This window comes from Equus asinus, chromosome 2 (genome assembly GCF_041296235.1).
Source record: "Equus asinus isolate D_3611 breed Donkey chromosome 2, EquAss-T2T_v2, whole genome shotgun sequence".
Classification (NCBI taxonomy): domain Eukaryota; kingdom Metazoa; phylum Chordata; class Mammalia; order Perissodactyla; family Equidae; genus Equus; species Equus asinus.
In genome coordinates this window covers 144,441,031-144,513,119 of record NC_091791.1, presented here as the reverse complement: position 1 = coordinate 144,513,119, position 72,089 = coordinate 144,441,031, and the positions used below count along the sequence as shown (strand labels likewise).

The following is a 72,089-nucleotide window of genomic DNA, read 5'->3' as shown; positions in this document are numbered from 1 at the left end:
CGAAATAAAAGACTCCAATGCATTTATATAGTTATCTAACAAAACTGCCAGGGAAGTAGATGTGACATGGCTGAACATTATTTTTAGGTTAAATTTGCTTTTAGAAATGTATGCCTTATCTACTTCAAAGTTTCTATGATCTTAGTAGCTACTCCACAATTTAGATGATCTGGTTCGCTATTGCAGGGTAATAAACTACCTCTAAACTTAGTAGCTGAAAAAAACAATCATTTTATTTTGATTATGATTTTCTGGGTGAGGAATTTGGGAAGGGCTCAACTGAGTGGTTCATCCTTGAGGCAGTGGCATCAGCTGGCACAGCAGCTGGAGGACCTACTTCCAAAAAGGCGTCATCACTTACACGTCTGGTGCCTCAGTCCTCCTTGGCCACTCTCTTTTTCTCTCTCTCCACATAGCATGTCTTCTTCCAGGGCCTTTCCATGTGACTTGGGCTTCCTACAGCATGGTGGTCTCAGGGTATTCAGACTCCTGATTGGTATCTTACTTCCCCTAGAGTGATGGTTCCAGAAGGCTCAGAGAGAGATGGCCTGGCTTCTTATGGCCTGGACTCAGCTCTTCCAGAACGTTACTTCCATCCCACTCTATTGACCAAACAAATCACTCAGGCTTGCCCAGGTTCAAGAGGAGGGAAGGAATTGATTCTACTTCTGAATGGAGCAAGGGCATGGGCAGACAGGGAGAGAAGGAATAGATGGTGGTCATTGTGGAGACAAGCTAGCACAGTAGGAGAAAAAATATATTTTTAGTTGGGAGAGCCATAGAGATAATATAATTCAACTCCCTTTTTCTATAGTCATGAAACGTTTATTGTTCATTTTGACTCTGCCATCTGTCTATTGAAAACCTTTGGCTGAGTTTGAGTATTCTTAGTGGCAATAGTAAATAGGCCCGTCATTCAGTATAACATGCTGCCATCTTTGCTAGAAACCTACACACCACTAGAAAGATGAACTTAAGCATCTCTTACTTTTGAAGTTTTCTCCTTTGCTGCAAAATCAACTAGGCCAAAAACGTGAGCCAATGTGGATTCTAGAAAACATTCATTTTCTTTATATTGACCTTAACTATGTTAGCAGAAGAACCAAAAAGATCTCCATCTCCCAGATTCAGAAGATCTCATTCATTTACAACCTAAGACCATCGTCTTGGGATTTCATCATTTTTATACTGCACAAACATCTCCCGTGCTCCTCCTCATACTGTAGCTACTTAACCCAGCTGCAGGCGACTTTGTTTGCATGTGGCTTTTCTCATTCACATACAATTATCATGAAAAGCATCCCACACCTGTGAAAGTAGGAATGTGTCCTTTGAGGTTCAGTCTTGGCTCAAACTTATGGTCCATTGAACTTCCAAGCTGTGATCTTGATCATCACATTTCAAGAAATTAAGCAATCTGCCATCTTCTCCTCTTCATTTTGTCCATTTGTTCCAACCTCAGGGACGTGGTTCTTACTGAGCTTCATAAGGCTAGAGACTGTTACCATGCATGTCCCTGCTCAAATGTCAGCTCATCAGAGAAGCCTTCCCTGACCAGCCCATCTAATGTTGCACCCCTTCCAGTCCTCTCTATAATATAATAAATTTATTTCCTTCTTAGCAATCTCTTTCTCAAATTTTTTTCATTTTTTTCCTTGTTTCATTTGTTTTTCATTTGTTTCCTTGTTTATTATCTCTAATTTCCACTGTTGTATGTCCAGGTTCAAGTACCTGGTACCAAGGATCTGGGTAGGTGCTTAGTAACTATTTATTGAGTAAAATAAATAACCACACAGAAAATTGAAAAGATGCTTGCTCTTAATTGATTGGTACTATAGTGACAAAGTAAAAATATCTTTTATATATCAAAATAATACAAATAACCTTAAACTAAAATGAATTTCTCCAGTGGGGAAGAAGGCTTTCTTCTGAGGAACTAAAATAATCAAACTTCATATTTAACAATCTACGGTACAGAGTACGGTTGTAGGATGACACTCACAAGCAAGAACTGAAACATTTAATAGCACTTTGAGATGGTAATATTTCATGTTGAATAGGTATTCTCAAAACCCTGTTGGTAAGAGTGTAAATTAGGGAAAGCACTTACTAATATGTATCAAGAACATCAAAAAAAGAGTCCTTTCTTTTACTCACTCATTTTATTTCTGAGACTGCATCATAAGGAAAAATATGAAACAGAGCAAAATAATACGTATAGTGGTGTTCATTGAAATATTGGATATACAACTCTATATGTCTAACAGTTGTGGAACATTTCAGTAAGATATGATACACCTACATAATGAGAAATTACCTTCTCTATAAAAATCATGTTTACCGAGAGTGAATTAGCATCATAAAATGTTAATGAAAAAATTTCCAAGTATAAAAAGGTAGTGTACAAAATTGTATGTACAATTTCATTTCAACTATGCCCAAAAATAAATGTAGAGAAAAAATTGGAAATGAAATATACCAGGAAGTTTGCATGCGCTGTCACTGGATGATGAAACAGAGGTTCAATTCTTTTTTCTTCTTTACATTTTTATGTATTTTTCAAATCTCTTCCAATGAACATTGATTATTTTCATAAGCAGAAAATTAAACTAAAATTTAAGAGCTTTATAATAGATCAGTGCAATATTATTAAGTAAGGCTCTTTCAGTAATTGTGTGACTTGTTAGCTAACTTCATTGTCAAAAGGACCCAAATTCTAGTTCAGACAAGAAGACACAGCAACTGAATGAGGGGAAACAGCAAAATGTTACTAGTGGTTGATGTTTCAGCTTATGAAGATCTTTTGTGGGTTTTTTTTTGTTGTTGTGTGTGTTTGTGTTCAAAACAATTAATAATCCTAAATTTCATTTAAATATGTCCTGTAGAGTTGAAGTCTCTTTTCATTCCTATTTTATAGATAATTGGTTGAACATAGGAAATTGCCAATATTTTGCTTTTTCTGATCTACAATAAAATGGCATTTTCATGCATTTGACTTGATATTTTCTGTATCAAATATTGAGGTGATAACAATGCCTAGTGATTTTTGTAATGCCATGTACTGGCACTTTTTTCTTTTGCAAGTAATGTTGACACACATCTTCAAATAAATGGCTGTTCACATCCAGACTCATTTGGCAGAAACAATAAGTTTTCCTGCCAGTTCAGAGAGGGGAGAGGAGTTCAGAAAGACAAAAGGATTGAGAGAGACATTTTACAATATATCAAATATGAGTGATGATATCTCAGTTTGTACTTCAAAAAGCACTGGTAATACTTCATCTTTCAATAACACTTTATAGCTTACAAAGCATGTTCTTACTCATTATCTGATTTAATCCTCAAAACCTAAGAGGAAGATAATTTTATCCTCATTTTACTGTTTCTGAGTGATTGTGATTTACGAGGTCAGGCAGCTAGAAAGTGGAAGAGCTAAGACTTGAACCCAGATTAGCAATCTATATGACAGGAAAAATTTGCTAGTTAATTTGTGCGTGAAAAGAAGTCTGAATTTTGTAGAAATGAGTTATTGCCAATAATTAAAGTTTGGAAATCTAGTCATTTCTAAAGATAATTGTTGTCAAAAGGTTGCCTTGTGTTTCTCTTAAATTATCCTCATGTCCTTCACAATTATCTAAATCTTTTCAGTTTTTAAAATTGATGTTTTAAATATTCTATGACTATAAGTTTCACACATATATATATAAGCCTCTGAATTAACAACAAGAAAGAATCCATTTTTAGGACCAGTGTTCCTGGCAAATGCAGGAATTGATTTGAAATTGAAATGCAATTGAAAATCTATATAGCTGTCTATGAAGAATGGATTTTCAAAATGACTATTTTCCAAAATGCATATTAACATTTGAGGGAAGAGGTAGAGAATCTTTTATTCTTAGAAGTCCTTGGGAGAGATCCACTTTGAGAATTACTTTTTCATTTGGAAGCTAGCAAATAACGTCATTTTAAATAAAATCATGACTTAGGGTAACAGAAAAGGAGTCAGGTAGCTTTTGTAGGAGAGCAGCCCTGAGAGGCCTATTGAACAATTTGCTTCTTGCCTAGAGAAAGAGGCATTCGTAAATAGAGGATGAAGAGCTGAGCCTGATTCCCATGGGCTTTTCTGTTTGGCCTGTCGATGGAGACCCCTGCACTTGATAAATACAGCACTGTGTTCCTCCTGGTTAGGGGTTGAAGAAAAATCCCACTAGTCCTGCCCACTTCACATTTATGGAATGACTGCCAGTTTCCTATTTGTTTGGGGCCATGTAAATCGCAAAATAAATAACAGCGACCCTCTCTTATAATGCAATGGACTGCACCACAGATAAGGGGGATTAAAATTATACTTACATTGGATTTTTCTGTGTACAATTTCATTAAGGATCACATGCCCTTAAGGAAATTAAAAAAAAATCTTTCACCCTCATCTCTCGGTCTCATAAATGTGTTTACTAAAGGAAAATTTTACATTGGGAAATAATTTGCTCCTCTCTCCCCATAGTAGCTTGTTTTATCCTTGATAGCAAACAGATATTCTATTTCAAAATGATCTACCGGTATTAGTCAGTGCTTCTCTTAAAACGATTGGGAAAAATGTTCTTTATAAACCAGGATTTAAAGGAAATGCTGGAGAATGTTCTTGAGTCAACAGTAAATGCCTACATCATCCACTTATGATTGTAATTTTGAATGATCTGGTTAACCTTTGAAATTTTGAAAGCTCCTATTTGTTGTTCCACATGCTAGTTTTTATGATGTATATTCATTCTCATGTGGAAAATCTCTGCCATTGTGAACGTTCTTTTTAAAAATAGACACTTAACAGTGTCCTGGTTTCATGTGTGGCTAAAGCAAACTCAATCTGTGAGCTGGAATGCATTGGACATTGTTTCCAGTAGGTCAATAAAATGACAGATGGATTTGAGCCAAGTTGTAGCAGAGGACACACATTCTCTGTTGAAATAGCTGAAAAGACAAATTAATATTGAAGTGTGGAATACTGAATTGGAATGTCTTTCAGTGCACAGAAATAGACTGAAGTAGATTACCAAAATGAGACGTGCACTTCAGGCAACTAAGACAGACTTGCTATGCAAACACAAGGTGGGAAGTGAAGACTTGAGCGTGATAGTCTGAAAAGTGTAACAGTTCAACCTCCGTAATACATAGCGGGGGATCACAGAGACACCTCAAATTTCAGAACTTGTTCTATACCTTGAAATTTAGGAATTTCCATATTTGCAGTTCCCAGCTAAAATAATCTTTGTCACTTTTTTAAAAAGTTAGGTCTGATTTGGTTATTTATTGCAATCCCTTACTATATGTATAAGCAGTACATATTCATGAGTTGGATGTCCAGAGTATGAAATTCTTTGTTTTTTATTGCAGAAACATTGGCTTATAGCATTATATAAATTTCAGGTGTACGTCATTGTATTTCGACTCCTGTCTAGATTACATCATGTTCACCACCCAAAGACTAATTACAATCCATCGCCACACACATGTACCTAATCACCCCTTTCACCCCCCACCCCCCACTCCCTACCCCTCTGCTAACCACCAATCTAATCTCTGTCTCTGTGTGGTTGTTTGTTGCTGTTTTTATCTTCTACATATGAGTGAGATCATATGGTATTTGACTTTCTCTCTCTGACTTATTTTGCGTAGCATAATACCCTCAATGTCCATCCATGTTGTCACAAATGGCCAGATTTCATTGTTTATTATGGCTGAGTAGTAGTCCATTGCATAAATATCACATCTTCTTTATCCATTTGTCCCTTGATGGGCACATAGGTTGCTTCTAAGCCTTGGCTATTGTGAATAATGCTGCAATGAACATAGGCGTGCATGTTTCTTTATGCATTTGTGTTTTCATGTTCTTCAAATAGATAGCCAGGAGTGGAATAGCTGGATCATATGGTGGTTCTATTCTTAATTTTTTGGATAATCTCCATACTGTTTTCCATAGTGGCTGCACCAGTTTGCACTCCCACTGGCAGAGTGTTAGAGTTCTTTTCTCTCTACATCCTCTCCAACACTTGTTGTTTCTTGTCTTGTTAATTACAGCCATTCTGATGGGAGTGAGGTGATGTCTCATTGCAGTTTTGATTTGCATTTCCCTGATAGCTAATGATGTTGAACATCCTTTTATGTGCCTGTTAGCCGTCTGTATATCTTCTTTGGAGAAATGTCTTTTCAGACCTTTTGCCCATTTTTTAAATTGGGTTATTAGTATTTTTGTTGTTGAGATGTATGAGTTCTTTATCTATGTTGGCTATTAAATCCTTATCAGATATATGGTTAGCAAATATCTTCTTGCAATTGTTAGGTTGCTGTAAACTTCCCTCTTATAACCATTTTTGCTGTATCCCATAAACTTTGGCATGTCATATTTTCATTTTCATACTTCTCCAGTTATTTTTTGATTTCTCCTTTGATTTCTTCATTGACCCAATCGTTGTTCAGTAGCATTTTGTTTAATCTCTACATGTTGTGGCTTTTCTGGTTTTCTTCCTGTAGTTTCATACCTTTGTGGTCAGAAAAGATGCTTGGTATTATTTCAATCTTCTTAAATTTATTGAGACTTGTTTTGTGGTCTAATACGTGATCTATCCTGGAGAATGTTCCATGTGCATTTGAAAAGAATGTGTATTCTGTGGTTTTTGCATGGAATGTTCTGTATGTATCTAAGTCCATCTGGTCTAATGTGTCATTTAAGGCCAATGCTTCCTTATTGATCTTCTGTTTGGATGATCTATCCATTGGTATAAGTGGAGTGTTAAAGCCCCTTACTATTACTGTGTTGCTATCTATTTCTCCTTTTATGTCTGTTAATAATCGCTTTATATATTTAGGTGCTCCTATGTTGGATGTATAGATATTTACAAGTGTTATTCCTGTTAAATTGTTGAATTGCTCCTGTTGAATTGTTCCCTTTATCATTATGTAGTGCCCTTCTTTGTCTCTTGTTACAGTTTTTGTGTTAAAATCTATTTTGTCTGATATAAGTATTGTTACCTTAGCTTTCTTTTTTTCTTTTTTTTTTTTGCCATTGCATGGAGTATCTTTTTCCATCCTTTCACTTTCAGTTTGTGAGTGTCTTTAGGTCTGAAGTGTGTCTCTTGTATGCAGCATATATATAGGTCTTCTTTTTCTTTTTAATCCAATCAGCCACCCTATGCCTTTTGATTGGAACATTTAGTCCATTGACATTTAAAGTAGCTATTGATAAGTATGTACTTAGTGCCATTTTGTTACTTTTTTTCTGGATGTTTTAGTAGTTCTTCTCTGTTCCTTTCTTCTTCTCTTGCTCTCCTCCCTTGTGGTTTGATGGCTTCTTTAAAATTATGTTTGGGTTCCTTTCTCTTAATTTTTTGTATATTCATTATAAGTTTCTGGTTTGCAATTACTATGAGGTTCATATACAATAACTTATGTATATAGCAATCTATGTTAAGTTAATGGTCTCCTTTGTTTGACTGCTTGGTAAAAGCTCTACTCTTTTACTTACCTCCTCACACATTTTGTGTTTTTGGTATCATTCCTAACACCTTTTCTGTATGTGTGAATCTCTTACCCTCTTATCATGGAAATAGGTAATTTTGGGTTTTTTTTTTTTTTTGTCTTTTGGCCTTCATATTACCTTCATAGGTAGTTCATCTGCTACCTTAACTGTATTTTTGCCTTTGCCAGTGATTTTACTGGTTGTTTTTTTTTGATAATTTTCTTTTTCCTATTCGTGATCTCCTCTTTTTCCCACTTAAATAAGTCCCTTTAGCATTTCTTCTAAGGCTGATTTATTGGTGATAAACTCTTAATTTTTGCTTGTCTGGGAAACTGTTTCTCTCTCCTTTCATTCTGTTTGATAACCTTTCAGGTAGAGTATTTTTGGCTGTAGATTTTTTCATTTTCGTACTTTAAATATATCATGCCACTCCCTTCTTGCCTGTAGGTTTTCTGCTGAGAAGTTAGCTGGCAGCCCTATGAGGTTTCCTTTGTATGTAACTTGTTGTCTTTCTCTTATAGCTTTTAGGATTCTTTATTTATTTTCAATTCTTGACATTTTAATTATAATGTTTCTTGGTATAGGCCTCTTTGGGTTTATCTTGTTTGGTGCTCTCTGTGCTTCCTGTACCTGGATGTCTGTTTCCTTCTTTAGGTTAGGAAAATTTTCAGCTATTATTTCTTCAAATAGATTCTCTGTCCCTTTGTCTCTTCTCATTCTGGGACACATATAATACAGAGTTTAATGCACTTGATACTGTCCGAGAGGTTCCTTAGACTGTCCTCATTCTTTTAAATTCTTTTTTCTTTTATGTGTTCAGCTTGAGTGATTTCCTCTAGTCTTGTGTCTAACTCACTGATCATTCTTCTGGATCATCTACTTTGCTATTGAGTCCCTTTAGTGAACTTTTCATTTCTGGTATTGTATTCTTCATTTATGATTAGTTCTTTTTTATATTTTCTGATTCTTTGTTGATGTTCTCACTGAGTTCATCCATTATTCTCCCAAGATCAGTGAGCATCCTTATGACTTTTTGCTTGAACTCTTTGTCTGTCAGGTAGACTCTTTATCTCTGTTTCATTTAGTTCTTTTTCTGTGGATTTGTCTTGTCCTTTTCTTGGAACATATTCATTTACCTCCTCATTTTGCCTCTTTCTCTGTGTTTATATCCATGTATTAGGTTGGTCAGCTACATCTCCTGATCTTGGAGAGGTGGCCTTGTGTAAGAGATGCCTTATGAGGCCCAGCAGTGTGCTTACCTCTCATCACCAGTCCAAATGTTCCAGGAGTGACCCCTGTGTGGGTTACATGTGTCCTTCTGCTGTGGTAGGCTTGCTCTTGCTGCAGGTTCCCAGGGAGACTTGGCTGTTCCCCTGCTTGACTATTTGTAATGCTCAGCTGCGTGTGGCTCTTATGAACCCCTCAGTCACTTTATTGGGCATGGGAAGTCCCAGCACAGTTTGCTGCAAGATCTAATGGCACATTCCTGCTGAAGTTTTTCTGTTAAGTGAGTAGGCCCCCAGAGTGGCTGGTTGCTAGGCTCAAGGGCTTACAATTGATGTAGGCCTCTGGCCTGCAAGGCTCTTGTCAGCTCTCTCAGTATTGCAGTTGAGTGGGGCTGGCTCCAGACATTGGAGCACCCAATTATTTCAGGCTTTGGAAGGTTGGGCTGATCCCCTATGTGGCTGTTTGAGAAGCTCAGGTCTTCTGCAGCTGACAAGGCCCACCACCAATAGGGCCACACACACCATCAACACAGTCCTGCCCTATGCTTGTGCCCCAACCCCCTAAAGCAGACCCAGTAGCCCCACTGCAGAGGCCCCACACACACCACCAAAGCCCCACACATTCCATGCACTCCTCATGCATGCCCTGTCCTGCAGAGGCAGATCTACTCACCTGTCTGCAGAGGATCCAGGCACCCAGCCCATGCAGGCCCTCAAGTTGTCTGAGGGCCTGCTCTTAGGTGGGGCCAGTCCTTAGGGTGGCCTATCTGCACTGGTTGAGCTGGTTAAATCAGTGCCCTAGTGGGTGGGGCAGAACCTAGGATAACAGGCCAGGAGAAGAACTCCAATGGGATCTGCCAGCATCTGTGTCAGCACACCTGTACTAGGTCACAATAATGGCTGCTGCCAATGTCTCAGCCCTTGGAGAGGTCTCACCTCTCACTGAAATGAATCCAGAGCCTATCAGCTGAGTCTCTTGTGCATGTTTCTTTCTGGTGATTTTATGTTGCTTTCCAAAATGGGTGAATTTGTGCATGGGTCCTTTATGAAACAGCTTTTTTCCCATGTGTCTGATAGCTTTCCTGGGGGTATTCCCCATTCTTGTTAGTAGCCAGCAAAGCCAGATCTTATGAGACTTGTCTTGGTTGTGCCAAGTCCAAAGGATGCTTATAGTGGTAATTCTCCCCTGCTCAGTTCCCCTACTCCTCCATGAAAGGCTGTGTAGCTTAGGATTGCTTCCAGCCAGACACGAATTGTCACAGCTTGTGAGAGCGGCTTTTTTTCTCTCCAGAATGTAATTTCTGCCTCTTCCACCTCACTCAGGACTGTCCCTTGTTGTGGGGTTTCTTTTTATCCAGTTTTCAGTTCTCTCTCAGGAGTAATTGTTCCCAGAGTGGTTATAAATTGGTTTTGTCCCTGGGAGGAGGTGAGTTCAGAGTTTACATATGCCACCATCTTGACTCCTCTCTTCCATCTTTGTCATTTTTATTCCACTCTAAGAATATGTATTTTTAAAGGATATTTTCCAAAATATTTAGGGTCAGGGGGAAAGTAGTAGTCTCATTTAACAGCTTATTAATGCAGGGGGAAAAACAACAAAATAACACAAAACTTTAAATGTTGAGTCAAAACCTACATGACATCCATTGCCCACAAAAAAGTTCAAATCCTTTCATAGTCTAACACCCTACGTACTTCATAATCAGGCTTATATTTTATTTCCTATAATATCTTTTATAGATCAAATTCAAGGAGAAAACTACATCTTTATTTTCACTAAACTTTAAGTGAAGTTTAGCTTTCCTTTGATAATGAATTCAGGAAATCAGTCACAGGAATATTTTACAGCGCTGTGATTTTGTTACTAACAGAAATTACAGATATTTTCACATAACATTATAGTTGTTGCAGGTGTCTTGAAATATATTTTTTCTAGCTCATAATGACTTTTAAACTATGGTTATTATTAGACTCACACATATAACACAAAACAAATTATATATATATATATTTTTTTAATTGAGGTATGATAGTTTATAACATTGTGAAATTTCAATTGTACATTATTATTTGTCAGTCATCTTATAGGTGCCCACCCCCACCCCTCTTCCCCCTGGTAACCACTAAATAGTTCTCTTTGTCCATGTGTTTGTTCATCTTCCACATACGAGTGAAATCATACAGTGTTTGTCTTTCTCTATCTGGCTTATTTCGCTTAACATAATACCCTCAAGGTCTATCCATGTTGTTGTGATTGGGATGATTTTGTCATTCTTTTTAGCTGAGTAGTATTCCATTGTATATATATACCATATCTTCTTTATCCATTCATCAGTCAATGGGCACTTAGGTTGCTTCCATGTCTGGCTATTGTGAGTAACGCTGCAATGGACATAGGGGTGCATAAGTCTCTTCAAATTAGTGATTTCAAGTTCTTCGGATAGACACTCAGTAGTGGCATGGCTAGATCATATGGTATTTCTATTTTTAGTTTTTTGAGACATTTCCATACTGTTTTCCATAGTGGCTGAACCAGTTTACATTTCCATCAGCAGTGTATGAGGGTTCCCTTTTCTTCACCATCTCTCCAACATTTGTTATCTTTTGGCTTGGCTATTCACTATTTTTGGTGTATTTCGCTATATTTGGTTTTCTTTGTAATTCTATTTTATTTTATGCATTAAAAACAAATCTGGAGATGTGGCCCAGAGGCATCACCAGACTCCCAAAGCGACCTATGGCACAATAAAGGTTAAAAATCTTTGGAAAAACTACCTTAATGGTCATCTCCAAACTGCCATGCATTCAATTTTAAGCCTATGCCTTTGCCTGGAAGACTGTTTCCCCCATGCTCCGTTTTCATCCTTTAAGGTCCAGTCCAGATGTTACAACATCCATCAGATTGCTTCTGATCCCACTAGTCAGAACCAGTTGATCTTCCTTTATACTCCATAAAAATTGCTTTTTATGTTTCTTTTAGAACTTATCCTGCCTTTTATTCTAATTAATTGCTTTGTTCTATGTCTTTGCTTTTAGAGTATAAGCTTCTTGGGGGAAGGAATATTGTCTTATTTAATTACCATTTCTTTATTGAATCTAACTTAATCTTAGTGTGGTTGGAGAACGTGGTCTTTACATTGATACTTTGGAATTTACTGAGACTTTCTCTGTGGCTTGATGTATGACAAATTTTTGTAAATGTTCCATTTATACTTGGTATAATCTGAAGCAGTTGGGTGCAGGTTTGTTGATTGTGTAATTCAAATCTATATTCCTACTTTTCTTTTTTCCCTGCTCAAGTTATCAATTATTTACAGAGGTGTGTTAAAGTCTCCTGCTGTAATGGTAGATGTGTTAATTTCTTATTTTAGTTTTGTCATTTAGCTTTATAGATTTTAAATCAATATTATTAGGTACATAAAAATTTAGAACTGTTATATCTTCCTGATGAACTGGACCTTTAATCAATATGCTATTACTTTATCTTTAATAATGCTTTTTTTTTGGATCACAATATGTTTTCTCTGATATAGATATAACCAGCTGTCAGGTTATAATTTTACTGCTATCTTTTTCCATTCCTTTACTACCTTTCTGTGCCATAATGCTTTAGGTGTGTCTTTTGAAAATAACATAATGCAGGATTTTCTGTATTTTAAAAAATTCATTCTGAAAATACTTGTTTTTCACCTGAAGAGTTTAGTCAATTTACAGTGTTTGTGATTACCAATATATTTTTATTCATTTCTAACATCTTTTAAATTTTCCCTTTGCCCTGCCTTTTCTAGACTGGTATTCCTCCTTTTTTTTTTTTTTAAAAAAAAAAAAAAAGCTTTTCAGATTGAGCTATTTCCTCCCTCACTACATTTTTTCTCTATTAATTTGAAAGTCTTAAGTCTATTTGTATTATTTTAGTCATTCCCTGAAAAGTTTAATAGTCATATTTAAAAGTCTAACATTTATCAATGTCTTTACCTTCCTTTCAAATAATATAGAGAATTTGAAAAAGTTTTGCCCACTCCTGTCTTGCTTATTTATTTACTATTGTTCTTTTTAGTTCCATAAATTTCCACATATTTACCAATTTATTTGCGCACCATTCCTTTTTCTCAGACTTTTGTGTCATCTTACTTTTGCCTTTAGAATTTCCTTTACTCACATTTTTTTGGTAAAAATTCTGTTTTTGTCATCTAAAAATGTTTTTTATTTTACTTTTCCTCCTTTTAAATAGTTTTGTTGGGTATAGAATTATAAGTTGACACCAATATTTTTCTAAGCACTTCAAAAATGTGATACTACTTAGTTTGGATTTTTATCTTACTAAGCCAATTGTTAATCTGTTTTTCCTTTGTAAGTAATTCTGCCCCATCCCTCTTACCTTGAGCTGATTTTTGTCTTTGGTGTCTGGTACTTTCACCACACTGTGTCTAGGTATGCATTATTTTTTATTTATTTTGCTTTGAATGTGACGATATTTCTAAATTTGAGAGTTTCATACCTCTCATAATATCTGGACAATTTTCAGTCTTTATCTCATTGAAATTTTTGTGTGTGTGTGAATAAAATTGGCCCTGAGCTAACGTCTCTTGCCAATCTTCCTCTTTTATGTGTGTGTGTTTTTTTTCGCTTGAGGATGCTTGTCCCTGAGCTAATATCTCTGCCAATCTTCCTCTATTTTTCACATGTGGGACATCACCACAACATTGTTTGGTGAGCAGTGTGTGGGTCCTCACCGAGGATCCAAACCTGTGAAGCCCAGGCCACTGAAATGGAGCGCATGAACTTAACCACTATGCCTCTGGGTTGGCCCCTCATTGAATATTTTATTGTTTCTCTTTCTAATTCTTTCTATTGTCTTAGTCTAGGTCTCTGATTAGACATATATTGGACCATCTCACTCTACCCTCCATGTCTCTTAACTTCTCTCTCATGTTTTTCATCTCTTTGTTGCACTGAGCTATCTTCTATCTAGGTCATTTCTCATGTCTATCTTCTAGCTCACACATTTTTTTCTTTAGCTGTGTCTAATCTGTTTAACACATATATTCAGTTCTAATTTCAGTTACCGTACTTTTCATATTAGAAATTCTATCTGGTTCTTTTTAAGTCTGCCTGGCTTATTTTATGGTCTCATTTGTTTGTTGTACTTTTAATTCTCTCTTTTATTTCTTCAAACATGTTAATCGTTAATATTCTACACCTGTCAAGTCTAATATATGCTGTATTTGTAGGTATGACTCCGCAGTATGTTGTTTCTGCAGATCCTTTCTCATGGTGGTTTACATCCTTGTATGGTTAGTGATTTTTATTTTTTAATTGTGAGCTTACATTCCTTGGACTTGGATTCCTTGGGCTTTCCTATTGCTGCTGTTACAAATTACCATAAACTTGGTGGCTTAAAACAACACAAACTTACTCTCTTATAGCTCTGGAGGTCAGAAGTTCAGAAAGTAATTCTTTGGTCTGAAACCAAGATGTTGGCAAGGCTATACTCCCTCCAGAGGCTCTAGAAGATAATCCATTTTTTGCCTTTTCCAGCTTTTAGAGCTGCATTGCTTGCATTTCTTGATTCATGGCCCCTTCCATCTTCAAGGCTAGCAATGTAGCATCTTAAATCTTTCTCTGTAATGTCTTCACATCGCATTCTCCTCTGTGTCAAATCTCCCTCTGTATCCTTTTTACAAGGACACTTATGATTACCTTTAGGGCCTACTCAGATAATGTAGGATAATTTCCCCATATCAAGATCCTTAACTTAATCTTATCTGTAAAGTCTCTTTTGCTATATTAGCTAACATTCAAAGGTTCCAGGGATTAAAATATGGACATTTTGAGAGGCCGTTGTTCAGCCTACCACAGACTTTATCTGTGGAAATTATTTGAGACCTGGTTTTAAAGTATGTTCCTCCATAAAAGACTTGTACTTCTCCCAGGTTTTGCTGGTACTACCAAGACGGAACTAATTTAAACTAAAGTTTTATGAATTTTTGGACCAGATGGTTAGTATATCTTTCAGCCTAGATTTGCATGAGTTCAGCTTACAGAAGAAAACTTTCCCTTGTTTTTTGAGTTATCCAGAGCCAAAACTAAGACAATCATGTATCCCAGTCATCTCCCTGTGTGGGGTAATTTTTTTTTTTCTATTTTTCCTACTGACAGCATTAGAAGATCCAGGCTTTAGGTGGGGCTTCAATTAACTTCTTACAGTACTCAGGCCCTAGGCTTTGTCTCCTGTTTCCTGTAGGGGGTCTCAGGAATTAAACTCAGACTATTGACTGCCAGAATGGACATATTTCTCCAGGGCAAATGCTGGTTCCAACATTCACCCCTGTGGATTAGCACTTTCTATATTTCATTTCTGATGCACAAGAAATTCTCTTACTTTTCCTTCAGCACAGCCATGCTTTATTTTTTAAAACATAATTTATTCATCATTTTTAAGTGTACTGGATTAGCAGGAAATTCTCCAAAATTAGGTAGCAATATTGCTAGAAACAGAAGTCAGATATTTAAAGAGTGTCTAATTTATCCCTCTTCCCAGCAACTAAAACAATGGCATCCAAACTGTGACTAATAAATGTTAAATTAAAAATATAGCAGATTGGAGCTTGGAAGGACATTAAAATTGAGTAGTGGTAGAGATCATATAGCATGAGGAGTCTAAAGTATTTACTATTTGGCCTATTATAGAAAAAGTTTGCCAAAGCCTTTTCTAGAGAGTTATTTTTGACCCCACCACAAGGCCAGAATAGGGATGGTAATAAGTTCATCCTCAGAAGTCTCAGTTTGTCTTGGGGAGTATGTCCTTCGTTTTGGCAATAGAGAACGCACCTGGCCTCGGAAATGCCTCTTAGCTTCATGAACCCCAGGGCTCAACTCCCATGTCTATTTTTTCTGCAACCATTGATGCAACTAATGTGCGAGGAGCCAGCATGTGGAATATTCTTTTACTGGGACCCCTCTTCCTTTCTGTGTGTCCACCTAACTGACTCATTAATTGCTGAGATGATAACATATGGCTTCATGTTGACTTATAGATTTAATATGTTTGAAGGAGAAGAACAAGGAATCTGGGATGGCATCTTGGTTCTGCAACCAATTAGCCAAACGGATGTGGAGAAGCCATATCATATCTCTGAGCCTCACTCTGTAGAGTGTAGAAAGAAAGGTAAATTTAGTGACCTGTAAGTTCCCGTCTACTCCAGTGTTCTCTGACTCTAAAGTCAGAATAAAACGTTTTATCTCTTTTCCCCAAGGTATAGTTCCTTCCTCCTCCATGAAGATTAGATGAGTAAATACATGTAAAGTCTCGAGAACAGGGCTTGACACAAAATATGTTCTCAATGAATGTTAGCTATTATATTGCTGACATTAATATTACCAAAATCCTTTAGACAAGGTGAAAGCCTGCAATCATTAATCCTTTTTTTATGCATAGTAGTCCCTTACTTCCCTGGTGAGAATTTGTTTGGGCACCTGTAGCATTGGAAAGAAATTCTGATTGGCATAAAACAGCATCCCAGTGTTCTCTGTGCTTTCAGATGGATTGATTAACCTCCCCACTGCTGCTGACTGCACCGCCAGCAGGTGAACCACAAGCCACAAAGCATTGACCAAAATATGCATCTGCAAAAGAAAGACAAGGAATTAAAGAAATTCAACTTTGAAACTACAGCTGGGCCAGGGTTTCCTGGCAATGTCTACACACTGAATTGGGGGAAAGTAAAGGTTATCGTGATGGATTTGTTAGGACAGTGGCATGCTTATTGCAGAGGTGAGGATGACTCTCAGCCACCTTGCTCTTTGTTGCTAGAAGTCTGTCATCCCACATGTATTCTGCATCATTCAGGGTCCTAGAAGGAAATAATTTACCCGAGATAGTTCAAATGTAGCAACATTAATATACAGAGGAGGCAATGTTAAGGCAAAGTTAAAAGAACCATTGAGGGATGTTGAGGCAACCAGAGGTTAGAAATGGTGGAAACTATTATCACCACTAGCACTAAAGTGGCAAAGGGAGGAAAGAGTGTGACTGGAACCCAGAGAGAGCTGGGGCCAAGGAGGAGGGGCTGCTTGGCAAAGGGCAGTTGTGGAAGGGTGCTGCTACTGCCAGGCAAGCAGGAAAGGAACAGGGAAGAGATACTTCATCTCCTGATCCTCTTGCCCTCTGATCGCTTGTGGTGCCTTCCAGTTGAAAACCAGCCAGCAAGGGAGCCCAGGAAATGCCTCCACAGCACAGGGCAGAGCAGAGAATGGATGAGAGGTTTCAGGGAGAAGAGAGAACAACTACCCTTTTCCTCTGGAGCTTTTGCTCTGATGCCTCTCTGCCTGGGTATTTTTCTGGTGCCTTTGACACATCATCTCCTATTGGTGTTTTGTGGATGAGAATGTGTAAGTGAGGGCAAGTGTATATTCCTTTTGCCTAGTCTTCGTGTTGTAATGAAAAAAGTACCAAATTTGAACCAGGATACCTGACTTCTGGACTGTTAAAGAAAAAATTGTTCATGACACATGTTAAAATGGTAAGGCAGACTTTATTCAGGACTACTGTAACAGGATTTTGAAGTAGGGGAGAGAGAGTGAGCTCAACTCTGAAGACGACAAGGAATAGTGGGCATTTATAGCCAAGGAACAGGGTGAGGGGGTCGATGGATGGAAAATTACTAAGATGAGACATCAAGGGTATGGGGGATTCTGCCTAAACTGATCGAACACAATTTTTGCTGAAGGCAGGCCAGGGAGATTAAACATGACCTGGGGGATGGTGGAGGTTGAGGAATTTGGACAGATATTGAGGTGGGGGATTCTGGCTACACTGACTGCAGAAGATTCTTGCCAAAACTGGACTCTTGAAGACATGCCCAAGAACAGAGTCTGGTCAGGCTCAGAGGATCCTGTCTGGAGTTTGGTCAAGGAAAGAGTCTCTGTCATATTTCAGCTCTTCCAAAAATTTACGTAATCTTAGGTGAGTCATTTAACCTCTCAAAGTCTTGGTTTTTATCTGCAAAATTGAGTTAATAGCATGTGTCTAATCTTTCTCATCAGAGTTCAAGAATCAAATATACTAATTAATGGTTAAAAGAAAGCTTCAAAATCAATGTGGGGAGATAAGCCTTGAGACTAGAGTGGAAACCGAAGGGCTGTTTTTACTAGGGACTTTGTGATTCTTGGTGCACACATGGCGTGGCTTGGGGATCTGGGGAACAACACATAGAACAATGTGGCAGAGATTGCTTTTTATCCACCAATTCCATTCTTCCCTTTTTCCATAGCATTTGAATTATAATTTGGCACATGGCTGCCCAGAGACACTCCGTTTCCGAGCCTCCCTTGCTAGGTGAGGACACGTGAGTTGAGTACATTCTCTGCAGTGGAATGTGAGCAGAAGTGATGTGTGCCACTTTCAGGCTTGTCCCATGAACCCTCTCACATTTGTTCCTCCATATTCTCCCCTTCTTCTCCTTGGAAGGGAGACCAACAGAGTGGTCTAGAAGCCAGCCATTGAAGGTGGCAGAGCCACCATCAGCTTGGGGCCTTGAAAGACTGTGAAGAACTGAGCCTCCTACCACAAAATCTTCCTCACTGAATTGGACACTCATTTTGACTCTTTGGTATGAGAGAATCAGGCTTCTTTTTTCCTTTAAGTCTCTGAATGCAGGAGTCTCTTTATTTCAGTAGCTTAGCCTACCCTAAAACAGGGAGCAGATCATTTCCCACCTTTCTGCTCAGAATACAACCTGGCTTCGTCAGTATGGTGACAGGGTAGAGGAGAATATTGGAGATGGCATTTGAGATGGGCACATAGCACCTTTGCAGAAGTCATTGGCTGGGGTTTCCATCTAGTTGTGGCGGGATCTCCTGACATCAGGGCTTGCAGGAGGCAGACATCAACAAAGAGGCTGTAGCAGAAAAATGTGAGCCTGTGTTCTGTTAGCGCTTGTGAGACCCTCTTGAGACTTTCAGAAATAAATGGGAGATCGTCTTACAGGGAGTACAGGGAGAGCTGTTAATTCCTACAGAAGCAGCCAAAGTCTATTAGCTACAAAATTTGCAATATTAATCCTTATTAATGACACCTATTTTTACCTTGTATCAGAATGCTTTGGTCTACAAGAAACAGTCAACTTGAGTCAGATTAGCTTAAACAATATGTACATTTATTACCTTACATAACAAGACACCAAAGTGGAATAGGCTTCTGGCAACGCAGTCAGGGTTCTGCATCTGTTCTCTGGGATTCTCTCAGCTCTGTCCTCATCCACGTGGATGATTTCTTCTCAGGTTGGCTTTTCTAATCATCATGAGATGGCTCTCAGCAACAATTGTTGCAATGTATTTACTTGTTCACCTCCAATAAGAGAGAGGGAAGGGGAAGGAAACACAGGAAGGGAAAGAAGATGAAAGAAAGCAAAAGAGAGAGAAAACTGTTCTCCCAACCATAGTACCAGGTTCTTCTCTTTGGTCTTATTGGGTCAACTCCAGTCATGTGCCCTCCTCTAGACCAACAACTGTCCTCCTGGAAATGCTGTGCTCCATGGCTTAAACTGGGACTCTGACCATCACTGGCAAAAAGCATGAGATTGTCGTCATGGCCTAGACCAAAGGTCTGCAAACTATGGCCCACAGGCCAAATCCAACTTTCCACCTTATAATTATGGCCTAAGAGCTAAGGAATTTTTACCTTTTTAAATGGCCATGTAAGAATTTAAATAAAACCTTCCATTTTGCCTCTTGGTCTACAAAATCTAAAATATTTACCATCTGGCCCTGTAAGAAAAAGTTTGCCACGTCCTGGTCTAGATCAATCAGAATCTGTCTTTGGAGATGGGGATGATGGGCCACCTTTCCTTGAGGCATGTGGATGGTGTTGGGAGAATTCCCAAAGTGCTAGGGAAGCTTGCTTGGAAATATGAGCATGGAAAGGTCTAACGTGGCAATGTCAAATACTCATAAACTTTGGTCAACGGTGTCACAATTCCTTCCATTAGTGCATATTACTAATATTATTAATCAATATTTATTGTGTCTGTTATTTTGTGCTGAGATGTCTATTTTCTAGGTACCATGGTAATAATCAGAACTTGCCAGTGAACAATTTCTCATCCTTAACTGGCCCAAACACTTAAGACTCCTCCCCCTAACCTTTCGTTTTAGTGTGGTGTAGGGGATGAAGGTCTCAAGTAATGCATGTGCAAAGTGGACCATCTAGTTCCTAGGGCGCTGCATCAAATGATATAAAGCACTAAAAGTAATAAGATCTTCTCAGTGCAGACTGGGGTCACCCATAAATGCTGTTCACTTAAGCTCTCCCAAAGGCTAAAACAATAATATAAAACTTGATCCTATGTTTGGAGTGTAGCTAGAGGAACGTGTAATTTAGATTTTAAAAATCAATGTAAATTAGTCTTAATCTGAATTCACTTCAAGAGAAAAGCAATAGTCCAGGAGATAGTACAATGATTAGGAATCAATTTTTACTGGTTTTCTGTCTTTCTTTTTCTTTTTCTTTTTTTTATTAAGATTATGATAGTTTACAACCTTGTGAGATTTCAGTTGTACATTATTGTTAGTCATGTTGTGGGTACACCACTTCACCCTTTGTGCCCTCCTGCCCTGCCTTTTCCCTGGTAACTGCCGATCAGTTCTCCTTGTCTATAAGTTAACTTCCACCTATGAGTGGAGTCATATAGAGTTCGTCTTTCTCTGTCTGGCTTATTTCGCTTAACATAATACCCCCAAGGTCCATCCATGTTGATGCGAATGGGACGATTTTGTCCTTTTTTATGGCTGAGTAGTATTCCATTGTGTATATATACCATATCTTCTTTATCCAATCATCAGTTGCTGGGAACTTAGGTTGGTTCCACATCTTGGCTATTGTAAATAATGCTGCGATGAAGATAGGGGTGCATGGGACTCTTGGAATTGCTGATTTCAGGTTCTTAGGATAGATACCCAGTAGTGGGATGGCTGGGTCATAAGGTATTTCTATTTTTAGCTTTCTGAGAAATCTCCATACTGTTTTCCATAGTGGCTGCACCAATTTGCATTCCCACCAACAGTGTATGAAGGTTCCTTTTTCTCCACAACCTCTCCAACATTTGTCGCTCTTGGTTTTGGATATTTTTGCCAATCTAATGGGTGTAAGGTGATATCTTAGTGTAGTTTTGATTTGCATTTCCCTGATGATTAGTGATGATGAGCATCTTTTCATGTGTCTATTGGCCATCCTTATATCTTCTTTGAAAAAATGTCTGTTCATGTCCTCTGCCCATTTTTTGATCGGGTTTTTTGTTTTTTTGTTGTTGAGCTGTGTGAGTTCTTTATATATTATGGAGATTAACCCGTTGTCGGATATGTAGCTTGTAAATATTTTTTCCCAATTAGTGGGCTGTTTTTTTGTTTCAATCCTGTTTTCCCTTGCCTTGAAGAAGCTCTTTAGTCTGATGAAGTCCCATTTGTTTACTCTTTCTATTGTTTCCCTCATCTGAGGAGTTATGGTGTCCGAAAAGATTCTTTTGAAACTGATGTCAAAGAGTGTACTGCCTATGTTCTCTTCTAGAAGACTTACTGTTTCAGGCCTAATCTTTAGGTCTTTGATCCATTTTGAGTTTATTTTTGTGAATAGTGAAAAAGAATGGTCAATTTTCAATCTTTTACATTTGGCTGTCCAGTTTTCCCAGCACCATTTATTAAAGAGACTTTCTTTTCTCCATTGTAGGCCCTCAGCTCCTTTGTCGAAGATTAGCTGTCCACAGATGTGTGGTTTTATTTCTGGGCTTTCAATTCTGTTCCATTGATCTGTGCACCTGTTTTTGTACCAGTACCATGCTGTTTGGATTACTGTAGCTTTGTAGTATGTTTTGAAGTCAGGGATTGTGATGCCTCTGGCTTTGTTTTTCTTACTCAGGATTGCTTTAGCAATTCGTGGTCTTTTGTTGCCCCATATGAATTTTAGGATTCTTTGTTCAATTTCTGTAAAGAATGTCATTGGGATTCTGATTGGGATAGCGTTGAATCTGTAGATTGCTTTAGGTAGTATGGACATTTTAACTATGTTTATTCTTCCAATCCATGTGCATGGAGTGTCTTTCCATCTCTTTATGTCGTCATCAATTTCTTTCACGAAAGTCTTGTCGGTTTCATTGTATAAATCTTTCACTTCCTTGGTTAAATTTATCCCAAGGTATTTTGTTCTTTTTGTTGCGATTGTGAATGGGATTGAGTTCTTGAGTTCTTTTTCTGTTAGTTTATTGTTAGTGTATAAAAATGCTACTGATTTATGTATGTTGATTTTATACCCTGCAACTTTGCTGTAGCTGTTGATTGTTTCTAATAGTTTTCCTATGGATTCTTTGGGGTTTTCTATATCTAAGATCATGTCATCTGCAAACAGCGAGAGTTTTACTTCTTCATTGCCTATTCGGATTCCTTTTATTTCTTTTTCCTGCCAAATTGCTCTGGCCAACACCTCCAGTACTATGTTGAATAGGAGTGGTGAAAGTGGGCACCCTTGTCTTGTTCCTGTTCTCAGAGGGATGGCTTTCAGTTTTTGTCCATTGAGTATGATGTTGGCTGTGGGTTTGTCATATATGGCCTTTATTATGTTGAGGTACTTTCCTTCTATACCCATTTTATTGAGGGTTTGTATCATAAATGGATGTTGGATCTTGTCAAGTGCTTTCTCTGCGTCTATTGAGATGATCATGTGGTTTTTGTTTCTCATTTTGTTAATGTAGTGTATCATGTTGATTGACTTGCGGATGTTGAACCATCCCTGTGTCCTTGGTATAAATCCCACTTGATCATGGTGTATAATCTTTTTGATGTATTGCTGTATTCAGTTCGCCAGAATTTTGTTGAGGATTTTCGCATCTATGTTCATCAGTGATATCGGCCTGTAGTTTTCCTTCTTTGTGTTGTCCTTGTCAGGTTTGGGGATCAGGGTGATGCTGGCTTCATAGAATGTGTTAGAGAGTGCTCCATCTTCCTCAATTTTCTGGAATAGTTTGAGAAGGATGGGTATTAAATCTTCTTTGAATGTTTGGTAGAATTCTCCAGAGAAGCCATCTGGTCCTGGACTCTTATTTTTGGGGAGGTTTTTGATTACTGTTTCTATTTCTTTACTTGTGATTGGTCTATTCAGATTCTCTATTTCTTCCTGATTCAGTTTGGGGAGGTTGTAAGAGTCTAGGAATTTGTCCATTTCTTCTAGGTTGTTCCATTTGTTGGCATATAGTTTTTCATAGTATTCTCTTATGATCCCTTGTATTTCTTTGGTATCTGTTGTGATTTGTCCTCTCTCATTCCTAATTTTATTTATTTGAGATTTCTCTCTTCTTTTCTTAGTGAGTCTGGCTAAGGGTTTGTCTATTTTGTTAATTTTATCTAAGAACCAACTCTTTGTTTCATTGATCCTTTCTACTGTCTTTTTTGTTTCAATATCGTTTATTTCTGCTCTAATTTTTATTATTTCCCTCCTTCTACTGACTTTGGGCTTTGTTTGTTCTTCTTTTACTAATTCTGTTAGGTGTCGTTTGAGGTTGCTTATGTGAGATTTTTCTTGTTTAATGAGGTGAGCCTGTATTGCAATGAATTTCCCTCTTAGGACTGCTTTTGCTGTGTCCCAAATGAGTTGGTATGGCATGTTTTCATTTTCATTTGTCTCCAGATAATCTTTGATTTCTTCTTTAATTTCTTCAATAATCCATTGTTTGTTCAGTAGTGTGTTGTTTAGTCTCCACGTTTTTGCACCTTTCCCTGCTTTATTCTTGTAGTTGATTTCTAGTTTCATAGCATTATGATCAGAAAAGATGCTTGATATTATTTCAACTCTCTTGTATTTATTGATGCCTGCTTTGTTTCCCAAGATATGGTCTATCTTTGAGAATGTTCCATGTGCACTTGAGAAGAATGTGTAACCTGCTGTTTTTGGATGAAGTGTTCTCTATATATCTATTAAGTCCATCTGGTCTAATTTTTCATTTAATTTTATAATTTCCTTGTTGATTTTCTGTCTGGATGGTCTATCCATTGGTGTTAGTGGTGTGTTGAGGTCCCCTACTATTATTGTATTGTTGTTGATGTCTCCTTTTAGTTCTGTTAAGAGTTGCTTTACAAATTTTGGTGTTCCTGTGTTGGGAGCGTATATATTTATAAGTGTTATGTCATCTTGGTGGAGTGTCCCTTTTATCATTATATACTGTCCCTCTTTGTCTTTCTTTATCTGTTTTGCTTTGAAGTCTACTTTGTCTGATATTAGTATAGCGACACCTGCTTTCTTTTGTTCATTATTAGTTTGGAGTATTGTCTTCCATCCCTTCATTCTGAGTCTGTGTTTGTCTTTGGGGCTGAGGTGTGTTTCCTGGAGGCAGCATATTGTTGGGTCTTGTTCTTTGATCCATCCTGCCATTCTGTGTGTTTTGATTGGAGAGTTCAATCCGTTTACATTTAGAGTGATTATTGAAATGTGGGGGCCTACCGCTGCCATTTTATCTCTTGTTTTCCGGTTCTCTTGCATTTCCTTTGTTTCTCGTCCCATGATTTTTGGATTACTAATTCAGGTATGTAAATTTCTGTATTGGGTGTCTTCTTATTTGTAATTTGTGTCTTTATTCTTGTTATTTGTTTAGTGGTTACCAGATGGTTAGTATAAAACATCTCATAGATGAGATAGTCCATTTTCTGATAGCCTCTTATTTCCTTAAATTAAAACCTTCTATCCCTTTTCTCTTCCCCTTCTAGGTTGTTACTGTCAGATTTTTTCCCCCTTCTTTCTTGTGTTGTGAGTTTGTGGTTAAAGTGACAGGGTTATATTTATTCTTGGTGTTTCTCTTCCTTTTATCTTTAATGTTTTATTTAACTTTTGCTAACCTGTTCTGATGGAGAGCTGCTACGTTCTGTTATTGTCCTTCTACTTATCTCCTTTGCTCTTGGCTTTGTAGCCCCTTTCCTTTTTTTGGTTTTTCAGGTATGAGGGTTTTCCTGAGCATTTCTTGAAGAGGAGGTTTTGTGGCAATGAACTCCCTTAATTTTTGTTTATCTGGGAAAGTTTTTATTTCTCCCTCATATTTGAAGGATATTTTCACTGGGTAGAGTATTCTTGGCTGCAGGATTTTGCCCTTCAGAGTTTTGAATATATCATTCCACTCTCTTCTAGCCTGTAAAGTTTCTGCTGAGAAATCTGCTGATAGCCTTATGGGGGTTCCTTTGTAGGTTATTTTCTTCTGCCTGGCTGCCCTTAGTATTTTCTCCTTGTCGTTGACTTTTGCTAGCTTCACTACTATATGCCTTGGGGTTGGTCTTCTCGCATTGATAAAGTTTGGAGATCTATTGGCCTTTGTCACATTAAGTTCCATCTCTCTCCCCAGGTTTGGGAAGTTCTCAGCCATTATTTCTTTGAACAGGCTTTCTGCCCCCCTCCCCCTCTCTTCTCCCTCTGGTATACCTATAATCCTTACGTTGCATCTCCTAATTGAGTCAGATAATTCTAGGAGAGTTTCATTTCTTTTTAGTCTTAGTTCTCTCTCCTCCTCTGCCTGCAGCATTTCTATATTCCTATCTTCCAAATTTCTAATTCTGTCCTCCATATTATCAGCCCTACTGTTCAGTGCGTCTAGATTTTTCTTAATCTCCTCTATTGTGTTCTTCATTTCCAGTATTTCTGTTTGGTTCTTCTTTATAGTATCAAACTCTTTTGTGACATAGCTCCTGAACTCATTGAGTTGTCTATCTGAATTCTCTTTTAACTCTTTGAGTTTTTTAATGATGGCTGTTTTGAAGTCATCGTCATTTAGGTTATATATTTCATTGTCTTTGGGATTGTTTTCTGGGTATTTGTCATTTTCCTTCTGTTCTGGAGATATAATACATTTTTTCATATTGCCTGATTGTGTAGATTTGTGCCTCTGCATAGAGATAGAGTTTAGTTACTGCTTCCACTTGTTTCTACTGATGTGGTGGGGGAACAGCTGTTTATACTGCACCAACCAGGAACGCTATCAGCTATTGTTAACTGGGCCTGGGCCCCTCCTCATAGTCACAGTGGTCATGTGTGGTCCCTCTTCAGCTGTGGGGGCAGTCACGAGGGGGCTTCAGGTTGCTCGTGCCTACTGTTGCAGACAACCCAGACGTGCTCCCTCCTTAGGGTCTGCAGCCGTGTTATGGGCTTTCCCAGTGGCCAGGGGAAGGATCACTTATATTTGCAGCTCTGTCACTGTCAGCGCCCACAAAATCTCACTTGTCCACTATAGGTCACAGCAGAGCTATGGGCATCTTCTGCAGTCTGTGGTTAGCTCACCTAGCTATGCTACTTTTGTCCCAGGGTCTTCCAGCCTTGTGGTTGCTGGGTGGGGGCTCTCTACTAGTGCTGTGAAGAGGCTATCGCTGAGGCTGCTGTGAGACTGTAGAGTTTCCCCCTGGGCCATGGAGCCAGGCTGCTGGAACTCCACCCAGTCCCAGTCCTCTCCCCTAGGATCTTGGGGAGCCCCTTGCCCTGTCTAGGGGACAGCCAGAGACTGTGAGTTCAGTGGCAGCTGGCCGGCTGCTGCCCTGCCTGGGATTCTCCTCTTCGGGACCCTCCCGGTGTTCTGAATGCTGGGCGGAGCCTTTCCACTAATGGCGAGTATAGGCTTTCCCTGCTGCCAGAACGGGACCCCAGAGTTTCCCTCTGGGCCGCGGAGCCAGCCACTGGAACTCTACCCAGCCCTAGTTCTCTCCCAGGAGATCTCCGGTAGCCCCGTGCCCCGACCGGGCGACAGCTGCAGTCCATAAGACCGGTGGCAGCAGCTGGTGGACCGCTGCTCCATTTGGGATTCTCTTCGGGAGCCTCCTGGTGTTGTGGATGCTGGGCGGGGCCTCTCTGCTAATGGCGAGTAGAGGCTTTGCCTGTTGCCAAAACGGAACCCTGGAGTTCCCCCCTGGGCCATGGAGCCGGCTGCTGGAACTCCACCCAACCCCAGTCCTCTCCCAGGAGATCTCCGGTAGCCCTGTGCCCCGACTGGGTGACAGCTGCAGTCTGTGAGACTGGCAGTGGCAGCTGGCGGGCTGCTGCCCCATTCAGGATTCTCTTTGGGAGCTTCCCGGTGTCCTGGTTGCTGGGAAGGGCCTCTCCGCTAATGGCAAGTAGAGGTTTTCCCTGCCGCCTGCGGTGTGGGAGTCTGGGGTTTCCCCCTGGGCTTAGGTGTAATTGCGGGGGGCTTAGGTAGGGCTGTGGTCACCTGTTTCCACCATTGCTCCTCTGGTGTGGGCACCCTCCTGCCCTTGGTGTGTGGCGATGTTCTGGGGGTGTCCGCTGGAAGAAAGCCACTTGCAGGTACTAGGCTGTTTGTGGGTCGGGGTTGGAGAGTTTTCACCTGTCTCCACCTCCTCCCGGGGGGAAGTCCGTCCGCCTTCCGATGTATAGCAGCACGGGTGTCTCAGGCGTCCTGAGATGCTATATGGATATCCTTTGTTCAGCGATGAATGTCCAATTAGATGTAGATTCGAAGGGGGAGAGACAAAGAAGACTACTCACACCGCCATCTTGGTCCTTTCTTCTGGTTTTATTTCTTTAACATCTCATACATTTGGTATCTGAGACCAGCTCTATAATGTTAGAAAGAGGTAAAACACCAGTTGATCATGGTGAGAGATTGGCCGCTATCTATCTACTGAAGAGGCTTTGAGATTGTGGGTTAGTTTAGGAGTTACTGGGCAAGGCTGACACTGGGAAGGGAAGTCTCTTGGTGCAAACTGTAATCCTTGACTAAGTATTTAGAGACACAAAGAAATTAAGCAAGGGGCAAGGAGAGAACATTCATGTAACTGCTTATGGTCTACAATGAGGGCTGCTGGCTTGGAACACAGTCTCATTTGAGGTGTTGATTTAAATCACTGCTTAAATGTGACCTGAGGCAATTTTGGTGAAAAGTACAGTCTGTAAACTGTAAAGTGCAATGTGATCATTAGGCATTATGGTTATTCTTCTATTTTACCCTTCCATGTCAGTTCCTTCATCTATCCTTCATTGCTCTTAAAGTCAATATCTGGACCAATTCATGCCAAGAGAAGAAGGCCACACACAGAAACATAGCCATTCGGGGCCTGAGAGTGGAATGTGTGAGTATGTGTGTGTGCATGCATGTGCACTTTTATGTCATGAATCACAAGGATTAGCCATTGATCAGGGGGAATAAGAAGAATCAAAATACGAGCTACGATTTATTGAGAGCCTACCATGGAGCAGCTTCTACCCAGGCGCTTGTGGATGCTCCCTGCTGGGGTCTACTCAGAAGGGTCTTGGTGCTGGAAAGCCTGAGTCCATGAAGGTCTTGTCCTAGCTTGTTTTGACTTGACCTTCCTGGTGGGAGAGCTCCTGGGAGTGACTGATTCCAAAATATGTGATTGCTCTGGGAAAATGCCCCACCTGGACCCCCCAACCAAACTTCTCATCTGAAAAACTGCAAGGGAAATATGATTGCAAAGTTCAGCAAGTCATGCGTGGCTCACCAAGATCTAGAAGCAAAGAGAAGGTCCTTTTTTTCAAATCTTAGGTGGGCCTGAAATGGGGAACTCTTGGTTTCATGTCTTCTGGGCTTTACCCAGAGGTGTTCACAGATCAAAGAAGAAGAAAAGCCATCCTCAAAGGAAAGACGGGATGAAGAGAAGAATCTCTCTTGTCGCTTTTGTCAATCTCTGTACTCCTCCCATCTGCAGGGAGAGTGAGAGAGGAGGACTACCAGGATGGAATTCACCCCATTGTACAGATGGGACTCCAACCTAGGTTCAGGACCTTCGGGGGCCACACTGACTGGGCGGTTGTCTGTAGAGCTGGGGCTCCACCTAATCGCCTTGCCCAGGGAATTGGCTCAGCGTGTAGCCTTTGCATGTTCTCAGTGTGAATCCTGGATCTGCCTCTGGGCATTTTGGAGGAGTGAATAATACATTGAAAAATGTTGAATGTTTGGTTAAGGAGGGTTTGTAAGAGTAGCCCCCAACTCACATGAGCCCGATTGTTTCTGCACTGGTTTCTAAACCGTCCAAGTAATTTCTTTAGTCGATGAGCCTATTGTGGTCGTCTCTTTGGCTATTCAACAAATGTTTCAGTTTCTCCCCTTCAGGGCACACGAGAGAAGTGCGTTTTCCTGCCCCTCCTTGAAGGGTGCCTGTGGGTGCTGGGCATTCTCTGTTTGCCCCTTATAAATGTTCCCTACCCTGCTATGCTCTGCTCCACACCCCAGAGGACCAACTCTTTTGGACTGCATAATCCAGGTGCCTTAATAATTTTGTCACTATCTAACCTAAATCTTAGAATGAGCTGTTCCCTCTTTTAAGATTCAGATGAAATTAACCTACCCCTAGCTTCATGGATTGTCTTTCTGTACATTCAGGGCCGTCATTATTTCTCATTTTTTTCTCCTAGATATGGAAGAGTATCCATAGCCATTCGTTTATCTCCGCCCACTCCCCAAACCCACAATCATAAGGCCTTTGTGTGTGTAACAGACTTTACTAAGTGTTTGAGGAAAAAGAAGGCAGATTATATCACAGATAGCTGAACAATTTAGAATTGAATAGCAAATATAATTACTGGGGTTATTGTCCCGTTGTTCCTTCCATCAATTTAGGCTTTAGTCTTTCATACACTTGCTCATCCTTTTCTTTCCTTTGCCCCTCCTTTAACCCAGCTCCAGCCCTCCTTCTGCATAACCAAAGATTGTCAATAGCTCTGTTAGATGGAGGCACAGGTTCTCTGGGCCTTCCTTCCCCTCCTCCTCCGCCTGTCTCTGCAGCGGGAAGGGAGCTGAACAGAGAGACATTCCACATCATCATGGATTATGTCACCTCACGCCCACACCATCCTCTACAGCCCCATTGATCTCTGGGCAACCTTCAGGATAGAACCTTCAAAATACAGCCTTGGGGTTTCAAATGCTTACCCACCTCCACATACACTCTGATTCCAATTTGCATTGCCTTTCTTTGCTTCTTCTCACCATAGGTATGGAAAAGTCTTGAAAGTGCTGACCAAGAGAAGAGGAGCCAAGGAGGCCTAGTTGTAGGCAAGACCATAGACTGCCAGTTGGTGACCACAAAAGCTTCGCATTGGTGTGTGGGAACCAGAGCTGGCTTGATTCCAAACCAGACTCATTCTGCGGGCAGAGGTACCCTAGGGACGTACACTAGGGTACTCACTGTTTGGGGAATTCTGGATCCTGGCCATCTCTCCATTTCTTTCTACGACAAAACACAAACTATGAAAACAAATCCCTCATCATTACTGGGAAATTAACGCAAAGCCTATGCGTTAATTTCTAACTCAGAATCACTTCACTTTCTCCATCCTCCCCACCAGTGTCCTATTTCAGGTCCTCATATCCTTTGCCTGGACAAGCACTGTGTCCTAATGGTCTGTGTGCCTTCTGCTTCTCTGCCACCCTGCTTGTCTTCTGCACTGCTACTAGTGAGCTTCCCAAAATCAGGTGCAACTGAGTCAACCCCTTCTCTATATTTTAGCTAAACAATATTTTCTTTGTGGATTTTCTCTCTAATAATGGAGGTAGTACTTGCTCATTGTAAAAATACAGACAATAAATATTTAGAGAGAAAAAATGAACTCCTTCTGATCCAGCTCCAATCCCTCCCTAGAGATGGCCGCAGTTAGTAGTTTATCTTGTGTCTTTCCATGCATTTTCCTATGTGTGGACAAACATGTGCACAGACATAAATACGGTGCATGTGTACATATACACGCACACTTTGGTACCTACTTTTCTGCAACTTGATCTTTTCCCTTAAAAATATATGGAGGGATATTTCCCTGTCAATACACATCAACTTAGCCTTTATTTTCAAAGGCTGTGAAATAGTCCATTTATTTTATGGTTTTACTGATATTTGTTCAACCAATCCCCTATTGATGAACATTTAAGTTGTTAACAGTTTTTACTGTTACAGACTGTGTGTTTCAGTGAATAGTGTTGTATCTATCTATCCATTTCTTAGGTATTTAAATGGCTACTGACCCTTGCTTTCAGATCCCTGGCATTTAAAAGAAATTAAAAACAGTTTCTAAATCACAAATGTATAGTTTAAAAAATCAAACAGCACTGCTAGATTTATAATGAGAAAGAGCAGTCCCTTGCCCCATGCCACTCTACATTGCCAGTTTCAGCTCCCCATACGCAACTTCTTTACCTGTGCTATGATCTCATTTCTTTTCTCATACAATTTATGATTTTCTCTGGAATGATCAATTATCTCATTTTTAAAATTTTCTTAATTTTCCACATATGTAGCACTTTTCACCCCAAATTTATTAATAAAAGTGAAAATCTTCTTTTTATACTTTCAAACTCTCTGGTCATCCCAACAGTTTATTTTCATTTTTATTTTTTTCTTGGAGATATCTTTTTCTACAGATTTCTGTCTTTTTTTTTTCCAATGAGGGGTCATTTTTTTTCTAAGACTGCTGCACAACTGTCAGTTGTCATCTTGGGACTTGCATTCACGTCCACCGGCGTACTCCTTCGGTCTCTTGGCTGTGTTGGATTTCCTCTTTCTTCAGTGATGGATCTTCCTTTTTCTCATTTACCACTGTATCCATAGCACCTAGCACAATACCTCCACAGAGGAAGCATTCAAATTTTTGCTGACTGACAGAATGAATAAACGTGTGATTGGATTAATGTCTTAACTGCTAGGCTAGACCATTGGTTGGGATTCCAGAAAAAGAAGATATCTCCATGTTTGCTAAGAATTCAGTGAAACCCCCGGAGAGCAAACTTGAGGGGACACTGGTAACAAGTAAACACACACATGTGAGCTGCATGGTCTAGCTTAGTGGTGGAATCCATAGCAGTGGAAAAGTATAAAGCTGGCTGGTCTTTGCAGGAATTCAGCCTCCTGCCCTTGGCCTCATTAACTCCCTACTCTGTCCAACTGAGCCAACCAGCCACAGGCAAGCAGCTCATGAAATAGCCTGGTAAGCTGGCCCCGATATCACAGCTGCTGGCTCTCTGGCCCTAATGAGGATTGCTATTGTCCTTGAATTTAGCCCAATTCCTCCCAGCAGGCTGCCCTTTAAGGACGTGTCTTATCAGCAGTCGCTTGCCCCAACAAGGTGAGGAGGGTTTCCTCCTCTCATAATGACTCTCTATATGTTTTGTCCAGACCAATTTACTACTGCAACCCACCTTCACTCAGTAGAGCTTTGCTCTAAGCTCCAGAGGTTAAGGTCAAGCTTTCTTCAAAAGTCTTTCTTCCAAAACCTTAAATCATTTATTTGTCTGCCTTCCACTGCACTTTTTCAAGCTCAGTCAGCATTACCCTTTCCTCGCACACGGTTCAGGATTGCAGGAACCTCGCAGAACACAGACTGTTGATGCCTCGCAGGCCCTCTTTGACTCTCAGATTTGCACGAGAGCAGACAGCCCCCAGGTAAGAGCCTTTCTCTTCTGGCTGCCTCTGTGTATTTCAGAATTCCTGGTTGTCAGGGCCCGTTGCTTTCATCCGATTGCACAGATGTGGAGACTATCCAGCGAGCAGGTAAAGGGGAGAGGCCGCCTTTGAAAGGGGATTAAAGGGCAGGTGTGAGGATACAGGAGGCTAACCAGAGTGGGGGCTGCTTGGGGCAGTTTTCTCTCCCACTTTCCAAGGTGGGAGACTTTCTCTCAAAAATCAAGTTGACTCATCCTTACCAAGGTCCTACTCTGTGCTGATATGTATATATCATGTCATTGAATCTCTACAATAACTTCACAGGATAGGAAACTGAGTCTTCAGAGGTTGACTTGCCCAAGGTCGCATAACTAATGAGGAGCCCAACTGGGATTTAAATTTAGGCCTGAATTCTCCAAAGGTCATGGATATTGTCAAACATGGTGGGTGGACCAGAGACAGGGGAAAGTAAGGAAGAGAGCCAGGCCCTCCAGGACTGGGGACACAGCATCCTATCTCCCTGTGGTGGAACCAGGGATGCACCGCTCAGAATTCCCTTCTAGCAAGGACCTGATACCCAGCTGCTGCGATGGGCTCAGCAGACATCCTCTGTCTGAAGCTCCTTCAAGGTTGGCCTAAACGTCAGAGTCTGAGCCTCAGTGAGATGTGACACCCAACACACGACAAGTGCTAGGGCTCCTAGAACGTGGGACTTTTAGTGCTGAAACAAGGAAAGTCTTGGGCAGGCCAGGACAAGCTGGTCACCCTATGACAACACTGATGGACCATATCCATTCCACAGTTCCCCACTGCATGGGCCAACGCTTTGTCTGACCTCTGACCTGCATCACAGTCCTATTTTCCCCTCTGTCGAGCCTGTTTCTTCCCCTCCCTTCCATAGGTGCTGATCCCTGATAAGCATCTTGCACATCAGATTCTATCCCAGCCATTGCTTCTGGAGACCCCCCCTGCAAACTCCCACTGCCAGAGAGCACCAGTGCCCAGGAGGAATGCAGAAGGACCCCAACCAACCGAAGCCCCAGGCAGAAAGGGGTACCATATGTGGGAGGGAGTTGGGCTAGGAGATGTGACATTTCTGCTCTCAGACACGGAGACCCTCCAACTGCGAAGCTCACGGTACACAAGACCAGACTGATGATATTCTGACTCACTAAGCTCTCGTTGGTTAGAGGAGAGGATGAAACAGCCTGCAGGTAACCAGAGACATCTGGAACACAGCAAGGAGGGATGGGCAACACCGGCTTCCTCAGACATTTCCATGGCTATTCCTCTTCCCGTTTGCAGATGTGTTCTTATTACCCCCCATCTTCAGCTGCTCGCCTATGTTTTTCTTTTCTAATCCTACCTGGCCTTTCTTCGTGGTTGCATTTTGGGGAGGATATTTTATAACTGACTGAAGGGCTCTCTAGATGCTTCTTAATTTAAAAATGGATTTTGGTGATGATGTACTTTTTCAGTTAAAAAAAAAATCCTACTCCTGGAAATGAACTTTTTCCTTAACTATAGGTCAGAGACAATGTCTTTCCCCTAGGAAAACCTGCCTCTGAGTCCCAATGTAGCCATATATGTCTGCCCTACTCAGGTGTGCATTAAGATGGCAGATGCCTCTCTGCATGTGTCCCAAGGCCCCTGGAATTGCCAAGGCAGGATGGTTGGGGACAGGTGTTTGGACAGGAAGATAGACAGTAGTCAAGGAGTCATCTCCTCTAATAGGTAAAGTCCTCTCTATGTGACAGCTCTGCCACATCCGCGCCACATACTTCTTTACACTTCATCACACCTGTTCACACTCGGGGGCATTGACGAATCAATTAACAGCACCTTCTTGGTGCTCACACATCACTTTGCATCAAACTGGCCATTCTCTTGACAGGGGCTGACGTTTACCATCTCCATTGGAAACTTTCCAAGGAATGAATCAAAACACAACCAAACTCAATCACAAAATTATTGAGAGGATTGGTAAAGGCCATAGGCACTTCAAGTTGCAAGTGGGAGTGAAATCTCTGTTGTGTATTTTAACATGACAGCAGTTGCAATGTGTGGAGCACCAACTACCACTTGCATTTGACCTTGGGAAAAGAGGATTCCCTCTGACCTGAATTTCATCATTAAGAAAATGCAGATAATAATACTTATGATTTCTACCTCCCAGAGTTGTTGAGGATCAAATGAAATACCGCGTCTGAAAGCACAGTTGCCAAACAGCAAAGAGCTATGTCAATGCAAGATATTTTAGTATACTGCAAAAACATAAAGTATAACACGTGCAATCAACCCAGCAATAACAGATTGATGAAGAAATTCATCAGAAAGACTGGTAAGTTAAAAAAAACCAAAACAGCGGTAATGGCCATTATCGGTAGCACAGCCAGATAGAATTAAGTCTTATGAAGAGATTATTTTGTACTGGATATTTCTTATTTGCTTTCCTACAATTCAGACACCAACAGTTTGATTGAAAGAGTCATGCAGGAAATTGTTCTTAAAGACTAGTGTGGAAAAAAAGGCACAGAGAGGTTAAGTAACTTGTTTGAGGTCACACAGCTAGTAAGTGTTAGAGCTAGAATTCAGTCCAGGCAGTCTGTCCCCAAATCTTTGCATGTTGTCATTCACTATACTACATCTCTGAGAGAGGAGGAAAGAAGGTGAAAGGAAGGTGGGTGATTGACAGGCTCTGAGAGGGGCAAGGAGGAAAAAAAGGTATTCCGTGCAGAAAGCACTGTGATACGCAGCTCTGAGCACTGGCAGGAAGATGAAGGGAAGGGGAGACCAGGGCAGCTGCCAGCCCAATTTGGCAGGCAGCTGAGTGGAGAGGTGAGGCTTCTTTTTGACAAGAGCAGCTCAGCAGCTACATGGACAGCCTGAGAAATGCAGAAGTTGATCCTCAGATGTGAGACCCACACACAGTTGGAGGACTGAAAGGCTGAGATCGTGGGTGTCTGGAAGCAAGAGGGCCACTGGGCAAGCTTCAGACTTTCAAGACACAGCTCCACACACAGGTAAGAGCGGCAATGACCACAGCAGCACCGCCAAAGAGGAGACACCAGCAAACTCACCCAGGCATTCCTGAGTAAAATCCTAAGACTTTCCAGAGAGCTCTGGGCCAGGCCCTTAGTCCTCACCAAGGCAAATGTGTGCTGCTAAACCGGACAGAATAAAACTCATGAGCGTGCAAAATCCAACTCATCCTTTGCCAGTAAAACGCCTCCCCTAGGAACCCACGCAGTGGGCGAGGCCTCCTCTGTTCAATGTCTGCGCTGTAATTGAATCTAATCCTTTGCTGGATTTGAAAGAAACACGCAAATGGATCCTTCATTCTGCTGCCTGCTCTGGGGTTTCCCTGTCTGCCTATTTTCCCCCTAGGGAATTGGCATTGGCGTTGGGTTGTAGACTGACCCTCATTCTATCCCAAGAAGGAATTTCTGGGATAGAGTGGATTTTCTATCCCTTGGTACAAGGACTTACTCTTCTCCTGACTTAGGGATGCTGCTAGGCCCCTGGGACAGGCATTTGGTCAGCGTTCCAACCTCCTGCAATCCCCCCGTGAAGGGGCCCCATTCTACCTGGTGGGTGGCGTTTTGAATACCTGGATGAGCTACTGTGGTTCTTTTCTTTCCTTTCACCACCAGCCTTCTCATTCCTTAATCCTTGCACTTCGCGTCTCTCTATCCAGCCACAAGAAGAGATCTCTTCAAATTCACTGGGGACCCGCAAATCCACCTGCCTCCCCTTAGTCCACATGCCTCATAATATCCAGACTGCATTCAACACAGTTGACCCATGGCTCTTTCTTAAAACTGTCTCCTCCCTTGGTGTCCCTGATTCCACTTGGTCTGAATTCTTCTCCTCTTTCCCCAGCCGTGGCTGTGCTCTCCCTCTTGAGCCCTTCTCCTTCTGCCACTGGGTCCCATGCACAAGGCATAGCTCTAAGGTGAGCGCTGGGCCCTGACACGAAGGGCTGAGCAAAACAGGCTGCTTCAGGGAGGGTTTCTCAGGATCTGGGGCAGCTTAGAGATTTGGGGTCGGGGCCTCCTAACCAGAAATATATAGGGACATGCAGAATAGTTCTGGCCTCCAGTATAGTTTTACCTTGAATTGGAGGATCAGGCTCCTTGAAGAGCAGTTTCATTTTTCTTATTTTTGAAAAGAGAGGCTGCATGTTCTGACAGTTTGATACAGTGTATGAAATTGCTGATTTATCTTGTCTTAAGAACAGATCTGGCAGCTAAAGGTCCATGATGCTTATTTTATAAATATAAATATATCATAGTCAAGCCTCTTTAAAGCACTGGTGTCAAGGGACAAAAGAGCCTCCATCCTTACTGGGTGGCCACTTTATGTGAAGTTATGTTTTAAGAGACGGCACTGCCCTATGGTAAATCTCAATCAACATAATAACCGGGCATGCCATAATACTGTTCAGCTGGATAACAAAATATGGTATGTTTGGTTTAAGGTCCACCAGGGGGATTTAAGTATCATTTTCTCCATGAACGCCGTTAACATTAACTATTACAATCCCTCTTGGTCTCTCTAGTGAGGTTTACCACAGTTGCATCAAGCATGAAAGCAAATGAAATTTGTGTTAAGACTCAGTAACCTTTTAATTCACTGAATTAAGGCTTTCCCAATTAGAGGCGAAAGGCAGATCTAGGAGAAGAAATGTGTGAGTATTTACTTTCTGTTTAAAGACTTTTTGGATTAAAAGATATTGGAACGGATAGCACCACAAAATTAGTTTTTGCTGTGATGGCAAGGTTAAGACTTCTGCTGTTGCTAGGATATACTGCCCTATCACAGCTGATCTTGACGGTGAAAATTGGTGCCTTAATTTCCCAGTGGTCCGTGCTACTTCTGACTTAGGCCTCATTCTGGTTAATCACACTGTCATTCTCACTGCAGATTGCCTTTTGACATCTTCATCTGCTCAAGGGTCCTGCAGCCAAGACTCAGTATGTGGAGTCAATTCAACGGGCTTCAGTGGTCAAGGCCTGGTCCCTGCGACCTGGTACTCATGGGAGAGGAGAGGAGTTTAGGAAGACACATGCCACAGCTGGAAGCAAGGTTGGAAGGGAAACAGGATTTCTCTTGGTGTGTATGAAGCTGTGATGGGGAGCCATATACAAATAAAATTATGGAGAGAATCTTAATGGGCAAAGTTGAAGTCTACAATAATTAGAACCAGAGATTTCTAGTGAAGTAACACTAATTTAAAAAAATCTATCACTTACATTTTTGAACCCAAGGAAGATGGAAAAATAGGGTGTATTGTATTTGAAATCTAGCTTTTATCAACCCCTATTGTATGTACCAGTTAGTACATAAACAAAAGACTTTGAGCCAGTACCTCAATTCCCCAGTCTACAATGGCTCATCCAAAGTATTTCCTTGTTGCCAGTTATTTGTTCTAATATCTAAAAATGTCAAGGATAGATATTTCTCATTAGAATGTTATCTCAATAGAAAGCCCTGACTTGAATTATCACTGGCATTTCTTTAGCAACCAGTTTCAGGTCTAGCGTGTAACAGATACATCTCCAAACTCGCGCAAGTCGATCAGGTAAGTAACACGGAACTAAAGCTTGGAGATTTTAAGTCAGTTGCCCAGGGACGTAGCTGGTAAATGGCAGAGCGGATTTGAATCCTTGTCTCCTTGGCCCCGAAGCCCATAGTCTTTCCTTTACAATACATTAAACTGCCTCCTTTACCACATTGGAAGTTGCAGCATATATTTCTGGAAGCACCCGCTTTATAAGTTACAAATTACAAATACACATTATGGTAAAAATAGACTCAGAGTCTTTTCTCTTATAATTATGTTATAGGAAGGATCCTGGACTGGGGCCACCCAAAGAACCCATACCTTGTCTGTAGGAGACTACAAGTAGGGGGGGTTAGTAAGGGGCAATTTTGCAATTTTGTTGCCACCAAGAGTAGGGTCATCAATGACATCCCTCCTCCAGATGCATAGTTCCCACCTGCATACAGTTTGCTGAAGCGTTTTTTCCTTCCAGAATACTCCCTCATGTGTGGACCTTCTGCTGCACCAGGGTTATGAAATGCAATGCTTAGTGTCTACTAGGGTTTCTATGAGTGACCCACAGGGCTGTTGTGTACAGGCAGCCTGGGGTATGCGGCAGAATCTGGCACTCTGAGTTGACCCCCATAGCCACTTCACTGGATATAAAGGCAGCAGGGGTCACTGTGGGAATTTCACTGTGGGAAAACCCAGGAATCCTGAGGTTGCAACCGGGTCAAAGGATAAAATGCACAGACCTGAGGACAGAACTCAAGAATGAGTGTGAGAATGATGTGACAGGACAGCCTCAAGGGGCCTTATGGGTTCCCAAAGAGTGGTCTATTTCCTCTCCCCAAACTTTTAGCATCTCAGTTTCCTCTCACAGTTTTGAGCACTTGCTGTATGTGTCTGTGAAATACTCTCACACGAATGATCTTACATCATCCTCCCAACATACCCTATGAGGCAGATACTATTCTTATAACGATGTACAGATAAGGAAACTGAGGCCAGAGAAGCAAAATGACAATTTTTGTCAGAGCTGATAAGTGGCAAAGGCTGGATTGGAGCCCCAGTCTTCCTGACTCCTGGTCTGGCACTTCCCCTCCGCAGCACTGCGTTCTGATGGACAGCTGATGCACACTTGGTCTGATTTCAATAGCTCCAGATGTTGAACTGATGTGTGCCTTTACTCTACAGATGCCAGCATGAAAATATTCACTGTGACCATCTTGTCCTGTTTAACAGAGAGTTAATTTGAAAAAACAAACCACTGGTTTTCTCTCTGGGATGCTAATGAGTTGCACCTCTGTGACGGAGTGTGCATGGGGCGCTGGCTGTGACTAGACCTCTCCATGCAGGGGGGCCCTCCCAGCCACTTGTCCTCCTTCCTTATTGCCCTATTGATTGGCCTCTTTCATTTACAGAGAATGCCGCCCTTGAAGAAGAAGATAAATGGCTGTGAGTGTTTGCTCTGATCCCCTTCCTTCCTGCTAATGACTGAAGAAACCTGAAATACTGGGTTTGGGGGCCGTGGGTAGACACACCTTCCAATATACAAGACCCAGGAGTCAGAGCGACAGAGCAGAAGAGGCAAAAGCAAATCTGAGGCAGCCACCGCCTCTTCCTCTGCCTGCAGGTGAGGAAACCCCTCTTTACGGACGTATCATTTTTATAGGCCAAATGGATTTCTCAGTTATAGAGAAAGGTAGATGCTTGTTCAACTTTTTTGTTAAAATTAGCAGATTGGTGAGCCAAAAAAGTACTATAGGGCCCATTCTTTGTGGAATAAAAGAAAATATTACCCCAGAACAGACCATCTCTATCTTCTTTATTAACCCTCTGTTTCTGAAAATGTCTGCTGGTTCTCAGAACATACATGGCGAATTGACCCCTTTCCTCCACAGGGCCCAGTGCAGCATTCAGCAGGTGCAGCTCAGAGATAAAGGTTAACTCATCTGAAATAACCCCCAAAATAGCACGCACAGAGTGCTGATGACAGTTTGCATACAGCCAAGAAAAGAGGCTTTTACGAGATGACGGGAATTGGTGCCTTCACAAACAGCAGGTGGGGTCGAAATAGCTGAGATCCTTAAAGAAATTTTGGAAGAGGATGCAAGCCGGCCTTCATCCCGGGTGGTCAGTCCACTTTCCTTTGTGCGTCGAGTTGGTCTTCGTTTTGGCACTGTAACTAAATACCCCATCCAAAATGAATCTGTCGTTCACTGACACACACTTTGCAAACTGGATTCAGTTCCTTTTGGCTCTCGCAAATTCAAAGGCTGCCTCCAGCTAACCAAGTACTTCCACCGTCAGGGCCAGTCAGGCGGACAGAATTCGTTTTTCCAGTACATCCCACCCATGTGCTATCCAGGTTTTAATCCACGGTTCCCCACTGAACAGGCTCCTTTAACTGTTTACAAGCCATACATTCTGAATAGATGTAAAACTCAGCATTGATTTTTATTTGAAGCTTAGAGAGGGTTCACTTGCTCTTTCTGAAGCAGATGCCACCAATAATTACACTTGCGGCAGAACCGTGCAGAGTGGTCCAGATCAACCGCGGCTTCTGGAATAACCTAGCATGGAAATGAGCAGTTTATTTCTCTTCATTCTTTAGTACAGGTCTCAACATTTCTCATCGCCCTGCTACACCTCTGTAGGGATGTACATAGCATAGAGATTTCCTTCTGTACCTTTCTTTCCTTTATAAAATACTTGACTATAGTGCCAATAAAAATGGCCTCTTGTAAAGCGCTTTTCAGCAAATAAAGTAGATATATACTTTAATGTACAAAGAGACTAGATAGGATGTTTAAATAATCTTGGGGATAGAAAGTTGTTCTCTTCTCCCTACTTGCAGAAGAGAAAACTGAGGCTCAGAGAGGTCGAGCAATTTACCCAAGGCCACATAGATAATAAAAGGCAGACCTGAAACAGGAAGTCAGGCCACTTAATTTCAGAGCCAGAGCTCTTTCCATTATTCTATGCTGCCTCCGGAGAATGCCTTCATGGAGGGAATTTTTCCCTCTAAAACCCTGTAGTGGCCTTTTCAACATGCTGAAGTCTGAGCCAGAGGATCCGGGGCATACACCACCCAGTCCACATCCACAAAGAGCAGACAGGCACAGAGGGATGCAGAGCATACAAACGGCTGCTCTAAAGCCCAGCCATCAATATGGATTACTGCACAGCTGATGGCGTCCGAGGAGAGCCGCGTCAATTTAGCAACAGGCAGCGATGAACAGTGTGTGCTCTGTCCTCATCCGTTTTGCATGCACCTAGAGATGGGCAAACCTGCCACCTGAAAAATAATGGGGTATACAGGCCAGCCGGTGTCCCCACAGTACACAAAATCCTCTATTTCTGTCCGTTCTCCTGTGGCTCTGTGAGAGGGTCCGGACAAGGCTCAGATCATTATCGCAGCCCTTTGGAAGCCGATGTGGCTCAGCAGACCGGACTCAGCAAGGGCTGGCCTCTATTGGCGGGTCTTGAACCTTCCTGCCCTCTCTGTCCTTTGCCTTCCCATCCCCCACAGCTGCCGTAGAGCTGACAATAAAAAACGATGCCCTAGGCTGGCCTGTTTTTATTATTAGTTATGTGGCATCATAAATGTACATAGAGATGTTCAGTAAATGAAATTGTGCCAAACACCAAACAGGGCCACTGCCCCAAAGATCTTTTGGCCTTAGGGCAGTGGCAGAACAATATAAGAGGAACAAAGGGAGCTGAGAGCCAGATGAGGTGAGGTTTTAGTACTGTTTGGCCTTTTGCAGGGGGAGGAACCGGCAGTCCAGAAGGCTGATGGAGAGATACGGCATGCAAAATGCATCGTGGCCACAAAGGGACTTCAAGGCCAGCAGCCCAAGCTCCCAGTAACGGGCTGGGGATGATTTCGGAAAGTCAGGGGAATCAGGCCCTTCTATTATTTAACAAGATAAATAAGGAGGGGGTGAGAATAAATGTGCGAATATTTGCTTTTGATCATGGGCAATCTGACTTTGTTAGGAGAGGCAGGAGCTGCAGGCTCGCCCCTTTGTAAGAGTCCCTTCGGATTCCACACAGTATTAAATTGCACAGACTTCTCCGGCAGAGGCAATGTGTAAATATAGGACAATAACTGGAAATTTATGAGGTTAAATACTCAGGAATTGCTGAGTAGTAAAATGAAGAGACATAAATTACAGGAAATGCTGCCCTTCAATGAATACATTGTCCATAATAATGAAACTTTCAAAAGGCAACCGTAACCAAATATCAGAAGAGGGTATGAAAGGAGAAAAGCCAAGTAAAGACGCGGGACTAGGACAGCCCACAGTCAGAGCTGCGCTGTCACTGTTCAACGGTCAGACCAGCTCCCTTTGATTTCTGTGGCTCTTTGTCCTCAGGGAGCACAAGGTAGAATCATTGTTTAAAGGAGGTGAGCAGGTATAGCAAAAGGAGTATGAGGAGTGTGGTCTGAGGAGATGCTGTGCCTCCCTACCCGTGTGACCTTGGCCAAGTTACTAATCTATGTGATCTGCAGTCTTCCCATCTGTAATATGGTTTTCATAAAACCTACTTTACAGAATTATCATGAGAATTAAAAGGGACAGACATGTAAACTACTTAGCCCAGGTCATAGGACTGTTTAAAAAAAAGGAAGTGTTCCCTCTAAGACCTTTATCAAATAACAAGAAAGTGTCAGCAAAATACGGATAAGGAAGATGGGTTCAGGCCAGAGAGATTGGGAAAGACTTCTCAGCTGGGGAAGCATTTGAAAACGAGGTTAGGTTTTGATGAAGAGATGGGAAGGACAGGAATCAAGTCAATGCACAAAGAGGACAAGGAGCGTTCTGGGACTAGGAGGCAGGGGAAATGGAGGGGAGTAAGAGAGATGGGCATTGGGCCCAAATCGTAAGGGTCCTGACTGTCATGCTAAGTCAACTGGCTGTTGTTCCATAGGCACTAGGGAGACATCAGAGGTATCAGAACAGGGAGTGACATATCAGAGAGGTGTTTCGGGAAGATGACTCTGGTATAGTGTAAAAAATATATTCAAGTGGGGAAAGACCAAAAGCAGGGAGACCAATTGGGAGGCTGTGGCCGTAGTGCAGGCAAGCACTAACGAGGGCCTGAGCTGGGACAGAGGTGGCGGGAAGTGAACTGAAGGGACAAATGTGGAACACTGAGGAGGCTGATATGGCAGGGTTTGGTTATTGATCGATTGTGGGGTGAGGGACAGCAAGGAGTGTAAGAAGTCTCTGAGGTTCCAAGTCTAGGGAACTAAGGATCTGGTAATGTCATTAACAAAAATGAAGATGGGCGAGTTGGTAAAAGTGATTTATTGAGTCTGAGGTACTCATAGAATTTCCAAGAAGAGCTGTTGAAGAGGCTACTGGCAGTGCCTTGAGTCTAGACTAACACCCAGATTTGGGAATCATGGACACTGTAGTCTAAGTTGAAGCTATAGCAGTGATGGTGTCTACCGAGGGAAAGAGTATGATTGGGGTGGAAGCAAGTGGGAAAGAGGGGAGGAGAAGACAAGGGCAAACACCAGAGAATGTGTCTGTTTGGGGGCAGGAAAAGGAGACTGCAAAGGAGGTGAAGATAGAGCATGAGAGAGACAGGGCCAAGAAGGGCGTTTTGAGGCAATGGAACCATCATCAGTATCTAGAATCAGAGAAGAGCTGAGGTGGGTAAGAGCTAAGAAGCCTTGGGTCTTGGAGACTTTTTAAACTTAGATTTAATCTCTGCCTTCTTCCAAAAGACATTTGAAGAGACTTAAAAGATTAGACTACACTTCAAATGGCATAATTGAAATAAACATTTTAAGAAGACAACTCAAAAGCCAACAAGTAGGAGGCAAGAGGGGTGAGGTAGGTGCTGCACCTGAGCACTAAGAAGAGCATTGAACTCTTCGACCGGTAGGAGATTTTGAGGTCGTGGAGTGCCTTTAAGGTTCGGTTTCATCAGGGGTAGAAGACACACAGTTTAGAATGCAAAGGGATGTGGGGTGAGGCGGTGAGGAAGGAAGTGGAAGAGCAAGTCCAGATAACCTCTAAGAGTGGTTTTGTGGTGCAGAGGAAGAGAAAGGAGGACAATATGGACATCGAGGTTAGGATGTAAGTTGTGATGACAAAGAAGAAAAAGGATGAACAGATACACTGGCCGAGCACATGAGAGAGACAAAAGCAGCCTCTCCTCTATATACCCTTTCTATCAGAAAGACGAATGTGAGAAAACTGCACACAGTAGATGGCCTCTCGCTTAGACATAAGTAAAGATACGAAGAAAGAACATTCTGCTGGGAACGGTGAGTGGGGTGGGTGCAGCTAGAGCAAAGGGGCTGAGGTGCAGACACAGCGTGGCACCTCTTAAGTAGGGAAGAGTCTGCTTCTCATATGGCATTTAATAATCTACTTCTTGAGTTCCACTCAACACAAAGGGTTCTTAACTTAATGGGTGACAAGCAGTTAAGTGGAGACATTTTCCTGGTGCATCATGGGAGAACCTACCCAGAGGTCCCAAAGAGAGAGGATCCCAGACACTCTAACATGGAAAGAGGTGGAGTTGCTGGGAGGACCCAGGGAAAGGGCCATACTGGGCCCCCTCCCCCTGGTTAGGGAGTGCAAACGCACCCTATGGGCCCCAGGCTTGCTCTCCTCCTCACTCTCAGGTGTTCCTGTCTGGAAACGAAAGGTGTAGAGGAGTGTGGGTGGACGCAGAGCACTTCTCTGTGGGCCTTCACCCTCATTCTCCCATTTCTCAAATCTTTATCTGTGTTAGCGGTTTCCAAGCTTTTAAAAATCACAGGATGCTTTCAGCTTTTCTTTTGACTTGATAGAACCCCGAGATGACATGACCTAAAAGTATTGTCACCTTTGTTGTTGGTTTTTTAATTTGAAAATAAAGTTAAGTCATGAGAATCAAGCAAAATTATTCACATGTAATGTATCAGCAATAGCCATTGGTTGAAATATTTGAAAACTCTTTGATGCTATTTTATTGGATGCTTTTGTTTAAATCTTTGATACTCTTGGGCAAAGTGTTTTCTTATGGAAACCAGAACAGTTACTATTACTGCTTTCTTTCAACTGGAGCCCCTGGTCATTTTAAAAAGAAAAGGGGGTTATAGGAAACTGAGGGATACCAGAACTGACCGTTTTTAGAATTTTCTATGTGTCAGGCAATTTACATCTATTAATATTTTTCCAACTTCAAGCAATCCTGTATGGCCACTTAAATATGAGGCTCAAAACAGTTAAATGACTTGCCCCACATCCAGCAGTAAGGTCAGGAATTGAGTCCAGGAACAACTGACTTGAAAATCCATCTTCTTTCCCTTAGACCACACTGACTCCCATAGCAGGAGACAACAAGGCAGGAAAGCAGCCACACATTGGGCTCCTTCTCCCTTAAGTTCCGAAAAGGTTCCTACCGTGGTTCCAAGTGTCTGCCAGCATGCCTATGCTTCAAATGAACTGTGTATGTGCATCTCCACTGGGTATGTCTGTTGCTCAAAAGTGTTTTGTAGAATAGTGATTAGACTTCTTCTGTACCTACAACAGGTAGAACTTGGACTAATGGTTGAAGTTGAAAGGAGACAGATTGTAGGTAAATACAAGGAAGAGCTTTCTAACAGAGTAGCCCTTTATATGTGAAGGTGTGAAAGAAAAATCACAACTAAGGACATAGAATGTATCTGGAAATGCGATAAATAATAATAGGCACTATTATACCCCATTATACAGGTGAGTAAACTGAGCTGTAGTGTGGTAAGGTAATTCACCAAGATGGAGCAGGAATTTTTCCCAGTTTGGCTAGAAGCTCCTCGCAGGCAAAGGAAACAGGGCCTGTGCAATGGAGCAGAGGATCTGTTGTATATCAGTCTGTGTTCTCCATCCCATACCTGAATTCTAACATGCAGACAAAATGGTAGACTGGAACCAAAGGTCAAATGGCAAAGGTAACGTTCTCCACTTTTTCATGATGGTCCTTTCACCAAGAAATTGCATGGAGGGCCTCTGAACTGTGACCTAACTCATTCTCCCTGACTATTTCTTCATGAAAGTTCATTTAACTAATTATTCACTTAATATTTATTGAGAATCCTGTATTGTAAAAATGATATTAAATCCTGGAGATACAGTGATGACCAAGACATGGTTCCTACCCTCAAAGGGCCCCCAGTTCCCACAAAAGGAAACAAGGCAAGTCCACAAGCAATTACCACAAATCAGGCTGTGGTGAAATACCCTGAGAGAGGCAGCCACAAGAAAGTGTTATGGGATTTGGAGAAGGGAATACGAAATAATTTTTAATGGAGGTAGGGGATCTGAAAACACTTCATGAAAACAAAATCACAAAAAACGTATTTTGAAAAGTGGATCAAATTTCAGTAGAGACAGGAAGGGAAGATCTGAGTTAGGGTCTTGATAATTAAAAAGCAAAGAGTGTGCAGGGAAGCGGAGACCAAAGACATAAACAGGGATTAATGGAGGTAAGATGGAAAGTCATGCTGGACTGAAATGTGAGCCATCTTGAAAATTGTGGACTTTTAACTTGACTTGGAGGACAATAGGCGGTATTAACAAATGAAAGGAAAGAAGGACAGTCTCCTTGGCTGCAGAACCAAGGAGAAGGGCAAGCCTTTACACAGGCTTGGGAGCCAGCCAGATCCCACTCTGAATCCTGACTCCTCCCCTGCTAGTTCTGAAGCTATGAGCATGTTATTTCTTCTCAGTTTCCTCATCTATAAAAGGGAAAAAATAACACTTACATTGTCAATCTATTGGGAAGATTGAATGAAACACTGTGTATAAATCCCTTAGCAGATAACCAGCTTTGGTGAATTTATTAAAACCAAAATTAGGAGCAGCCTGCTGGATCAATGTGTCTCATTCACTCGCCAGTTTCTCTGGAAAACATGTTAACTGCTTTGTGCCTGGGATTTTTACAATCTCCTCCATATTTGGCATACTCTGACGAAAAACGCCATCATATCAGCAGATTTTGCTTCCATTTTGCCGTGGTGAGCATCAGGGCACTGGCATATTCCCTGCCATGGGCTTTCTCTGTGGGCTCTCTCTCTCTGAACTTCTATCCAGTAACAACCACACCACACAGCCAGGATAATGACATGGGACTGATCCCAAGGCCTCATCCAGGGCCCAAAACGAACTCTAGGGGAGAAGAAAAAGCAATTAACTGGTCTGTGTCTACAAGGCAAAAATAATGGGAAGAAAGTCATCTCAAGTGACTGTTTGTGAGTCAGCCTGAGATACTGACCAAGGTGCTGTGCCTTTGATGGGGAGATGGTGACACCTCTGTGAGGTCATCCCTTTTTCAGATTTGATGCAGTTCTTGAATGCACAGCACAGACTATTACCTGTGCTTTCCTTCACATGCTGTGATTACGTGTTCAGTAAATAGCACGGAGACTGTAAAGACTTTGTTGTGAAATCAAGCAACATTAACTCATTAAGTCAATAATTCATGGACTCTTTTATCTAAAGTGGCAACATCACACCATCAATTCACAAAACAGCCACTTCTCTGAAGTGTGTGTGATGATAATAATGGATTTTCTAACAATACCCTCTCAAAGCAAGGTCACTGCGCCCAGATGCTGTGGACATGCCGATCTGACCTAGGTCAGCAAAACAAGCTTTATTATTGAACCTAATTATGAACTATCAAGATAATGGTCTAGACTAAACTGTTTCCTAGGGGATTATTTAGAAACTAGTAAGCCATTTTAGTTTTAAATCTACTGTGCTTGGCAGTACCTGTGATCAGGCAAGAAATGTATTTGCTGTGTAGAATGCACCAACTACACTTGGTGCAAATACTTTGGAATCTTAGGAATAGTAGTGACATTATACAATGTTATACTGCGCTTGTATGTAATTTTCAGGTTACTGGCTATACTGTTATATACTCATCTTACATACTGATAGCTATATAGGTATAGGTATATATCAGATAATGCTCATAATGAAGTATGCAATTCTGAGTATTTGTAGGCAGTTGTGCAATGTGGCACACAGGGACACATGGTTTGCTGCAGCTGCTTTTGTGTCTTAACTTGGAAAGAACTTGTAAAGGTATTTATTTCTCATATTGATTGAGAGGTTTTCACCTGCCATCAGATTTGCGGTTAACATGTTTCTCCTATTCAGATTCACAGACTACGTTTCTTTATTGCCCGACACTGGGTCATGCTTCCACACTGGCTTACTTTTGCATCAGAGTTAACATTGGGATGGAGTTCTGGGAAAGAAACCAAAGTACAGAATATATTCTGGATTGTAAACCGCACCAGCAGGTTTATAATAGCTTTTGGGGAAAATTCCCATTAAAGGTAGGCAGTGATTATAAGATAAACCACCAAATCAGAAGTGTTAAATTGAGTAAAAATGCATCTCAGACTTGAGGAAATAAGATATACCCTATTTGACTGGCGAAGTCCTGGTAAAGCTAGTCATCTGGCATGAATGAAGACTACATTTTCAGGGATAACAGTAATACCATGACCACTGAAACCAGTGTTTTGTGATTTCAGGCCAGCATCTTCACCTCCTTGCCAATGAAATAAAACACTTTGAGGTCATATCAAGCCATCTTTGCTGATGTGCAATCGGTTATAGGGTGTGTATATTTCTCAACTCTTTAGCATTTTAAATGTAAGTCTCAAAGATTACCTGACAAAAAGGTTTCCACAATACTACAATTAAGAGCAGTATCAACCTCCAGAGTTTCTGCTTCATAATTTTTGCATGGAATTTTGCAATAAAGCTTGGATCTCTAAAACTAGAAAAGGGGCAAGTAGTGTGGTAGTTGCTAATATGGTCTCTGTAATCATAGTGGTGGGTTTGCGTCCTGCCTTTCCCAGTTTGTAGAAATGACTGTGGACCATGTCCTTTAACCTCTGTATGACTTGGTACTCTCCACTCTAAAATGGCGAGAATGATAGCCCCTATATCACAGGCTGGTCGGGAAGATAAGATAAAGTAATATCCATAAAGTGCCTGGCACTTAGTAAGCACTACTAAATATAAATTATCATTCCTCAATAAAAATTGCCTGATAGTACCATTTATAGGATTTCTTCCTTGGGTTGTCTTAAAATTTTTCTTTCTTGATCTGGATCAAGGAGCAGAGTTCCTACCGTGGTTATCTTCTCCCTTTGGTCTTAGCAGCTTAAACCTTTGATTACACTGCAATGATTTGTTTTTCCTTGCCTCTCTTTATTTCCAACATTTTTTACAATAAACATGTTAGTGAGTAATTGGGGTGGGGCTTACAAAACAAAACTCTGTCTTCCCATGTGTATACACACACACACCACACACACGCAAATGCACAGACAAGCCCCAAATTTAGAACCATTTCAATGACAGTGATTCTGCAGAATTTTTCAATAAATCTACCAAAATAAATAAACAGACTAAAAACCGAGCAGTGGAAATATGTGGGAATAGACTTTGTTAAAATATTTGCTTGCAGAGCGTATATTTTTTTTCCTCTCCCATGCCGTAAGATTTCATAAGAAATCTTTCTCATTTCTTATGACTTTAAAATTTGGCAGCAGTAAATTTGGTACAGGAAAGAAATATTCATGGAACTTTTGTAAGAACTCAAATAATGACCCCACCAAAACCTTCCCCTCTGTTCAAGTTATAATGAAACGGTTTTACATAAGTAGCACATTTACTAGAAATATTACCAGCCACACAGGTAGTTAAATTATTACATTAAGTTGTGTGGAGAGAGGAAAAAAAATCATATTTAAGTAAAGTCATTTCATTTACATTCTGTCCTAAATTAAGAAGGATAAAATTAACTAATGTCTGTAACTTTAAGTCATTGGAAATATGCTTCTTTCTATTTATAATGTAAAATAATTTTGCGTCTTTTATTCCCTGTATCTGAGTTTTCAATAATAATAATAAAAATAACACCTGCTATTGAAAAACGTCAATTTATTTAATGGTTGGGAATTCTTCTTTTAACTTCGGGTAATCTTCTTATGACTCAATTAATATACAAAGACACAAGAAAAAAGAGAATTCTTAATATATGAGTGTCCCCCAAATAAACAGATGTTTCTATGTTAAGAACTAATCAACTCTTTGGGAGTTAATCAACAAATTCCAAAACGGTGCCCAGGCCATAATTAACCGCTTCTTCTCGGAGAGAGCACCCATCATGGTGAGGGTGCAGGGTTTGATTAGCATCACTTCACTGGCAGAGCAGCTTCCAGGCTGCACTTAAACAACTAATCTGCAACATCACTCTTGACCTTGGTGGCGGCTGCCCACATATAAGAGCTTCAGGACGCAGAAGATTAATTACTCCAACACGTAATTCACGAGAGCCCAGGGCCCTGAAGCCTTGATAACAAAGCTGCCTGAGATTGATTAGTGGTGGCTCTGGCAGTGAGGTTTGGGCTTCTGTAGTGCCCATGTCAAAATGGCATAATAGGATGGAGCCAGAGAGAGCTTGAGAACCACACAGGTATGGAAGACCACAGCCCACAGGCAGAGATTCCTTCATCGAGAACTTCGCAGTTCTTGCTTCTCGTGTTTCTGGCTGAAGCTCTGTACTTAATTTCTTCTATGACTTGTGGGCCACTTCAGAAAGGTGTTCAGATTTCTTACCAGCCAAAGTAGGTGGAGAACAGTTAGAATATTAATACCAATAATTCCTTGCAGTTGGTGCCCACAAGCACCAAAAAAAGAATAAACGAATGAACAAATGAATGGATTAAATGTGTTAAGTGCTTTGCAATTTACAGAATGTTCTTACACGTATGGTCTCAATTGAGCCTTTTATCTGGTGAGTTTGGTATCAGTGTCTTCGCTTTTAAAGGTAAACTCCTCTTTTCTGTACTCTCAACACTTCTGAGATGAAATGTGTGGATTTTCCAGACCAAGCAATTCTGATGCTAACTACCTGGAGTTCGTGCAGACTCCACAGGTTAAGAGCTCAATCCCACTAGCCTGCCCCCACTTCAGAAGCCCGTCTTAAGTCCCAGGTTGTCGCCTGTACTTCTGACCTACCAGCTACAAATCAGGGGTTCCCACACCACCTTCCTAAAGTTCAGTGATTTGCTAGAACAACTCGGGAAGGTGCTTTGCTTACTGTTACTGGTTTATTATAATGAATATGACAGAGGAACAGCCAGATGGAAGAGAAATGTATGGTAAAGTATGTGGGAAGGGGTGCGGAGCTTCTCTCTTGGGGTGCACCATCTCTTCAACCCCATTGTTTAGGGGTTTTATGGAGGCTTCATTATAGAGGCATGATTGATTAAATTACTGGCCATTGGTACATAAGTCAGTCTCCAGCCCAGGAGGTCTGATGGTGGGTCTGAAAGTTTTAACTCTCTAATCAATGGTTGGGTCCTCTGGCTACCAGCTCCCATCCTCAAAGAGCCAACTAATTAATATAAACTTAGGTGTGGTGAAATGGGGCTCATTATGAGTAACGAAAGATGCTCCTCTCACTCCCTCCACTGAGGAAGACACAAGGGTTATAGAAGCTCTGTGCCGGGAACCTGACAAGGACCAAATATACGTTTCTTATTATATCACATCACAACTTCGAAGGTGGGGAAACTGACATTCTGAGCAGTGAAATGACTTGCTCAGACGCTTGTTGATTGCACGTAGTAAAATAAAGGCCAGAAACCAGAAATTCTAAATACTAATCTGGTGCTCTTTCTACCTCACCTGACAAGAAGGCTGGGCAGAGAAGAGCTGGCCTGGGGACAGCAAAAGAGGTTAAGAAGGCAAAGGAAAATGAGACAAAGAAAAAGTGGGTGAAGAGTTTCTCTGCTTACTTCTGTATGTGATGTCTAATGAAAATATAATGAGATTGATTTTACGACAAACACTGTAAAGTCCACCCGCAATTGTGCGGTATTCCCTTCAGAATGGTCACCCTGGGATGAGGAGAAGATCATGGTTGATGGTTGAAACTGTGTTTCAGAGAAAGAAGTCAGCCTGTGCTCTCCAAGGGAGCTTGGCTGTGCCCTCTGACTTCCACTCTGCTGTGGCTTCCCAGGTGCTAAGTGGCAAGGGTGAGCCTCCACAGGGCCACCGCCACTAAGGCATTCTGTCACTTTATGACACAACTGCAAACATTCTTTTTGAATTTGTGGTGTACGTTGTTGACAGTCTTCCTGAACAGATACAGCACTTCAATAAAGTGCTACTTCTCTTAATGCTTGAGTTGTCCTGTGAAGTATACATTATTTTTATTCCCATTTTATAGATCATAAAATAGAGGTTCAGAGAAGCTAAATTACTTGTCTAAGATCACACAGCTAATAATAGGGTGATAGTTTGATTAATTCATTCAATAAATAAATGTGTATTGAATACCTTCTATACACTATTTTAGAGGATACAGCAGTAAACAAGACCAACAAAGTCTCTGCCTCATGGAGCTTACATTTAAAAATTCTGATGATAAATCTGGAAATAAGAAATAAATGAAGAGAGGCTGGCCCCACGGTGTAGTGTTAGGTTTGGTCCATTCTGCTTTGGTAGCCCAGGTTCATAGGTTCGTATCCTGGGCACAGACCTACACTGCTTGTCAGCCATGCTGTGGTGGCGACCCACCTACAAAACAGAGGAAGATTGGCACAGATGTTAGCTCAGGGACAACCTTCCTCAAGAAAAAATAGAGGAACATTGGTAACACATGTTCCCTCAGGGTGGCTCTTCCTCAACATAAATAAACAAATAAATAATATAAATAAATAAATGAATGCCGTGATCCACAGCTGCCTAAGAATTCTAGGACTTCATTCCAGGGCATAAATTCTCTCTGCGATGTGTCTTTCTCCAGGCATGTTCTCTATGTCACTCTTTCCCCTAGAGGGAAGGCCTTCTTCCATCTGTATTCATGGGCTATGGGAACTGTTCCCATCCCTCTTGCACTGGTCCCTGACCAATGACTTAGCAGCTGCCCATAGTAGCAGCCTGGGCACATCTTCCTGTGTACAGGTGACGACACTGAGAGCATCCTCCCTCCAGGCCAGGTGCAACCCTGCCTGATAACCATGACCACAACACCGTTTCTCAGGTATTCACGGGATCCCAGCACTGTGCTAAGCATAAGAATTAATGCATTTACTCCTCACAACAACCTTAAGAGGCAGGCACTACATTTTCCACTTGAGATATCTGAGTCACCAAATATCTAGCCCAAGCCTCAGAGTAGGAGTGAAAACCAGATCTCTGTGACTTTGGAGCTGGGCCTCAACCATCATGCACTGCAATGTGGAGCTGACCCACCACTCAGGCCTCTCTGTGGCCTGACCGGCTGTGCTAAAAGTAGTTTTCCTGCTGCCAGATTTGCCTATCAAGTTACAGGAGGAACTGCAGCTCCTTACAAATGATTGTTGATGATTATTCTTTAAAGTAGTTTTGTAACATATGAGTTTTCTAATTAACTTTCCATTTTTAAGGCATAAATGTACTTATTTAAAATTTTTTGTTTTTTTACTTGAGGAGTTTTAAGACAAAGCAGATTATACAACTTTGACTCAGCAGAGAATTTGCATCTCTTCCATGTTACATGTCTTCTTGACATAGAAGGGCTTTGGGTTCCCTGAGAACACCATTCCCTTGACATGCAAAGGGAGAACTGAGCACAGGGTAGCAGAAGGTCAAAGCAAATTTGTGGAGAATTTTATTATAATGATGCTCATTTCCTGGACAAGAAAAGTAAATTAGTCCTTTGGGGGACAATGAAAATTCTTTCAGGGATGTGGTGTATTGAAGGGTTATGGCTATTCAGCAACATTACTTCTTTAGTTCCTTCCCAGAGAATTATAATTTCAGGACAGAACAAGGTACAAGGTACTTACAAAAAGTGTAGCTTTTGTTGGATGTTTTTTCCCTTAACAGAACACTTGTTGTTTTTATGTAATTCATTCTCCAAGGAATTTTGTGTAACTGTACACAACATGGACCATTCCAGGCAATGGCATGGTGTACACCTATGTTGCTGATATGTGTACAAGGATGCCTGATGGCAGAAGTTATGTGATCTGTGTATATTTCAATTGATTTGGAGGGAGGGAGGAGACTAATGGCACCATCAGCTTATTTAACTCTCACTTGGTATGAGTAAATAGATACATTTGAACCAATCATACTAATTATATCTCTGACCTAGCTCACCTAGCATGATCTGCCCTACCTGGTGCACCATATTGGCTTCTTTTCTAGAAATAGGGGGGAAATTGACAAGAAAATCTCAGAGCCTCTTTTATAGACAGGACAATTATCATCATTTCCTGACAACAGAGGAAGGTGAAAGAGTTTTTCCTCAGTTGTTAAGAAAAACTACCTTTCAACCTTTCCCCTTCTTCACTTTCAGCATTTCAACTATCATCTCTAGGTGCTTAAATGATAAAGCCTCTAAAGACCCTGGGTCTACAGAAGGAAAGGTCTGTAAGGGCATGAAAGCACCAGCCAAAGGAAAGCAGACACCAAATCTCCAATGTAGAGGGTTTGAGAAAGAGGTGACCCCATCACATAGCAGCAGCATTCACGCCAGGTGCTCCTGTACACCTCAACTGCCCAATATCACCAGACAGGAAGGGCTTCAGGGGATTTGCTGTGTTGCGTGTGCTTCTGGAACTTCAAGGGTATTACTCTGCATGCCTGGCACCCTCTCAGTGTAGAGACTGCATAGTTTATTTGATTTAGGTATTTCCACAACAACAACAGTGGGAACACTTACTGAGCACTTGCTGTGTTCCAGTTACTTTACATGTACCTTGTCATTTGGTCCTGACAACGAGCCTATGAAGTCGGTACTACTGTCATCGTAATTCTTCAGATAATTAAATTGAAGCACAGAAAGGTTAGTAGTTGGCTCACTATCATACAAGGAGTAAGCAATGGGGCCAGGACTCAAACCTAGACATTCTAATGCCTAAATCTAGGCTTGTAACCCCTAAACTACTGGTCTTCTCTTAGGCTGAGCTGTCTGCTTATTTGCTCTCAAGATTTCTCTGGTTCTGGCCACTTATCTTCAGTATCAATCAGCTACAAGAAATAGAAAATCTAACTAACAAAAGCTTAAAAATCAGTGAAGGGTGTTTTCTCATGTGTCACAAGTCCAGAGGTAGCAATTGTTTGTATTGGTCCAGCAGTTCATGGATGTCAGGATAGATGTTGCTGCCACACTCTTGATCTTTCCTCATGGGCATAATTTAATAGCAGCAGCTCCAACCATCACGTTTGCATTCTAGGCATGAAGAATTAAGAAGGGCAGCACCAGCTGTATCTATCCTCCTTTAGCAATGAAGCAAAAGCTTTACCTAAAACCCTCAGCAGACTTTGGCTTTTGTTCTCATTGGCCAGAACTGTGCCATATGGCATCTCCCAACTGCAAGAGAGGCTAAAACACAAGCAATTAGCTGGGCACATTGCTTCCTTAAACAATATTGGGCTCCTATTAACTAGAACAAAAGGAGCATGCAGAATGGGCAAACAGTTTTGGTAGATAGCAAGCTGTCTCAAAATATCTGTTCTTGCTTTCTGCCATGGTAATAGAATATTCACTGGGTGTATGGCCACTTAACTAAAGACTACATTTCCCAGCCTCTCTTGCTGCTGAATGCGGCCATGTGACTAAGTTCAGGCTGGTGGTGTTTGGGTAGATACGACACATGCCTCTTTCAGGTCCTGCCCATAAAATGATCAGCTGTGCTCTAGCCCTTTGTCCTCTTCCTATTAGCAGGGAAGTAGCAAGAACTGGGATGCTACCTTGGACTCAGTGTTGAACACGGCAGAACTGACTACTGGCCCTTGATGGCCTTCCCACTTTTGGACTATTACATGAGAGAGAAATAGATCATTTCTATTTTGGATGGGTCACTGTATTTTTGGTCTTTGTTACAGCAGTTTAGCTTGTACCCCAACCATCACAGCAAATAATACTCTCTGCCACCTCATCTACACTAGATCTCCGTCCATGGTGTGCCCTAAAAAATTCTACCCTGGCCACTGGCCACCAAGTTATGGTCTCTGCTCATGCTGCTCACCAGGCTACTGTGGCCAGTGATGCTGCTCAGCCCAGTAGATAACCACATCTCTATCATTGTATTTTCATGTGGGTTTCCTAGAGTCTGTTCAGTCTGGTCAGTATAAGGGGAAATGGGCTTTCTTGGTTTGGAGAAGGAAAAAATAGTTGCTAGGAGCCATTGTTTTCTCCTCTTTCAACCCAAGCCCAGAAAGCAAAGAGCCAAGCCAGTCCTTCTAAGAGTTTCCCTGTTTTCCACTTTCAAACCTATTCCTTTCTGAGAAGAAAGAGGAAGGGAACAAAAGATAGTGCTTCAGCAGCTCAGAGCTCAAGTAAAAAGGCTGTCATCCTGATGGAAAATCTTTTAGCACTGATAAACTTCAAACTCTTTTCTAATAGTCCTCTTAAGCCCCTTTTGTCTTTCTTAGTTGTAAATTTTATTGAGTTTTATCTTTTGGTTTGATATTTGCTTTTTTTTCTTTTGAACTGCAAAGGCAGCATTTTAGGGAAAAATGATTTGATATATATGAATGATATTAATTTTTAAAATGTGATTTGCATTCATCTTTTCCATACATATATTCCACAAAATTAGTTTGTGGGCAGAGTTGATCTTGTAAAACTGAAGAGTCAATGAATTTTGTCTCCTGCCTTTTTTCCTTTTCTTGCATTTTTCTGCCCTTTCAAACCTTCTCCATCACTTTCCCTCCAGAACATCTCCAGCTTGGTTATGCTTCCCTGATCTCTCTTGCTATTAAAAAGCACCTTCCTCAAGACTATTAAGGTCATCAAAAACAAGAAAAGTCTGAGCAACTGTCACAGATCGGAGGAGGCTAAAGAGACAAGATGACAAAATGTAAAATGGTGGGGCCGGCCCAGAGGCATAGTGCTTAAGTTCGTGTGCTCTGCCTCAGTGGCCCGGGCTTCGTGGGTTCAGATCCCCAGTACGGACCTGTACACTGCTCATCAAGCCATGCTGTGGCAGCGTCCCACATACAAAATAGAGGAAGATTGGCATGGGTGTTCCCTCAGGGACAATCTTCCTCAAGCAAAAGAAAGAAGATTGGCAATAGATGTTAGCTCAGGTCCAATCTTCCTCACCAAAACAAAAAAAAAGTAAAATGGCATCCTGGATTGGATATCAAAAAAAGGACAGTAGGGAAAAACTGATGAAGTCCAAATATGTGTGGAGTTTAGTTAATAGTAATGAACCAGAGTTGGTTTCTTAGTTATGACAAACGTATCACAGTAACAATGTGCGATGGTAACAAGAGGGGACACTGGCTGTGGGCTAGAGGAGAGCTCTGCAGTACCTTTGTAACTCTTTCGTAAATCTAAAACTATTCTGAAATGAACTTTGTTTTTAAAAACAAACACTTGTAAAAGCTAAAAAATAAGGGAGAAAAGCACCTGGCAAACTTGTTCACAGTAAGGATTTGGGGACACAATGCCAAGTCATTGTGGAGTACTTCCCTAAGGCAGCTTTTTCTGAAGTATGTTTCTCGGCATACAGTCCTCTTGATGCTCCAGGACCAAATGTCCATTGGTCAAATGTTTGGGTCACATTATTCCTCCCTTAGAAATTCCTAATACATGGACATAATTCATAGTACGTATAATACACATTAACTCAAAGAAGTCCTGAAATCAAGAGACCTCTTTATCTAATATGGAGTTTCCCGCATTTATTTGGCCATGTGAACTTTTTTTCTCAAAGTATTGCTTCCTATGGAAATATTATGCTGCGAATACATTCTGGGAGAGCTGGCCCAGGGGAAGCAATCCTTAGCTTGGAAGCTTGGATGGTGAAAGTTTAGGGATGGCATTAAACCTCTGGGACAAAACTTCATGGTATCGCTCATGTCACCCCACGGTACTCCACCGAGCCACAAATGTGACTCCTCGGGGAATGATCAAGCTACAGGAAAATCACTAAGGTTTTATTATAGATACAAAGGATGCAAATTATACTTAGAAACACACAATGTCAGTCTCCTGACTCTGCTAATTGACTCCAACTTTAATGGCACTAGGCTCATTATTCCCCTTTTAGCAGTGTCCAACATCAGCATTTGGGAGCCTTTGAAACCATATGCATCTTGGATAGGTTGCAGTTTGATCATTTAAAGCAGCAAGGATCAATTGTCCAGGCTTTAGCTAGATGGGGCTGCAAACCAGTCGCGGGATGGCTGATCCTCTCACTTCAGCTGCCTTCCAACTAGTACTGAGTGCTGCACCCACATCAATGGGTCAGTGATCCACGCCAGTTAAAGTTGCTCAGAAGTACGGAGAGAAGTTGCTTTATCAAACTCAGCTTCAGAAATATGGGAGCAGCTAAAGGGTTTTTAGGTACCAAGTGGTCTTTAACCTATTTGTCAAATATTTATATGTCCCCTCGAGCTAGAGTCTCCCATACGTGTGTGACAAGTATGTTGAACAACACAACTTCTGATGTAATCAAAATACAACTACTACTTTCTTTCCTCACTGCTCTGCTGACACTTTATTCCATGTGAGGACTCTCTCCTGTCCCCGAAAGAAACCCATGCTGGTTCCTGATTTTGCAGGTCACTCCAAGGTAAAGAGAGACCAAGAGTCCCTTTAAGTCACAAACACTGCCTCAATTCAGAAAATCAAATGTCCAGAATTTATTTATTTACTTTGTGATAATCAAGTCTCTAAATGCAAGTTAGGGTCCCCACACTGGGGCCAGCTGCAGCCTGAATGCCTGAAGCAGGTGAGGAGAGGGTGGGCTCCCCGCTCTGCTCACTTTGTTCCTGACTGTAGCTGGTGCTAGCTTGCTCGTTGTCTATGAGGACAGAGCGAGTAGCAGGGAGAAGTATAGGGGTAGCAGATTTTGTACATGGCTAGGTGGCATCTCACCATCTAGGCCAGGGAGATGATAGAAGCTGATTCTCTTTGGAAAAAGTGATGGCAGACTCTTGGGGGCGCCCTATTTCCTCTCCCAGTTTCCTGATCGTGGGAGATGCAGCTCTGTTCCAGGCTAGAGACTCCTTCCTCAGCCCCTGGGAATCCTGTGCTCTATTTTAGCTTTTTCCTGATGGAGCCAACTCGCCTCGTGTAGGTGACTCCATCAAGTGAGACTTAGATCACCCCACATCTGCACCTCAGGAAGCATTCCCACACCCCAGAAGCCCTGCCCTAGCAAACTCTGGGACAGCAGTTCCAAGTATTCCCATAGAACCTTCTTCACTGGGCAAGAGGGGAAGGCACCAGCAGCCCCCTCCCACCCCCTTACACACACATCCCTGGCATGGGAGTAGGGGGCGAAATGGAGCTTGCAGCTATTTTCTCTAAACACACCCCTCTCGTAAAATTCTTCTCTTTCCTTCTCCCTCTCTCTCTCCTTCTCTTCACATTGTGACTTTTTAAATTTAATCATTGATCTCATGAGGAATCCTAGAGTCTCAAAAATGATTTTTGAAATTTCACTTGAAAGTGCGCATTTGAGGTCCAGCTTCACATCTTAGAGTCTGAGATCTATTGTGCTGGTGCCTCAGTGACACTGAGGGAGGAATAGTCTGATTTTATCACCCTGTCATCCTGCTACACGTGTCAAAAAGCTATGAGATGCTTTTATTTCTGCGATAGTCAGCGTATTTCAGAGAGGATTCAATATTGCCATTTCTAGGCACAACAACATCCAGTGCTCAAAATTCTACCTAGTCTGAATAAAGCCTCCAGAACGAGATTACTAAACTTACAAAGATTTTTCTTTTTTTGCAGGAAGCAGAAAAGGCTTAATTCACCTTTTAAAAATGACATAATCTGTTCTATTAGTCTAAAGTTATTTTACCAAGGAATTTAAAAGCTTTGAAGATGTGAATTTCATTAACAAAAACCTTGAGAGCATTAAAACCAAGTGTAGTGCAAGAAATTTGATTCTGTTGGAGTGATCATCATTTTTTATCACTAAAGTATCGTTCAAAACCTTTCCATTTGTACAGACTTCATTTGGATTTATTCGCTAAATCAACATAGATTTGTTGAGTGCCTGTAATATGCAAGACGCTGTGCTAGGTGCTAGAAATAAAATAATAAGCAAAAGGAGAATATATTCCACTGGGGGCTACTGGCGGGATGGCGGATGAGATGGAGACCCAGTGACTCCTCCACTTTCCAAAGGCCCTACAGTAGCTAGCTGCAGCCCGGGAAGTGCCTTACAATCCATGGGTGGTATAGTCTACAGCAGGGGTTGACAAAATTCTTCCATAAAGGGCCAGATAGTAAACTTTTTTAGGTTTTGTGAACCATGTGGTCTCTGTTGTAACTATTCAACTCTGCCATTGTAGCACAAAGCAGCCAAAGACAGTAAGTAAACAAAGGAGCCTAGCTGGGTTCCAATAAAACTTTGCCTACAAAACCAGGCAACAGATAACCCAGTTAAAAAATGGGCAAAGGATTTGAATGTACCTTCCTCTAAAGAATACATACAAATGATTCATGAGCACATGAAATGATGCTCAATATCATTAGTCAGTATAGAAATAAAAACCAAAACCACAATGAGATATCACTTCACCCTCTCTAGAATGGCTGTAATCAAAAAGAAAATAACAAAAGTTGAGTGAGGATGTGGAGAAATTGGAACCTTCATGCCTTGCTGGTGGGAATGTAAAGTCATGCAGCCACTTTGAGAAATAGTCTAGCAGTTCCTCAAAATGTTAAAAATAGAGTTACCATATGAACCAGCAATTATACTCCAACGTATCTACCCAAGAAAAATGAAAACATATGTCCATGAAATTGGTACAGCCTCTATGGAAAACAGTATGAAGTTTACTCAAAAAATAAAACATGGAACTATCTTATGATCCAGAAATTCCACTTCTGAGTACACATCCAAAAGAAATTAAAACACATCTCATAGAGATATCTGCACTCCCATGTTCACTGCAGCATTATTCACAATAGCCAAGATGTGGAAACAACAGATAAAGTGTCTGTCAACAGATGAATGGATAAAGAAGATGTGGTTTTATATATATATATATATACACACACGCACACAGTGGAATATTATTCAGTCATGAGAAAGAAGGAACTCCTGCCATTTGCGACAACATAGTTGGACTTTGAGGGCATTATGCTAAGTAAAATAAGTGAGACAAAGACAAACACTGTATGATATCACTTATATGTGGAATCTAAAACAGCCAAACTCATAGAAAGAGGGAGTAGAATGGAAGGTACCAAGGGCTGGAGGGTAGAGGCAATGGGGAAATATTGGCCCAAGGGTACAAACTTTTGGTTACAAGTCACATATTATGAATTTCAACTTCAGACTGGTATGTGCAAGTATGTGCCACACAACTCTTTCTGTATATCTAAAATCATCCCTTATCAGTCTTATTCACTGCAATCCACCAATCCCATCCTCCACTCCAGACCCCCTGCCAATTTTTCCTCTTACCACATTCTCAATTGCAGTTAGCGATATTACCATCCACATTGTGTTCAAGTCATAAATCTAGGAGGTTTCTCTTGCTCCTCACCACCCCTAACTGCCTTGCATGCCCACCCACCATGTTCAAAATTTACCCAGCTCTGTCAACTGTATCTCCTAAATATTTCATTAGTCTTTCTATTTCAGTTCATTCCAGTTCCTACTGCCATATTCTGGTCCTTAAGCATATGATAAAAGCCTCCTGGTCTTCCAGCCTATATCCTTGGCCCTCTCCAATTCATCCTCTTCCTAATGGCTAGAACAGGGAAATCTACATGAAATGTAGATTTATATGTGTCACTGCAATCTTCATGACTTTTTCAGGAAGTCCTAACAACTATGGATTAATGTCCAAGTTTATCATAACAGATGCTTTCCCATCCTTTTCCTCCTATTTATCTCTCCGCCCTAAAGTCACTATCTCCTCTTATACTCCAACAACACAAAATGAGGTAAAGTGCACCATATGTATCATTGTTTCATAGCTCCGTCCTTCTCGGCCCCATATACTCTTTCTTCTGTTTTGAGTCAGTAACACCTACAATCAGTTCTGCTGTTACATGACATGCGCGTTCCTAAAAATCACTGTGCTGTGTAAAACTGCACAATAACCACCCCCACCCCCCACCACCAAATAGGGTTAGGAGCACAGCACTCAAAAACTTCCCAAGTGACACATGTAAAAATAAGATAAGACCCTAATAAAAACCGTTGCATAGTTTTATACACGTTAAATGGTTAAGAAAAACACAAATGCTACAACACTGTGGCACTTCCCCTTGAAAAAGACCTGCTTGTGGAAGTGGGCAGCAGAAGAGCTGCAGCCGGTGAGTTATTGTGAAGTGGTGGAAGGAGGGTTAGGTGAAATTTAGGGGAAAGTTGTAACTCCACATGTGGATGGGTGTGACTCTTAATACCCGCAGTGAACTGAGGAAGCTGTTAGATGTTTGAGGTGTATGAACATGTTTATTTGGTTATTTTTATGCAGCTCATTTCAGCAATGTGCCATTTTCTGTGTCTCCTCAGTGGTTGCTCCTCATGCACAAGCAAATACTAAATTAGTTCACACTCAAATTATCCCCTAGTATATCAATCATGCTGGAACAAATTCACATCTCTGAAACAAGCCTTATAGCAGAACTGACTATACTTGTCTTTCAAAGGATAGAAGAGTGGCAGAAAATGAGCCTGGAGCATTTTGGAATTCCAGAATAATGAACTACTCAAAAAAGAAAAAACCCACAATGATGAGGTTATGCCAAAGGGACATAGGAGACAACTGGAAGAGTTCCTAATGGCCAAACCTGGAACAATTTGAACAAGAAAATAAAGAAAGTAGTATTGGATTAAAACTCAAAGAAAATAAACATTCATGAGTTCATACTAATTAAATAAATGATTTAATAAATAAATAGATGAAAGCAAAGAGATAAATCTCTTGTGCAGAAGAATTCCAAATAACTGATGTAGATACTCTATCCTCAAGGAGAGGGACCATAGTTCCCTGTTCCTTTAGTGTGGGCTATGCATCATGACTTCCTTCCAAAAAGCACAGCATGGGAAGGGGCTGGGGGTTGGAAGTCAACTTCAAAGTGGAGAAACCTGACAAACAGTACCCCAGCCAGGTGATCGGGTGATCCAAGTCAACACTAACAGCGATAAGTTATACTGATTGTATGTAGCCTTGATGTGATGTGATGAAAATGGCACTTTACCTCTGTGTGCTTCTCTCAGAAACTCAGAACCCCAGTTTAATTATAAAGAAAAGCATTAGACAACTCCCAAGAGAGGGATGTTTTATAAATGACCAGTACACTTGAAAACTCTCAAGGTCATCAAAAGCAAGGAAAGTCTGAGAAACTCAGAGGCAAGAGGAGCCTAAGGAGACAAGACAACTAAATCTAATGTGGCACCTTAGACGGGATCTTAGGATGGAGAAATGACATTTGGAAAAACTAAGAAAGTCTGAATGAATTATGGACTTTACTTAACAATAATATATCAATATTAGTTCATTAATTGTAACAAATGCACCACACTAAAGTAAGATGTTAACCATGAGAAATTCTTATGGTTATGTATGGGAACTCTCTGAACTATCTTTAAATTTTTTCTATAAATCTGAAACTGTCCTAAAGAATAAAGTTTATCAAAAAAAAAAATTGGAGGAAAAAGCAACACATCTTCCACAAACTCCCTTCTCAGACCCAATCCAAGCTAAGTCAGCCCTTAATCCTACCTTCTCATGTATTCCATCAGTGTGTAATCACCTGTTTCCTCTCTCCTAGACATTTATCTTCTTCAAGGACGGAAGCAGGTTATATTTATTTTTTTTTATCTCCAGTACTTAGCACTGCTCCTGTTAATAAAAGTTGCCCAATACGTTATGTATTATATTAAAACACACTGCTAAATATTAATTGATGTATCTACTTTGTGTAACTCACATTTTCCCTTGTCAAATATTAGTAAGCCAAAGAGTCAGATATATGTTAAATATGGCTGAATCCTCTTCTTGACTCTTCAAAGTCTTTTCTTTTGTTGGCACCTGAGAGAAAAGAGAGAGCAAACGAGTGAGCAATATTTCCCCATCCTGAAACCCTCTCCCCCACTGAGCGATAGGTTTCTGATTTTGACACTTTCATCTGCCTTTTCATCTGCATTCACTTCTGTCTTCTGTAACAGCATGTCAATCTAAGAAATCAAAGTGATTCTAAATAATCCATATGCCCAACATCTAAGTACTTCTTCCTTGAACCGATATGTTCTGTTTCCAGGCTCTCTTAGGTGACCCTTCAGGCAGGGAGCTCTAGGACTGTGCTGCTTGTGAATGATCACTCAGCTCCTCACTGGGCACGAGACTCATCTTCTGGTTCATCTGTGTTGTTTGTCTTTAATCCAAACTTCCCTCAGGACCTAATGAGTTGATCAGACTACCTGACTGATGGGGGTCAGTGCTAGTTCAAACATCGGTGCTCACTTTCCCATCAAAAGCAGTTAATTTCAGGAAGAACATATTGGCAGCAGGACACTTTTCATTTTAGAACAGATGCTAAAAATAGGAAACCATATTAAGACAGGTAGCTGGAAAGAAGCTGTGATTGCTCTCTCATTTAACTGAAGACGTAGCTCATAGTGAAGGAGGCATTTGAAAACAAAACAATTTTACAGAGAGTTTATTTCTTTGTTAGTTTTCATATTCAGTAGAAGCATCAAGTCATAGTGATGTTTTCCCATAAATACGCATAAAGGAATAATCTCTGAATGACTCCAAATGCTGACATGACACAGAGGATTTGAGCATAAGATGAGAACCCAGTGGTCTTTAATATAGGTCTCTTCTAACAAGAAAAGTCCTGACTCGAAGATTCTGCGTGGTCTATAGTCAGGATATCATACAGTATATCTGAATCAAAATTTGAACCAAGGTCGGGAAAAGGTAATATTTTGAAATTAGTAAAAAATAGAGCACATAGATCACACTATCAGGGATCAACAAAGGTGAGCTTCATCAGAAGACGGTTTGTAGAAATGCTCCTGTGGAACCAGAAACCAACATGTATCCAAGCATTGCCCTGAAACTGGCAAGGGGACTGTGTCTAGGAGACAGGAATGTGTGTCCTGCTCAATAGATAGGTGTGTTCTTAGGTAGACTGTATCTTGGATAAAATACAACAGCATTAATTTAATAGACATTTATTCACATTGGACAAGACATGGTAGGGATAAAAAGACAGAAAATGCCACAGTGTCATCCAAATGATCCTTGCCCTCATTCTGTAATGTAGAAACAACCTTATGATTAATTGTTCTGTTAGTAAGGTACCTTAATACAGACAATAGGGACACTGTGGAGAGCTGGCACGAGGACTCTGGTCCCTGGAAAGATGTTCTACATTGTGAGCAATTTGGCATTTTGCTTTGCAAATAAGCTACTTATGAGTTTGGTTAACATGAGTCAGACACTGAGCATATGGTCACTCCTGATGGAACAAATTAAAACAAGTTTTTGAACCTGAAAAGCTGAGGTGAAGTCTGGGACCCATGGTGACATATTCTAAACTTACCCTGGATTGGTAAACTAACCTCACTCTTTAATATCACTGTAGTAGGGGCTGGCTCTATGGCCAAGTGGTCAAGTTTGCACGCTCCGCCTCGGTGGCCCACTGGTTCAGATCCTGGGTGCAGACATGGCACGGTTCATCAAACCATGCTGAGGCAGTATCCCACATAGCACAACCAGATGGACCTACAACTAGAATATACAACTATGTACTGGGGGCTTTGCGGAGGAGAAGAAAAAAGAAAGATTGGCAACAGATGTTAGCTCAGCTGCCAATCTTTAAAAATAAAAATCACTGTAGCACAGCATACTCAGCTTCATCTTCTGCGGTGTCATTAGCCCAAAAGACTCTCTATCCCAAATACGTCTGTATTTGACTTTGGAACATATTAACATTCTGGGGAGTAGACTTTTCATCATGGTTTAAATTTATAGTGAAATTATTTTTCTATAATGACTATTATTTCATTATTAATCAAAAGAGAATGAAGAAAGAAGACACGAAATGGTAAAACCAAGGGACATTGGATTGAAATTAAAATTCATCCTGGATAATCTATAAATTGGTAGCACTCACAAAGAGGGACAGTGGGAACCTCAACTGATCTATCTATCATCATCTATCTATTATCATATAAATGTCATCTATCTATCTATCTATCTATCTATCATGTATTGTGCGCGAGAGTACCTTATTTAAGCACATTTCTTTCAGACTTCATAAACTTCAAATTATAGTTCAGAGACTCTGCCTGATCAATAACTAAAGAAAAAGATTCAAGAGACAGATATGATTTGGATAAAGCAATGTATACTTCCTGTCTTTCAGATCAGAGCCCACAACTCTGAGTTCCCCACCTCATGACAGCATCCAACATTCTACAGAGGAAAATAATAAATCCTAAACCTGTGTCATTACTCCTTCCAGATGCTCTCTTTATCTTTTTGTGCCTACATTATTTATCAAGGAAGAGGCTCTCTGAGGATTCGATGCAAGTTTTTTGTGATGATCTGGACACTGGTTCAGGAAAGAAAAATAATTTCCTTGTTGAGTCAATCAAGGATGGATGAGTCGCTTTGAAATATGTCTGTCTCTGACTACTAGTCATATTCTTCAAAGATCCTCACCATCAATAAGAATTATAACCTCTGAAATGCTTTTCCTTAATGAAAAAGTATTTTCATTTTGATAATGTAGCATGTGATTAGAAAGACTCTTTAATTGACTTACTTTCTGGTGGTTTTGAAATGATTTTGAGATTTTTCTCGGAGAAGGAACTTCATTCACCAGAATAAAAGCTGGGTTGAGTCTTCCCACGCAGGTGCCAGCAGGGAAGGCAGTCACCATGGGCTTCCCTTTGTTGTTCTTTTGGGCAAAGCCCTCTTGGGCAGCTGCCCTGAAAACAGCCTACAAGTGAGGCGACACTGCAGGTTGCAGGCAATTATTATATTAGCTCTGAGTCCCTGAGTATTTATTATGCTCCAGGCGTTCTGTCATCACTTCGTATGAATTATCTACCTCAGTCATCGCCTCAACCCTATGAACATTATCCCCGTTTTATAGGAGAGGAAATTGAGTCTGGAGAGGTTCAATGATCTGTCCAAAGACTCATAGCTAACTAATGTAGGGTCAGGATTTAAAGTGAGGTTAATTAGAATCTAAACCGTGTGCTTTCAGCCAATGTTCTATACCTACTTCTAGTATAGCAAGGTGATAGGAGTATTGAGAAACCTGGAAAAGTTGTTTTGCTTCTCCAAGAATTTTCATTTCTCCTCTCTGACTCTGCCCACTTTCTCCCTGAAACCGACCAAATCAGAAGGCTGCAGTCTTATAAAATTTGGACCTTTCTAAAAGCAAACTTGGCAAAGACAAATACTGGACAAGCAGAAGCTAATCCGTATGTGACTTCCCCTATTTCATCGAACTCAGGAGCACTGATTGTGCGATGCACTGTGATTTTATATACACTAGGAAAGAGAAAAGGCTGCCAATTAAATTGACATGATGTTTTCTTATCACTTAGAATTTCTATTTTAAACTTCTTGGAAAAGCTTATTTAGACTCTACCAAACAGCATTTTTAATATTTTATCATCCATATGTATCCATGAAAACTATTTTAAAAAGTGGATATACTCTTTCTGAAACTTCCTTACATTTAGAGTCCTACTCTTCTCAATTTACTTACTTAGCTATGACTATACCTTTCCACACATATCATCCTCAGTGCCATCAAGTGCATTGAGGATGTAACATTTCTGAAAGAAGTCCATAAATAAACTAAAAGCCATTTGTTCTGGGCTCCTGGACTGGCTTTACCGCTATGTAGAGGTAGGCTAGCTTTGGGGATGCTGCTGAACACATCTGATTTACTTTCTTTCCCAGCACACAACCAACTGGTTTTTTGAAGTTAAGCAGGCTTCCTTATTGTTCCCTAGATTTTCTTCCAAGCCCTGACACCTGTTCTGTAGGCTTTGCTGTGAGTGCTTTTATGCTCTTTCAAGCATGCAAGCCAGTGGTTCTGAAACTTGAGTGCGCGTCAGAATCACCTGGAAGTTGAAACACAGATTGCTGAATCAGATTTTCTGTTTCAGTTAAGACTGGGGTGGGGCCTATGTATTGGCATTTCTTACAGATTCCCAGGTGATGGTGATGCTGCTCGTGGGAGAGGCAGACACTCTTAGAACCATTGGCATAAGCAATCTCAACCAAACCACTGCCATGCTGACAGCCATTGCAAGATTTCATTGAATTTCAGAGACGGTCTGATTTCAGAGATACTAAAATTTGAAAAAAATACACATCTTTGAATTGATGAAATATAATAAATCCATTTTCCCTTTAACTTGAGCTGTAATATGTTTCATTCTAATTGATTGTCAATTGACTTTTATTTAATCTATTCATTAACTTACTCATAATATTCTTTGCTCATTCCAAAGATGGAATGAAATGGTTTCTATGATTTTAGCTAAAGTTTCTTCTTCCTAATGTTGTAGGCAAAAAAATGGTCTGTAGATATATGAATATGACTGTGTTTATATATGATCATATGTAAATGCGTAGAGGGGCTCACTCTACACGCCAAACTCTGCAGGCTGACATGAGTTGCCTTCATGGCGCAGCCCTCTTCACTTCTGATTACTAGAAAGTACTTCTTTACATATATGACCTGAAGGACCAAGTAATCAGCCAACATTATGAGACAAGCTAACAAAGAACCCCATGAGATAGACGACTGTACCTGCATGTCACATACTTCTTATTCTGAGAAAACACACGAGAAATATTTCTATCCAGTCCTATTATTGGGAACAGGTGTCTTTGTCCTAAATAACTTTTTTGGGGGTCCTTACGGGTAAATTTGCCATTGATCATGTTTCCCTTTTTCCTTTTTCTCCCTGGTCACTTACAATTCAGTTTCTTGCCACCTTTTAACATCTAGCTGGACTTTTCTCCCTCTGCTCTTGGACCCCTGTGGCCTCTCACATCTTTACTCTCCGGCCTCTCCACCCTCAGACTGGGCTGCTCTCTGCTGAGTAGATGTCGGTTCCCCTGAGCGAGGCTGAGACTTTCTCGCTGGGATTCACTCCATCATTAGATGCTAGAAGAGAGACTGAAGCCATTTTCTCAATCTGAGTCTGAGACCTTCTTATAGTGCAATCTTTGCAAGGTGCATATGATTCCTGGGATACCTGGGTGCCCACTGCCCACTGGAGATGTGGTAGGTGCATTCTGTTGCAACCTTGAGCTGGTTATGCCTATTATGTTCTACATTTCTGAATGTCAGCTGGCTACCCTGAACACAGGTCATCTGGTCATCTGTTTTCTCCAGTACCTTCCATGTTTCTTCTTCATGCAATCTCTTCCATCCCAATATTTCCACTGTGGTCTCATGAACCTTGTTCTCTGAGCTTGTTTGCCCTCATCACCAAACATTTCTTTCACCTCCTCTCCCATCAAAAACCTAACTTCACCTGGAGGACTTTCCTCTGGTCAGCCTTTTAAGGAGTGGCAGCTTTTTCCCCCACTCCAAGAGCCTCAGAATCAGGAGGTAAGGCCAGCATTCTCCTGGCAAAATCCCTGCTGACTGATAGGTGTGTCATTCAGCTTGACCACTCTCTCTGTATCTCCTCATTATGGCCACCTACCATTATTCCAGTTACTCCCTATTTACTGAAAACAGGGGCATCTGACTTATGGACTCATTCCCCTAAACTTTTTCTGCTGTTGTTCTGGGTGACTTCAATTTCATATCGATGTTGTACTCAAGATTTGCTCCTTAATTTTCTGACTGGAGAAGATGAAATAAGAAAGACTGGATTTTCCCTTCTGCCTGAAAATTAAAAGCAAAGGTTTTCAAGGCACTAGGCATTAGGCAACAAAGGACAGGGACCCCTGAAGGGTGAAAAACAAATGAGGTGAGCTGTCTGATTTCCCCAGCTAACGTCCTGGGGATTGCTTCTGGGCTGTGGTGCAGGGAGAAGGATCCCAGGTGGAGCCCAGCAGTCTCCCTGAGCTAAGATGGAGCTGGGAATCCAGGTAGGCCAAAGTGGCCAGAGGTCATAAGACAGAGTACCAAAGAGGAGAGAGTTTTACAAAGAGTTTTGGGGATCTAAAGAGGGTCTCCCTCAAATCTTCAGCTGTTTACTCATTAGCATGATCATGTCACAAAACTACCCACAGCTTGGGAAAGAACCAACTGAGAGGATTAGAGGAAATGATCTTCAGAGTGCACATGGGGCAGCAATAGTTCTGATCTCGTTCCCACAAGTCAGAGAAGAAAATTTCATAACTCATGGGGCATTAGTGAGAGTACTCAAAAGAAAAACTTAGTCCTAGATGAAACTCTGCTCTGGTCCTACCTGAGAAAGCTTAAAAGCAAGATCCAAAGGGATCAAACTGTTTATAATAAACTGCACTGTATCCCAGAACAAATTTCAAATATATTTATAGCAAAGGAAAAATAACTAGCTCTTAAAAATGTAAAATTCACAATGTTTGCGTTCTAATCAAAGATTACGAGGTATGCAAAGAAAAAGGAAAATGTGACCCATACTGAGGAGAGAAACCAATCAAACAAAACCATTCTAGAAATAACTTAGAGGATAAAATTATATTCAAGGACATAAAAATACTCATTATAACTGTATTTAATATGGTCAAGTAGCTAGAGGAAAGATTGAACATGTTAAGTAGAGACATGAAAGATCTAAAAGAGACCCACATACAACATCGAAGGATAAAACCCACAATACCTGATACAAAAAATGCACTGCAGGGAATTAATAATCAGATTAGACATAACAGAAGGGGAAATTTATGAACTTTCAAGCTTAGCAATAGAAATCACCCAAAATGAAATACAGAGGAAACTTCAACACATCTTTTTGAAGGGATAGAACTCAACACATAACACAAGGTCACAGGGTATAAGGGACGACACACAACAATCAAATATATTCCTATATATCAGTAATAAAAATTAGGAATTGAAATAATAAATGATACATTTACAATAGCAGCAAAAATTTACTTAGGGATAATTATAACAAAATGTATAAGACCTGTACACTGAAAACTACAAAATGTTGCAGACACAAATTAAGGAAAACCTAAATAAATGGGAAGATATATTCCATTCATAGATTAGAAGACTAATTATTATAAAAATGTCAATTCTCCTCAAATCCATCTATAGGTTCAATGTAATGCCAATCAAGATCCAAGCAGGCTTTTTGCAGAAATAGACAAGCTGAATCTAAAATACATATGGAAATGCAGAGTACCTAGAAGAGCTAAAATAATTCTGAAAAGGAAGAAAAAAGTTGGAAGATTTACATTTCCTGATTTAAAGACTTACTAAAAAATCTTCAACACTCAAAGTAGTGTGATATTGTCATGAAGTTAAGCATGTAGATCAGTGGAGCTGAACAGTCCAAAATTACACCCACGCATATACAATCAATTGACTTCTGACAATGGTGCTAAAGCAATTCAATGGAAGGAAAAGATTGTCTTTCAAACAGATGATTCTGGTACAATTGGATATCCATATGCAAAAAATTAATTTTGACATTTATCTAATCATACACAAAAACTAACTCTAAATGGATCATCTACCTAATGTAATAGCTAGCACTATAAAACATTTAGAGAAATACCTAGGAGAAATTCTTTGTGACTTTGGGTTAGGCAATTAGTTCTCAGATAAGACATAAAAAACACAGACCATAAAAGAAAAAATTGATAAATTGTACTTCTTAAGAATTAAAAGTTTTGCTCTTCAAAATACACTATTAATAAAATGAAAAGGCAAGCTTCTAACTCGGAGAAAACATTTGCAAAACCTATATCTGATAAGGATTTGATTTAAAATATACAAAGCACTCAAGTCTATAATAAAAAGACAAGCAACCCAATAAAAGATGGGTAAAAGGTTTGAATAGACACTTTACCAAAGGTGATATATAGATGAAGAATAAGCATATGAGAAGATGTTTAACATTATTAGTCATTAGGGAAATGCAAATGACAACCAAAGCCAATAGTATTATACAGCCACTAGAATGGATAATATTAAAACGACTGACAGCAGCAAGTGACAGTGAGGATGTGGAGTGGCTGGAATGCTCATACATTGCAGATGAGAACACAAAAATGGTACAACCACTTTAGTAAAGTTGGTAGGTCCTTAAAAATTTAACCATACCATATGACTTACAATATGACCCAGGAATCCCAGTTCTAGTATTCAAGAGAAATGAAAAGGTATGTTCACACCAAGATGTGTATATGAATGTGTGTAATGGTTTTACTCATAATAT

General features: G+C 40.8%; 1 long non-coding RNA gene across 1 annotated transcript; it reads left to right on the top strand.

Annotated features, from left to right (window-relative positions):
* The first annotated feature begins 29,731 nt into the window (after window positions 1–29,731).
* On the top strand, window positions 29,732–49,405 carry LOC139042532 (uncharacterized). The gene is made up of 3 exons (XR_011499337.1): window positions 29,732–37,245; window positions 39,127–39,338; window positions 39,607–49,405. It is a non-coding gene; the product is annotated as an uncharacterized lncRNA (long non-coding RNA).
* The last annotated feature ends 22,684 nt before the right edge of the window (window positions 49,406–72,089 follow it).